Source organism: Dasypus novemcinctus, chromosome 16 (assembly GCF_030445035.2).
Source record: "Dasypus novemcinctus isolate mDasNov1 chromosome 16, mDasNov1.1.hap2, whole genome shotgun sequence".
NCBI classification, from domain to species: domain Eukaryota; kingdom Metazoa; phylum Chordata; class Mammalia; order Cingulata; family Dasypodidae; genus Dasypus; species Dasypus novemcinctus.
The window spans coordinates 94,242,852-94,314,940 of record NC_080688.1 but is presented as its reverse complement, the minus strand read 5'-3'; the positions used below and the strand labels follow the sequence as shown (position 1 = coordinate 94,314,940).

The 72,089-nt window shown below is 42.1% G+C and overlaps 1 long non-coding RNA gene across 1 annotated transcript; it reads right to left on the bottom strand.

The window, feature by feature from the left end:
• Nucleotides 1-44,148: 44,148 nt before the first annotated feature.
• Nucleotides 44,149-57,527, bottom strand: LOC131273722 (uncharacterized). The gene is made up of 2 exons (XR_009180998.1): nt 57,372-57,527; nt 44,149-45,094 (listed from the first exon to the last, which is right to left on the bottom strand). It is a non-coding gene; the product is annotated as an uncharacterized lncRNA (long non-coding RNA).
• Between the last annotated feature and the right edge of the window lie 14,562 nt (nt 57,528-72,089).

The following is a 72,089-nucleotide window of genomic DNA, read 5'->3' as shown; positions in this document are numbered from 1 at the left end:
TGGGTATGGGAATCATTTACATGCTACTTAGAATATTAATAAAGCTGTATATTTGCTTTTAAAAACCACTAAGTTGGTCAGAGTAAGATTATTACAAATTTAACTATGTAGGTTGAATGAAGTAATAATTTGGATAATTCAGAATAAACAGAATAATTCTTTATATAAAACCAGAAAAACTTTGAGTGTAAATATACTGTTAGAGTTTTACAATAATTAACAAGCTGTGGCTCAGTTTCCCCTGATATGCACTTGGAAAGAGCTAACCCCATCCCCCATAAATCTACATGTCCAAGGGCGGCGCTTCCCCACAGGTTAAACAAAGAAACCACATAGAGGTGGGAGTGCAGGGAAGTGGAGACCTTCCCTACCTGCATATCAGAGGGAGATAAAATCCCTACAGATCCAAGAAACATCTGCTCCTGCAGCTTTCCAAGAAACCATAACTCCCTAACCCACTATCTCCTAGTCACTGTCAGGGAAAGTTTTCCCCTCTAGGGCTTCCTATTGGTACCTGCCCTAACTTGATCCCTCAACCCCCTTCCATCAACTATAATTCCCCCGCCTAGGAAAGTTCTGTATAAATTCAAGTCCCCCCTTCCAGGGGTGGGCTGAAGTCTCATCAAACCCCCACCATGCTGGTGGGCGGGCTGAAGTCTGTTCTTTAGACCCTCCATTGGGAGAGCTTCTCAATAAATTCTCTGCCTGTGGTCATATCAGTCTCCATGTCCCAGTAAATGCTGTTTTTCTCCAACATATACCTTTGTTGCTAAAATTCATGATGGATAGAAATCAAAATATTTTTTCCTCTTATCTTTGGTTGTTGTTTGCTTGTTTTTTGTATTTCAAATCTTCGGATCATGAAACACTTTCATCACTGGATGATTAACTGACTGCATTATTTATTTATTTAATTACTTTCAATATGCAATAAGCACCTGGTAAAGCAGCACTCAAAATAAAACTTAGATCCTTGTCAGTAATGTACATTCACTTAAACCCTCACCCCCTCTCCCCCACCTTCCTGCCTTCCCACAACTACTGCGGCCATCGCTTGAAATTCTGGGCTCATCATTTCCTTGCCTTACATTTTGTATAGTTCAAAGACTGTTTTCTTTTGCTAAGACACTAAATTAAAAGAAGATGAGGAAGAAAATCATGCATTTTATTTTCTCCTTAAAAATTTATTCATGTAGCCTTCATAAGATGTCTATTTTGTACATTTGCAGGTACAGAGAACTGTGGGGAATAAAAGAGGAATAGAATGACTCAGGTCTCTCAGAAAGTTAAAAATCTATCTGAGGGGAAAGATTTTTTAGACAGGTGGCTGAAAATCAATTTCAAAGAATAATCAAGTGAATGTTGTGCGTGACATATACTAAAGAGTAGGAGGAATTCAAAATTAGAAAAGGACCATTACAAGAGCTATCAGTCAATTAATGCTTTATGGAGGAATTAAATCGTTTGAGAATAATATTAATTTCCATTCACTCTAAGTAAGATTCTCATTAAAACCAGCAGACAGTGGAGGAGTGAAAACAGAGAACCAAGTGCATAGACACACACATAGGAAGTGGCTGCTAAGCCAAGATATATCTAATGAGGTTGGGACTGTTTGGGTTTGCCATAGGCTGCCAATGCAAAATACCAGATATGGGTCAGCTTTTATAATGGGAATCTATTAGGGTAAAATATTACAGCTCTGAGGCTATGAAAATGTCCGAATCAAGGCATCATCAGACAGGCAGTCTCACTGAAGTTTGGCTGCTGGTGATCCTGGACTCCTGCCACAGGGATGTCAAAACGACTACCCATCTCAGCCATCTGCTCCTGGCTCACTTTCTCCCCCAACTCGGCTGTGAGGGACCAGACACATGAGTCAGCTCTCCTGGGCCCCATCTCTTTAGCTTCGGGCTGCTCCGCTGTCTTTCTGTGGCTGTCAGTGCTCTCGGAGTCCCTTTTCACACAGGAGGGTAAAAATGGCGGCTCTCTTTTTCTGTGTTTCTGCAGCTTCTCCCATTTATGAAGGACTCCAGCAATAGGGCTAAGACTTACCCTGGATCACGCCTCACAGACCATTCCAACCAGAGGCCCCCAGTTGAATTCAATCCAATCAGAGGGTCCCACAATCCAATCAAAAGTCTTTGAATCTAACCAAAAAGTCCCATCACATACAATAGATTTACTGGTACAGGAATGTGTTAGCTTAAGAATCTAATTTTTCTGGGGTCCACATAACACTTAAACCAGGACAGGGACATTAAATTCACTGAGCAGGTGTTGGATGACACAGTAGTAAATTTTTATTGTAAGTCTAGGAAACACAGGAAATGATGACATTGATGATACGAGAAAACTGGAAAACTGCTTGTAACTGGTCCTACTTCATCTATATTTCATGTAACATTTCTGTTCTCATTAGCCACACAATTTGAATGACACACAGAGAAACCATCTTTTGTTTGATGTTAGAAAGACACAAACTGAAATAAAGGACCATCATTACAAAGTTAAAAGGAATATGATGCACTTGGTTAAAATGTATAGTACACAATAAAGATATTATGCATCTATATATAAGGAGCTCTTATAAATCAATAAGAAAATGAAAAATGAAACCCTCATTAATGAATAATCAGCTAAAAAACATATTTCCCAACTGAAGAAATATAGATGGACATACAAAGTGAAAATCAATCATGTTAGTAATTAATTACAAATTCTCATGAGTTGCAATTTTATTACATATCAGATTATGGGTACTATGCATCCAGCATCCAAAAATATTTTGAAAGGTTATTTGGCAATAAATATCAAGAGTACTAAAAAGCCCAGAAATCCAATTTCTATGAGTTAATATTTTTAGAAATTATATTTAAATATGCCTATACTTCATTGTTTAAAATAAATGTTCAACAAAATAAATGCTAGATATTATCATACATCCATACAATGCAATATTACACAGCCACAGATGTGATAATATAGATCAAAATATGGTTCTATTTTTGTAAATTATATACTTATACACACATATACACAGTTTAGATTTAGCCGTAGAATCAATAAGATATCTCCAAGTGGGTACTAGAATATATTAATAATGGTTGCTGTTTTGGAACTCATCTTATATTGTCTGGATTATATTTAGTACAGAGAAAATTTGTGTTTATATATATTTGCAAGCTGTGAGGCTGGAGTCAACCTCCTTACCAGAGGGTAGGCTAATCGGAGCTTTTTGTTTTCTTCCTTTCCCTCTCCCAGCATTTGTTGGCATTAGCCATGGATAATTGAGGATAACTAAGGATGTAGATAATCTGTGGAACAGCAGTTCTTCTGACTGGTACTTTCCAAGAAAAGTGGATAATTTTTTCATCACCAGCCCATCAAAAGATTCTGTGGAATCTGAGAAGGTAGTGCATGATTAGATCAGTTAGCATTCATGCAACAGGCAGCAGGTGTTTAAGGATGAGAGCTCAAGAATGCGGAGGGAAGGCTGAAGGAGCAAGCTGCAGTGACAAATTTTGGTGAGTGAAGAACCATCAGAGGACATATCTGTAAAGCAAAAGATGCTTCTCCTTTAACTCACCTCTGTGTGGGAAGGATTCTTCTCCTTTAACTCAGTCAGGTTCTCTAGGCTCAGGCAGCTGTGTCTGGCGTTGCTCTGTGGGGACAGAACTGTTAAAGCCTCGCCTCTCAGTGGAGCATCTTACTTCCACATAAGCCCACATCTTTAAAAAAGCAAAAAGGTTTCAAAACGATGCTTGGAGGTTTCCATCAACCACACTTATGCTTAAAAACAACTCCATTAAACTCCCAAAGACATTTAGTATGTACCAGTTTTATTTACAGATAGTATTGCCAAAGTCTAAAGTACATTTTAAAATCATCAGTTAATGGGCGTTGCTGAGGGCAGGGAGAGGGAGGAAGAGGTGTGATATGGGGCATTTTCGGGACTTGGAGTTGTCCTCAATGATATTGCAGGGACAGATGCAGGACATTATATATCCTGCCATAACTCACTGGATGGACTGGGGGAGAGTGTGAGCTACAATGTAAACTATGGTCCATGCGGTGTGGCAGTGCCCCAGGGTGTATCACCAAATGCAATGAGTGTGCCTCACTGATGAAAGGGGATGTTGATGTGGGAGGAGTGGGGGGGTATATGGGAACCTCTTATGTTTTTTTAATGTAACATTTTGTGTGATCTATTTATCTTTTTTTAAAAAGAAAATAATAAAAAAGAAAAGGAAAAAAATAAAATCATCAGCTAGAATTGAGAGAATTAAAGCCATGTTTCTATAATTTTCTTCATTGTTTAGAGAAACATGGCTTTAATTCTATATATAATGAAAATAATGATTTAAAAATACATAGGATACGATTTTGACTAAATGTAATACCTAATTTGTTTATAATTACTTTAAAAATATATTTTATGCTATTCATTTTTTCTTAAGAACTGATTGTATTCATTCATTTATTCTTAAGAAAGATTGTATTCATTTTTTCTTAAGCATAGATTGTAATGGCCTTGCTATCATTTATATTAATAGTCAATTAAGCACAATTCATGAAAATTTTTTAGCTTTGTCAAAAAAAAAAACCACCACAATTGTTAAATCAGAACCTCTCTTAAATGTTTCCTCATAAATATTAAAGCTTCATTTACTAGAAAATTTGAAAGGACTTTAATATAAGAGCGTAGCAAAAGACAATCCATTATTATCCAATGATTAGTCAGACTTCCAAATTGCCAAAAATAAATTCAACCATCTATTGCCCCAGAAGGTTTCATTATTATCCTACGGTGAGCCTCATTGAAGATAAGTTGATTAAAAAAATCATAAATTACTCTACTGTAAATAAAAACTCTTCCACAGAGAAATAACGTTTTCATAGGGGACAGCAAAAACTAAAAAATTGTTCTTGGTTTTAAGGGAGTGTTAGAGAGGCTCGGCAGGGCTTCTGAGTCTATATCCAGCTTCTGTGGGGCTCACAGGAGATTTTACAGGTTACTGGAGTACCAAAAAGGAGCAGAGGTATTAACAGAAAGCCATGCCACCTTCTTGAGTTGGAAAGGAAACAACCCAATGGATTCAGAACAATGTCTAAGGAGGCGTTTGCCAGGACTCTACTGGAAAGCCTGCCTCTGGGTGCTGGCGACCCAGGTGAGCTGGGTAGCCCTGGAAGAGACTCAGCAAAACGGGAGCAGGCGGGGAGCTGAAAATAAAAAAAAGAAACAGCTCATTGATCTAGGGAGAAGAGGAAGATTGTTTTAAGAGAAATGATAAATGGCTGGAGAGATACAGGGAGGAAAACTCAATTTTAAAGGACAGAACAAAAGTCTTGCAAAGGGAAATAAACTACACCTGGGTCTAATTCCTTTCCATGAAGCAGCTTGCAAGGAGGATGTGGTTAGTTACTACACAGTTCAGAGGGATGGAAACCAAGAACATTTGAAATAAGAAAAGAGAAATCTCAGGGACCAGGCAGATGGAACAGCCAAGAAATTATTGATTTGTGAAACTGCTGATCTGTGCCTTGTCCACATTGAAAATGGAAAGTTCTTAAGAGAATTCTGGTGAGGTTGGGGGACTTTGCACTGTGTGGCAGCTACGCAAAATGATTTCTGAAAATTTGGGCAGCTTTGAGAGGGCTCGACCAGGAAAATGAGTGTAGAAGACTAAAAGTGCTGTTGGTTAATTTTGGTTACCATGGAATGGCAGTGGAGACCTGGACACAGCAGCATCTTCAAGGGGAATCAGGTACTGGAGCCCCTCCCTCTGCTCCAGATTCAGCCCAGCCTCAACCAGCTGGCTGTAGCCAAGGGGAGTCCTGAATGGGCCACAATTAAAGCTACCCCCTTCTGCCTGCCTTCTCCCCACCCCCACACCTGCCTCCCCTGCCAGCATCTCTAGTGGGGTCAGCACTGGCCCCTGCAATCATCACGTGCTGTTGCAGCAAAGCCAGGAGTTCTGAGTGGCAGAAAAACCCAAACAGCGCTCAGAGAGGTGGAGGAACAGATTTATTATGTGCGGGTCCAGAAGAGACTCAATTTCCCAATTCTGAGCCCCATTTTCCAGTTTTCATAAGTTTATATAGGATTTTATGTGGGGCCAGCACGGCTTTTGCTTATTGGCTAATACGTTGCTAGATGAAATTTTGCAAGCAGGGTTACAGAAGCAGAAGGCAGGGGCAAGATCATGTTTTCACGGGCTGATTTACAGAAGCAGGGGAAGGAGTGGTTCATTAGATATTCTCCTGCAAGGCCGTGTTCTCACAGGCTGATTTAAGAAGTGGGGGCAGGAGTGGCTCGTTAGATATTTTTCTGCAAGGTTATGCTTTTATTTCTCAACAGTGCTGCTGCTCCTTCAACAGTCCTTTGCTTTTTTCACTGGTCAGTAGAACTGGGGGGGGGGGGGGGGGGACTTTGCTTGTAAATATTTTGAGAACGTGGCCAGAGCTGTGACAGTCACATGTAGATTCTTTAAGTGAGGAATGGAGACATGGCAGCACTGCTGATGGGCTGCAGTAATGAGCTATTCTGGAAAGAGGGTCCAGCCACAAGAAGCCACTCGAGCCAAGATGAGCAGAACAAGAATGGGAAAGGATACACCTTAGACTTTAATTTCTTTGGTCATTTAATTCACAAGAAAAAGATCATTTGACTTGAAACTTTAATTTCTTTGGGCTGTAGCTTTCAAAGAGATTGGCTTTCCTCTTGGATTTCTCCCCTGGACTTTTGGAGAGGGAATTTATATTCAAAGTTGGGACACCTTATGCTGGTAGTATAATTGGAATGTGTGAATACATTTTTTGCCTTAGAGCGTCCTTTAAATTGTCATTTAATCTTATTGCAGAGCCTCTGTTGAGCTTTATTGGACAATGTTCCTGAACATAATTTGAATTGGGAAATAGAATATAAAATGGCTTTTTTCCTTGCCTTGGTGAAGCGTGGCTTTATCCTTAAAATACCATTTTAACGCCTTTCAGAGATGTCTAGGGACAGAAAGGCAAAAAGTGGCCTGGTCCCAGGAGCAGCTGGTGGTATTAGGCTAAAAGTACACAGGATGGACAATGTGGCAGGGACTCTTGTTTCTCATCTCTCCTGTTTCCCTGTGGATCCATCAGGAGGGAAAAGCCCCCTCCACACTCAGGCCTCTCCGCCCAGGTTCACACTCCCCACACTCCCCAGTGGAAAGGGGGTTTGCGGAGGACAGTGACAGGAAGGACCCAGCCCGGCCCCCGGCCGCTCCCCTCGGGCTCTCGGTGCCTGCGCAGGTGTGACCCTTCGCCCATGGCGACAGGGCAAGTGAGGATTTGGGCATTTCTGTCCATTTCTAGTTGCATTAAAAGGGAGAGGTGAACAGACTAGGGCTCTTGAGAGTCCCAAAAGAGGAGAGGAAGAGGGAGAGAGAGAAAGAGGTGGAGGAAGTTGTGTTCTTCTAGTGAACTAGCCTTGGAAGCCGCATGGCATCAATTTCCCTGCCGAGAAGCCATCAAAGCAGCCGCGAAGCCCAGCCTGGCTCCAGCCAGGGACTAGGGCCCCGCCTCTCAGTGGAGGGCACTGGTTATATTACAGGAAAGCTTGGGGGATATATATACACACTTGTTCCATCTTAGGAGGTTAAAATCCACCAAGAAGGCAAGAAGCTTAGCTTTCAGTCCTGGAAATGAAATAAATATACTTTTAAATGAAATGTGTTAAGCTTCTTACTTAGACTTTTCAATTGGCTCAGTTCAGATCTTTTAAGCTCAGAAATCCAGGACTCCTAGAGGAAAAGTCCTTGGCCCTAAAATATTTTTTTTTGGCATTTTCAAGATTTATGTCTAGAAAAAATAAGTTACAATTCTAAGTCAAGAATATATACTAGAGCATCACAGTGCCATGAAATGGAGCCACTTGAGTCTCTCTAGGAACTAGAAATTAAGGAAACTGCATTTATCTTTTGGTTTTATGAAAAGCATTATTTTAGAGAACACATCCGGTTTTGTTACTATGATGATTTCTAATGTAAAGGGGGAAATAACATCACCTCCAAAGGATCCCCAATTCTAGACTGTAAAATCAGAAATATATAGTCATATGTGAGAAATTAAAGAGCCCAAGAAAGAGAGAGTTTTTCTTGAATGAAGCTAATCTAAATCTTTGGTAATCTCATTTAAATCAATAAAAGTAGAAACATAATTGGAATCAGGCCAATTGGTAATAATCTGAACTGCCACATCCTAAACTAGGTGAGTACAATTTAATTCATTATAAAGTAGCATTTTGGGAACATTAAATTTGAGATATCTGTGAGAATTATTTAAATTAGCAAAGCAGCAAAGATAAAATTTGCAATGCATCATGAAATTTTGTATCTACTGTGAAGGGAAGAACCAGCAAAACTGCGCTATTATTGGGCTCTGGCATTTCCAATCATATAAGAACAGAAGTGCTATTATTTAAACAATTGAACTAATGTGCCCTCATTAAAACGTACTTTCAAAAAGTTATTGAAATTTCCTTGAGAAAGGACTAAATTCCACCTGAATTTTAATCTGTTTTAGCCAAAGGCAGGTTCATTATAAAGCAAAAAATGAAGAGTGGTTTTTGACCTAACAAAATACCCCAGATTTATTTAACTGGAGTTTTCATAGACATAACCCATCCTGTCTTATCCCAGCATACAAAGAAAGGCCTTTAGGAAGAAAAAGGAGGAAAAAAAGCAAGCAACTTAATTTCCTCATCATATCAGAGAGAATCGTTAATCACTTTCAAAAACCCAAGACTCTGTGGAAATTGGCAACACGATTGTAAAAAATCTCATATTTCAGAAACTTTCTATTTAAGAAATGCTTGTAAAGATTATGGATCAGCAGGCATGGCAAAATAAGCCCCGTATAATTTGTCAGCATGTCATGTCTCTTAAAAGTAAGCGTTATCTGGTGCATAGTTTTATTTTCTTCTCTAGTTTTCACACCTTGATAATGCTTTAAATTTGTATCCCATTAAAGTGAACAAATTGCTTTCTCTCCCACGTGATTCTTATGAAGTCCAGGTTAGAGCACATGAGTGCATTCTTACAATAACAGTAACTGAGGAAGAAACCAAAACCTTAACTCAGGCAACGTTTCCTTGGCAGTAAGAAGCAAAATCGGGACTTGAATGTGAGTTTCTGAGTTGGACCAATGATCTCCTCCTGCCACCATTCTCCTCAGGATCCTGATTCATAATCTTAAGTGCATCTCCTCAGCCACAGATGCTGGGTGAGCTGGCTTCTGAGGCGGATGAAAAGAGCCACAGCACAGAGACCACGTGAAATAACCACTGGACTTCCATTCTCCACTGGACTCGGGGGAAAGAGCGAGCAGGAGCGACTGGGGCCCTCAAATAGAGTCGGGAGGCAAAGACCCATGCGACACACCCACGCCTGGTAACAGATGATTTTCGTGAACTTTCTCTATTTCAAGATGACGCTCCCACAGATAAAAAATCCCAAATGATTTACAAAGAAAGCTACTAGAGCTAATAAACAAATTCGCAAAGTTTCAGGGTTTAAGACTAAAGCACAACTCACTTGTGCTTTGACCACTAGCAATGAATAGTCAGAAAAGTAAATTAAGAGAACAATTTCATTTACAGTAGCATCCCAAAGAATAAAATATCTAGGAATATCTGGTTAAATACAGTCATACCTTGATACTCAACTGCTTTGAAACTCATCAGATTTGGTACTTGAAGCATTTTGATGTGAAAATTTCGTCCCAGTGCTTGGCATTTGTTTGGTATCAGCATGCAAGCTAGAACTTGTCGGTGTCAGTTGCCTCGAGACTCACTACAATTTCCAGCCAAAACAAAGGGTCACGCGTTAGTCACGTGGTAGCCCTTGCCCCGTGCACACCCCATTGTGGTCTTATCTTAGCTTCTCTGGTCATTTTGTGTATTTTTGTCAATTATTTTTTCCATCATGGGTCCTAAGAAAATGAGCAGTGATAGAGCTGAGTAGAAAAGAAAATTACTTCACACCACCATTAAGCAGAAAAAAGAAATAATAGGTAAATATTAGAGTGGATTCACATTACTGATCTTGCTAGGGAATACGGTGTGTCTAGAATAACGGTCTGCACCATCATTACTCATAAAGAAGCGGTAAAAAAGGCTGATGTTGTGAAAGGAGTCAAAGCAGTAGAAAAGCAGCATTCCCAAACACTGGAGGAAGTTGAAAGGCTGTGTTAATTTGGGTAAACAAGAAGCAGCTAGTGGGCAACAGCGTTTTGGAAGCACGATATGTGCAAAAGCAAGTGTTGCATGCCTATCTTTTGAAAGCAAAGAGATGAGAGTGTTGACATTTCTAAGGCCAGCCACGGCTGGTTTGATTATTTTAAAAAGAGGACTGGCATCCACAGGGTAGTGAGGTATGGTGAGGCAGCGGGTGCTAACAAAAGACTGCTGAAGAATTCGTCAGTGAATTTCAAGACTGTGTAGAGGCTGAGGGTTTGATTCCCTACCAAGTTTTTAACTGCGATGAGACCAAAATTTCTTGGGAAAAAATTGCTGAGTAGAACCTACATCACAAAAGAGGAGAAGGCATTACCAGGCCAGAATTGGTGGCCAGAAGCTGTGACTCAGAGAGACTGGGAAGGGCTTGAGGCTGGCCCAAGCCCGCAGGTGCAGAGGGGCAGCTGTGCAGGAGGCAGTGTCTTTGGGCCAGTCCATGGGCCTGGAGGCTGGTGCTGCTGATGCTGAGTCAGTGGAGGAACCTCGTGAAGAGTCAGCCCTGAGGAGCTGCAGGAGCGAGAGAAGGAGCAGCAAGAGGTGCTGAAGAGAGTTCTTCAGGTGAGAAGGAGGTAAGGGAGGATGTCCCCAGTTCCTTGATAAAAGAAATGTGTGCAAAATGGGCAGATGTTCAAAACCTTGTGGAGAAGTACCATCCAGACAAAGCTATGACACGCAGAAATATGAATTTATTGAAAGACCAAACAGTTTCACACTTTCAAGGAATTCTGGAAAGAAGACAGAAGCAGTCCTCATTGGATAAGTTTTTAGTGAAGGTGACAAAGAGTGTGTCAGAACCTGTGGTGCAAGTTGAAAAAGGGCAGAAAAGAGAAAGAACAGCTGAAGTGCAAGTGCCTGATGTTCTATTGAGGGGAACTCTCCTTCCAAGCAACAGTCCATGTGGTCTCGCTCCTCCCACTTCCCCCCCACCATCCCATTAGGCCATGGGCTCTTCTCAGTACAGGTAAAGTGATGTTTTTGTTTTATTTAATCTAAATATTTTTTAGAGTTTTAGGTTTACTTCTCAAATAAAGTAATGATATACAACCCTATCTTTTTACATATTGCCTTAAACATGTACATTGTCTTTGGTTTGAAAATACATTAAATTTATTTAAATTATTCTTTATGGGAAAATTTTGTCTGGTGCTCATTAGTTTTGGTACTAGTCATGCCTCCCAGAACCAATTAATGACAAGTACCGAGGTACAACTCTAGTTGGAAAAAAAAAAAAAAAAGAAGTACCCAAGATGATTTTAGATAGTGATCTGTTTTGGTGGACTAAATAGTTAGTGAGGATGTGGCTGAGTACAAGAAACTGGTGGAGACCTTTTCAGACAATTATTCCCAGGGAAAGACTAACTTGGTAATGAGTTAGAGTTACAGAAGCATCTTTACAAAGGTGAGGCTTTTGAAGGGAGGAGATTTCAACCAGATTTTGCAGATTAAGTTCAGTTTAACTGGTTGGAGGAAAACTTGAAACACCATGCTCTTTGTTAAACTCACTGGGTTACAGTTGCTTTGTGGAGAGTGTTTCTTTAGAGATAGAGATACAGCAAATGTGGAAGAGAGAATGTCTGTCTGGAAATGAAAAATAGAGGACGCGCTTCCTTCCTTGCAAGGAAACAGGCTGCAGCACGTCATTTCCGTCCGTGGTGCAGATGACCACGGTGGCTGTCTTGGCTTCCCAGAGCCCCTAAGGAAGTGCCACCAACTGGGTGTCTGCGAGACGAGAGAACTTTACTCTACCAGAGATTACATCCCCAAATTCATTAATACGTCTTAAAAACAATTTTAATGTTGGCCTACTTAGGCTAATGTTAGCCATAATTTGGTGCCTCTATAATTGTCATTTTGCAAACTTCCCCCACATTTCCCCATAATCATTAACACTGTGACAAATGTCTACATACCTGTATCCACCACCTATCATCTGTCTGTATCCATATATGTGCATCTATCACCTATCACCTAGTTGTATCTACACATCTGTATCTACCACCTATGAATCATCTATGGCTACATACCTATATCTGTCATCTACCATCTTTCTGTATCTACATCTCTTTAGCTATCACCCATCATCTATCTATGTCTATGTATCTGTACCTTTCACCCATCATCTATGTCTACATATCTGTATCTATCAACTATCATCTATCTGTACCTACGTTTCTCTATCATATATCATCTATCTATAACTATATCTCTTCCTTTATATTCATTTTTGTTTTAGTCTTCCTCTAAGTGGCACTACTGGAAAATTCCCCCAACTGAGAGAAACAAATTGAATTTTAGTAGACTTTTCTCCTGATAGTAGATCATTAAGAATAATTGTTATCCATATTTAAGGTATTGAAGGGCTGGTAGCAAAAGGAAATGTACATTATCTTATACTTTTTTAAAGAAAATTCACTTTTACTCTTGAATTAATTAAATACCAAGTATTTATTTCTATATGCAATTAATTTTCTAGTTATAACAGATTTATATTTATATGCTGATAATATTCAAATTTTTATTTAGCATTCCAATTGATATTAGAAATTGAAATTACTAGCATATGTCCATGATTTCACTCAATAATAACTTAAAACATACTTTTCCCATAGATTAGTTTTCATAAGAGATTTATTGGCTGAATATGACAGTTTTCTTTCTTGTTAGCATTTTTTAGAGTAGTTATTCTTCATATTGAATAAATAAAAAAATAGTAGAAATATAGTTCTTTGATGAATTTATTCTTTGTAAATATATATTTATTTTCTCTTAGAATGATTCTTATTATTTTGGGTTTCTAATTAAATATACTTGATTTTAAAACTGTATAAAATTGTCTTTAGACATAGCCAGCAAGAGAGTATATATTGTGAAATCATTCTCTTTCAATTATTTATGAACATTTAACATTAATTTTTAATTAACATTAATTTTTAAAAAGATTTATTTAATTTATTTATCCCCCCCTTGTTGTTTGCACTTGCTGTCTGCTCTCTATGTCCGTTCATTCAGTGCTCATCTTCTTTTCTTTTTGGGGAGGCACTGGAAACTGAACTCGGGACCTCCCATGTGAGAGGGAAGCACCCATTGATTTGAGCCACCTCAGCTTCTCTGCTTGCTGTGCCTCTCACTGTGTCTCCTTGTTGAGTCATCTCATTGCATCATCTTGTCACACCAACCCATTGTATCAGCTTGCTATCTTGCTTGTCTTCTTTAGGAGGCACTGGGAAGCGAACCTGGGACCTCCCATGTGGTAGGTGGTAGTCCAACTGCTTGAGCCATATCCACTTCCCTTAATAATTAATTTTGAAGTATTAATCCCACTTCAGATTTCTAAACATCAAATAAAGTATTTTTTCATCACCAGTGATATTTCCTAAAATATCTCTCTACAATTAAAAAAGAGAGGCAAAATATAAAAAACATTGACAGTGGAATTGTACTCTATTTTTTCCACTTTTTTATTTTTTAAAAGATACTTGGATTATATAAATGTTACAGAGAATATATAGGGGATTCCCATATGCCCCGGTCCCCATATCTCCCACATTTTCCCTCATTAGCAACATCTTTCATCAGTGTGGTACATTCATTGCAATTGATAAACACATTTTGGAGCATTGCCACTAAGCATTCATTATAGTTTGCATTGTAGTTTACACTCTTTCCCATTCAATTCTGTAGGTTATCACTGGATATATAATGACCTGTATCTGTCATTGTAATGTCATTCAAGATGATTCCCAAGTCCCAAAAATGCCCCTCTATTATACCTGTTTTTCCCTTTCCTAACCCCAAAACATCCATGGGTCACTGCCTCCACAACAGTGGTATTTCTTCCATTGCTAGAAACACAATAAGTCTATAGTAGAATACTAATAAGTTTATTTTAGAACACAGTTCATTTCCCAATCCTGATGACTCTGGGATGGTGATGCCCACCCCACCATTCATTGAGGGGGCTTCAATTCCATACATCCAATGAATGGGACTGTCTTGCTTGCAGGTGTAGGCAGTTCTCGGTTCCTTGGTATGTTGTTTGTCCATCATCTCCTCCCTGTTAGTTGACCTGGGTGAATCCATTGAACTGCATTGAGATTCAGGGCTCAGCTGACACATGGACAGTCCAAAGATTTAAGTGTCTTGGGTGCACACTTATCAAACTTGTACAATTTATAGGATCAAATAGAAGGACGGAAGAGTCATGCATAGGGAAATCAGTGCTTAGTCTAACTCTGCCACACTGTGGAGCATAAATCCCAGGCTAGGGCCCACTGGCAAGGGGCCAAATTCCTGATCTATCTGCCCTGACTATAGTGTCTGGATGGCTCCATATCCCTGAGGAACTTTGTTATTTGGGGTAGTATCTACTTTGGCTGTCAATGAGATCCAGTTGGGATGTACATAAGCGCTACCTCTGAGATGGCCTTCCAACTCACTTTAAAGTCTCTTAATCATACAAACTCATTTGTCTTTAGCTTTTCCCCCTTTTGGTCAAAGTCTTTTTTTTTTCCCAGATGCATTGATAGTTGATATTTGGTAGCAATCCCTTGGTGCCAGGGAGGCTCATCCCTGGGAATCATATCCCACACTGGGGGGAAGTTATTGCTTTTATATGCTGAGTTTGGCTTAGAAAGAGGACACATTTGAGCAACAAGGAGGCACCTAGTATGTAACTCTTAGGCACCCTATATTACTAGGCTAAATTTCCAATTCAAGAGCAAAGGCTCATAAGCATAGTCATCAGTATCAAGGGTCCTTCAATGGACCATCCTTCTTCACAAGTCATTGTCCTTGTACTTGGGGCATTCTTGTTTTCCATTAGAGAGTGTGGTAGAGCTCCTGGATGGGAATTTGATACTTTTGGTTATTGTGTGAAACTCCACCCACTGTGACAATGCCCCATGAACATTTGAACATATTTATATGCCTTATATGTATACCCAGGTGAATTTCTTACCATGTAAGACCCCTCACTGACATCTCACACCAATGATCCTCCCCTGCAACAGTTGTAACCTTTCTGTGATCTAAAACCTCTTCAAAAAAGGAAGCCAATAAAATATCCACATGCCATTAATAAGAAAATGAAATAATAATGACAGTTCTCTACATAAGAAGTATAATACAAAAAAAATTAATAAAAAAGTAAAAATAAAATAATATTTTTAAAAATTTGGATATTAATAATGAAAAAATACTTAAAGAAAAAAACTTATTTTTTTTGACATTTTGACTTTCATCACTGTAAGACTGTTATCCCATATATAAAGTGACATTTTCTTCCATTTCTTCCATTTATTCCCCCAGTGTCTTCCTCTTTTTTTTTTTTTTTTTTTTCATTTTTTCTTCAAAGAAGTTTTAGGTCACAGTAGAGTCATGTACAAAATTCAGGGGACTTCCATATACTCAACATCTTCCCCCTTTCCCCCATCAATAACATTTTATGTGTGTATGGTTCATTTGTTACAATTGACACACAAATATTGAAACATACCTACTAACCATTGTCAATGGATCACATTATGGTTTCTATTTTGGACCATATACTTTTAAAAAATCTGATAAAATTTAATGTGGCCTGGGGAAGCAGCTGTGGCTCAATCAGTTGGACTCCTGTCTACCATATGAGAGGTCCTGGATTTGCATCCCAGGGCCCCCTTGTGAAGGCAGGCTTGCCCACATGCTACAGAGAGCCACCTAGCCCACAAGCACTGCAGAGAGCCAACTCAGCAAGGTGACACAACAAAAAGGGAGACAAGCAAAAAAAAAAAAAATGCAGAAGAGTGCAGCGATGGACACAGAGAACAGACACCAAGCAAGCCCCAAGAGGGGGAGGGGAAATAAATAAAAATAAACACCAAGATACAGAGGAATGCACAGCGAATGGACACAGAGAGCAAATAGCGTGCAAAAAGTCAGAAGTGGGGTGAGATTAAAAATAAAATTTATTAATGTGGTTTGTACCCATCATTGCAAGATCATGCAGAACACTTCCATCACCCCCAAAATGCCCCCTGTTCCATCTATTTTATTCCTCCCTCCCCCTCCTCTTCAGGTCATGGTGAACACCAGGTTTCACTCTTTAAAGGACAAGATTCATAGTTACGTGCATCTTCACTGAGGGCTTGACACACTGGTCTATCCTCCCCTATTAGGCACCGCTGATGTTTTCAAGTGTCTCCCATCCCTCTGTTTCAGAACATAGCAGGCCTCCCTAGGATGGGAGTCCAACACCTTCCCACTCATTATATGGGTCTCTACTCACTGATGCAACACACTATGAAAAACTGATCACTCTCACACTCCTTAGAAGCCTGCCCCAGGTGTCTCTTGGCCCAAATGCCCCCCCATCAAACACCCCAAAACAGTAACCCTTCCTTATCATATTACCAAATGAGCATTCCCAACATTGTAATTTCAACCATATACCCTTAATTCCCAGTGTTCACCTGCTCCGTCCCCCAACCCTACCCCTAGTTCCATGAACCATTCGACCCATCCTACCCCCTCTCAAAGCTGCACCATTCAACCCAATATTTTCACCATACACTTGTCATGTCCCTTCACTGCACAACTACAAACTTCCACATTGCCATAGATTTCACCAGTGTGGGTATTGGCTGACACACTTCTCCCTTTCTATTTCCTATAAACCTATCTTCCAGACTCTAGATCTGTGAGTCTGCTCAGTTTCCTTAATTTACATCAGTGTGGTCATGTAATATTTGTCCTTCACTGCCTGCCTTGCTTCTCTCAAGATAAGGTTGTCAAGATTCATCCATGTTATCCCATGTGTTAGTACTATATTCCTTCTTACAGCTGAATAATGTTCCATTGCATTTATATACCACATTTTGTTTATCCATTCATCTGTTCATGGATATTTGTGCTGATTCCAATTTTTGGCAATAGTGAATAATGCCACTTTCAATTCTTCTGGATATATACTCAGCAGTGGAATTGCTCAATCATATGGCAGATCTATAGTTAGTTTTTGAAGAACCACCAAACTGTCCTTCACAGGGGTGGTACCATTCTACAGGCTCAAGAGCAGCCAATGAGGGTTCCCATTCCTCCATATTCTCTCCAACATTTGTAGTCCTCTGTTTGTTTAATGGTCACCAGTCTAATAGGTGTAAGATGGTATCTCATTGTAGTTTTGGCTTGTATTTCCCTAATAGCTAGTGATGTCAAGCATTTTTTAATGTGCTTTTTAGCCATTTGTATTTCTTCTTTGGAAAAGTGTCTATTCAAGTCACTTGCTCATTTTTTAAATGGGTTGTTTGGCTTTTTATTTTTGAGGTATAGGATTTCTTTATATATGATAAAGAATAGGCTCCTATCAGATATATGGTTACCAAATATTTTCTCCCATTGGGTAGGCTCCCTTTTCACTTTCTTGACAAACTTCTTTGAGCTGCAAAAATTTTTAATTTTAAGGAGGTTCCATTTGTCTATTTTTTTCTTTCACTGCTCATGCATTGGGTGTGAAGTTCATGAAATTATTTCCTATTACAAGGTCCTGTAGGTGTTTCCCTACATTACCTTCCAAGATCTTTATGGTCTTGTCTCTTATATTTATATTTTTGATCCATCTTGAGTTAATTTTTGTATGAGATGTGAGATGGTGCTCCTCTCTCATTCTTTTGCAAATGGATATCCAGTTCTCCAAGCACTGCTTGTTGAAGAAGCCATACTCTCGCAGTTGAGTGGGCTTGGTGGACTTGTCGAATATCAGATGACTGTATATGCAAGGATCTATATTAGAACTCTTGATTTGGTTCCATTGGTCAGTATATCTATCCCTTTGCCAATACCATGCAGTTTTGTCCATTGTAGCTTTGTAGTATGATTTTAAGTCAGATAGTGTAATTCCTCTAATTACCTTTTTCTTTTTCAATATGTCTTTGGCTATTCAGGGTCTCTTGCCCTTCCAAATAAATTTCATAGTAAGTTTTTCCAATTCAGTAAAAAAGGTTTGTTGATTCTTGTTTGGATGTGTTAAATCTGTATATTAGATTTGAGTAAGATAGACATCTTAATGATGTTTAGTCTTCCTATCCATGAACAGGAAATATTCTTCCATTTATTTACGTCTTCTTTGATTTCTTTTAACAGTGTTGTGTAGTTTTCTGTGCACAAGTTGTTTACATTTTTAGTTAAATTTATTCCTAGGTATTTGATTCTTTTAGTTGCTATTGTAAATGGGAATTTTTTTCTTGATTTCCTCCTCAGATTTTTCATTATTGGTGTACAAAAATGCTACTGATTTTTGCACATTAATCTTATAACCTGACACTTTACTGAATTCATTTATAAGCTCTAGAAGCTTTGATGTAGATTTCTCAGGGCTTTCTATGTATAGGACCATGTTATCTGCAAATAGTGAACTTTTTACTTCTTCCTTTCCAATTTGGATGCCTTTTATGTCTTTTTCTTGCCTAAGTGTTCAAACAAGTACTTCTAACACAATATTAAATAGAAGCGGTGAAAGTTCACATCCTTGTCTTGTTTCCAATCTTAGAGGGAAAGCTTTTAGGATCCCACCATTGTATATGATGTTAGCTGTGGGTTTTTCATATATACTTTTTATCATGTTGAGGAAGTTTCCTTCTATTCCTATCTTTTGCAGTGTTTTTATCGGGAAATGGTGCTGTATTTTCTTTAACATTTTTTCTGCTTCTATAGAGATGATCATGGGATTTTTTTTTCTTTTGAACTGTTTATGTGTTGTATTACATTGATTGATTTTCTTATGTTGAACCATCCTTGCATACCATGGATGAAACCCACTTGGTCATGGTGTATACTTGTTTGATGTGTTGTTGAATATGAATAGTAAGCATTTTGTTGAGGATTTTTGCACCTAGGTTCATGAGAGATTAACCTGTAATTTTCCTTTCTTGTGGCATCTTTGTTTTGCTTTGGTATTAGGGTGATATTGGCATCACAGAATGATTTAAGCAATAATCCTACCACTTCTATTTTTTGAAAGAGTTTAAGCAGAATTGGTGTTAGTTCTTTCTGGAATGTTTGGTAGAATTCACCTGTGAAGTCATCTGGTCCTGGGTTCTTCTTAGTCGGCAAGTTTTTGATAATTAATTCAATCTCATTACTTGTGATTGGTCTATCAAGTTCATTGATTTCTTCTTTCATCAATATAGGTCGTTTGTGTATTTCTAGGAATCTGTCCATTTCCTCTAAATTATCCTTCTTGTTGGCATATAACTTTTTTGAAGTATCCTTTTATGATACTCTTTATTTCTGTGGGGTCAGTGGTGATAACTCCTTCCTCATTTCTTATTTTGTGTAGTTGCATCTTCTTTCTCTTTTTTTCCTGGTAGCCTAGTTAGGGATTTGTCAATTCTATCGATCTTCTTGAAAAACCAGCTTTTGGTATTATTATTTTTTTCCCCATTGCTTTCTTATTTTCAATTTCATTTATTTCTGCTCTAATCTTTGTTATTTCCTTCTTTCTACTTCCTTTGGGATAAGTTTGTTGTTCTTTTTCTATTTCCTCCTGGTGTGCAGTTAGGTCTTGATTTTAGCTCTTTCTTCTTAATATATACATATTTATGGCTATGAATTTCCCTTTCAGTACTGCTTTTACTGCATCCCTTAGGGTTTGATATGTTATTTTGTCATTTTCATTCATTTCAAGGTAGTTACTGATTTCTTTTGTGATTTCCTCTTTGACCCAGTGTTTGTCTATGAGTATGGTGTTTAACTTCCATATCTTTGTGTCTAATCTGGTTCTCTGGCCCTTACTGATTTCCAGCTTCATTCCATTGTGGTCAGAGAAATTACTTTGTATAATCTCAATCTTTCTGAATTCATTGAGAGTTGTTCTGTGGCCTAGCATATGGTCTATTATGGAGAAAGATCCATGTACACTTGAGAAGAATGTATATCCCTCTCTATGTGGGGGAAGTGTTCTGTATATGTCTATTAGGTCCACAGCCTCTAATGTATTATTCAAAGTCTTTGTTTCTTTATTAATTTCTGTTGAGATGTTCGCCTAATGGTGATAATGGTGTATTAAAGTCCCCCACTATATTTGTAGACGCAACTATTTCCCCATTTAGTTTTTCCAGTGTTTGCCTCATGTATTTTGAGGTACCTTGGTTAGGTGCATAAATGTTTGAATTTTCTTTTTGAAAGAGTGCCCTTTATTAATATATAGTGTCCATCTTTGTCTCTTACAATAGTTTTGTATTTAAAGTCCATTTTGTTCAATATTAGTATAGCTACTCCCACCCTTTTTTGGTTATTGTTTGCTTATAAATTGTTTTCCAACCATTCAATTTCAGCCTCCTTGAGTCCCTGGGTGGAAGGTGGGTTTATGTGGATGCATATAAATGGGTCATATTTCCTTACCATTCTGCTAGTCTGTGTCTCTTGACTGGTGAGTTTAGTCCATTAACATTCAGTGTTACTATTGTCATGGATTTACTTAGATTAGTCATATTTTCTTTGGGTTTATGTATGTCATAAATTGTTTTTATTATTCTTTTTGTCTTTTTAGTTGTTCTTACACTCTTCTCCAACTCTTTCTCCTGTATTTTCCTTTCAAACTTCAGAACTCCTTTTCTTGAAGTGCAGGTTTCTTATTGACATACTCTCTTAGGTTCTGTTTATCTGTGAATATTTTGAACTCTCCCTCATTTTTGAATGCCAGTTTTGCTGGATAGAGAATTCTTGGCTGGAAGTTTTTTTTTTCTTTTAGCTCCTTAACCCTGTCATACCACTGCCTTCTTGCCTCCATTGTTTCAGATGCGAAATCAGCATGTCATCTTACTGAGCTTCCCTTGCATGTGATGTTTCTCTTTTCTTTTTCTGCTTTCAGTATTCTCTCTTTGTCTTGAGCATTGGACAATTTGACAAGTATATGTCTTGGAGTAGGCTTGTTGAGATTTATACTGCTTGGGGTACGCTGCCCTTCTTAGATATGTACATCCATCTTCTTCAATAAGAATGGGACTTTTTCAGCCATTACTTCCTCCAACACTTCTTCTGCCCCTTTCCCTTCTCTTCTTCCTCTGGGATGCCTATGATTGGTATGTTTGTGTGTTTCATGTTGTCATTCAAGTACCTGAGTCCCTGCTGGATTTTTTCTATCTTTTTTATCTATCTCTTCTATTATGTTTGATTTCAGATGTACTGACTTCCACATCACTAATTCTTTCCTCTGTCTGTTCAAATGTGCTGTTGTGTGCATCCATTGTATTTTTGGTTTCTTAGATTGTGCCATTCATTACCATCATATCCATTATCTTTTTATGTAAGTTTACAATTTCTTCAGTATGTTCTCCCAGTGTTTTCTTAATATTTCTTCCTTTGCTTAATTAAGTTGAATCATGATATTTGTTTGGATAGCTCTGATTAGTTGTTCCATGTTCTGCATCTCCTCTTGGTTTTTAGTTTGTTCATTGCACTAGGCCATGTCTTCTGTTTCTTAGTATGGCTTGTATTTTTTGTTGGTATCTAATCATCTGTTTATCGTGGTGTGTTTATTCAGTTGATTGGCTTTGCTCTCTCTGCTCTGCAGTTTTATTTTGTTGTTTTTGAATGTGGTAAGTCTTCACTTTGACACTTTGTTCCTCTTATTCTATTTCCTTGCTGTTGTCTATGTTGCCTTGAAAAAAATGTTATTACCAGAGAAATGGAAGAGATAGGAAAAGAAAACAAGTAATAGTAGTGGTAATAGTAATAAGTAGTAGAGGAGAGGGACCATACAAGATGTAGGAAGTTGAATAATTAACCAAAGTAAGAAGTACAGAAGAGTAAGTTTAGGGAAGTGAAACAGAAACAATGAAACATGAAAGAGAATGAAAGAATATATAGAATGAATTAAAAGCACAGAATGGTGAGAAGAGGGAAAAAGAAAAATAAAAGAGAGAAGGAAAGAGAAAAAAAGAAAAAAGTGGGTAGAAAAAATTTGATAACAAAAAGAGAAAAAAATAACAAACAGAAACGAAGGGGGAAATACAAGAAATCAAAATGGCAGCTACTTGTTTTTATGTTTGTTTGTTTTTAAAGAAAAAGAGGAAGAAGGCATGAAAAGGATAAAAAAGCCAAGATAAAGACTAAAAATAGAAAAACAGCCTTTTCTCTTAAACCCCTATTAATCTTCCTAAACTGTTGCCATTCAGCATTCAATCATCCTACAGCCTGTCCTCTGCAGGTATTTTTTAAAATATATTTTTATTTATTTTTAAAAGATACTTAGATTACATAAAATGTTACATAAAAAAATATAACAGATTCCCATATGCCCCACTCCCATACCTCCCACTTTTCCCCACATTGACAACTTCTCTCATTAGTGTGGTACATTCAGTTGCAATTGATGAACACATTTTGGATCATTGCCACATAGCATGGGTTACAGTTTACATTGTAGTTTTTCACTCTCTCCCACTAAATTCTGTAGATTATGGCAGGGTAATGGCCTGTATCTGTCTTTGCAATGTCATTCAGGACAATCCAAGTCCTGAAAATGCCCCCATATTACACCTCTTTTTCCCTCTCCCTGACTTCAGCATCTCCAGGGGCCACTGTCTCCACATCATCATGGGGCGGGAGGGGGCTGCCTTGGCAACCCCTCACATGCTTAACTTTCTCAGGGTGATGTGCAACGGTGTAAACCAAGGTGTTCCTAGTCATCTCTCATTCTTTATCAGTCTGCCCCTGTGGTTGGTTCTCCTTCATTTCAGACAAGCAAGGCTTAGCTCTTAAGTCCTTGGGTTTGGAGCCAGGCTGCACGGTACTCAGTCTCACATTCTCTACCCTGCCAGTTTGTATGAATGAAGTGAATGTCCACTGTAAAGAATTTAGAACAGCACCTGTGAATAAATAAACAGTGTAATTGTTGAATAATAAATTAACTTTGTAGACTTTTTGGCATTACATATTTTTTCTTTTCCTCTTAATTTTTTAAATTTAAGTAATTCATGTATGTGCATGTTATAAAGTTCCAGACTTAACTCACCCCTTTCCTTTCCACACTGAATTCTCTAGAAACAATAAATTCTTATCTTTTGGCACTTTCTGCTGAGACTTACCTCCATATCTCTTGGCATCCCACCTGCTCACTCCACTTAGACCACTTCTATCTACTTCTCATCTTCTGTTCATTGTATTTTATTTTATTTTATTTTATTTTTTTAAAGATTTATTTATTTATTTAATTTCCCCCCCTCCCCTGGTTGTCTGTTCTTGGTGTCTATTTGCTGCATCTTGTTTCTTTGTCCGCTTCCGTTGTCGTCAGCGGCAGGGGAAGTGTGGGCGGCACCATTCCTGGGCAGGCTTCTCTTTCTTTTCACGCTGGGCGGCTTTCCTCACGGGAGCACTCCTTGCGCGTGGGGCTCCCCCACGCGGGGGACACCCTTGCGTGGCACGGCACTCCTTGCGCGCATCAGCACTGCGCATGGCCAGCTCCACACGGGTCAAGGAGGCCCGGGGTTTGAACCGCGGACCTCCCATATGGTAGACGGACACCCTAACCACTGGACCAAAGTCCGTTTCCCTGTTCATTGTATTTTAAATTTGCATTTTTATTGAGAATAGCACAGTGCTTACTATGTCAAATTTCTCTATAAAATGGCTTGCATTCTGAAGTTCACACCGCTTTGCTTTTTTCTTGCACTTTTTTCTCAATTTTAAAAATCATTTCTTCATGTTTCAGAATCTCTCCCACTTGCTTTTCCAGAATCCTCCTCCCTTCATCTACAGGCCTGCTCAAAGTCGTCTCCCCAGGACTCCCTTCACCCATCTCCATTCCAGCATCTCCCTCCTTTATCCATGCCACAACAGGGTGCCCTAGTCCCAGCGCCCTGGCCTCTGCTGGACCATGGCCACATTCAGGTTGACCCTCTTTCTCCTCTTCTACTCTTGCTGGACCTGGCATTTCTGGCAGAGAGAGATCAATTCCTAGCTTAAATGTTCAGTTACTGGGAGCCCGGAAGGTCATTTCTTAGTCCAGTAATCCCATTGACCATGTGCCAATTTGAATTTTGTGACTCCCAGAAAAAGATTCTGTTCTTAAACTAATCACTTCCTATGGGTTGCATTAGATTCACTTGAGATCACTTGATTAGGTTGGATTTGATTGGACTATGTCAGTGAGTCTCTGCCCTCTTGCTGGATCTAATAGAAATGAAGATACAAAGAGAGCCGCAGGAAGAGGGGGCGCTGCCATTTTTAACCCTACATGTGAGAAGAGGGCTAGAGGCTCACTAGCAGCGAAAGCTGAAGCATGAAGCCCTCAAGAGGCTCAAGAGGAGACAACTGTGAGCCCGACAGCTCACAGCTGAACTCAGGAAGGAAGCAGAGCAGCTGAGGCTGAGAGGAGATGGAGAGAAACAAGCCCTGTGCCTGGCTGTCCACAGCTGAGCTCTGGGAGACTCTGGAGGGGAAGGCAGGGGCCACTGCTGAGGTCGGCCGCCATGTTTCTTCACCACATGGCAGGAACCCAGGATCACTAGTAGCTAACTTTGGTGAGAAAGTGTCTCTGATGGTGCCTTGATTCGGACATTCCACAGCCTTGAACTATAAGCTTTACCCTTAATAAATTTCCCATTGTAAAAGCCAACCCGTCTGGTACTTTTCATCGGTAGCCCTGTGGCACCTAAGACAGGCCACATGTGACTGCCGGCAAATCCCTGTCATTCTCTGACTTTCAGTGCTGTTTTTTGGTCTGTCATATGAAGATAGAATTAGCTCATCTCTGGATTCTTTTTAAGTTGAAAAGTGCAAACTCCAGGTACCTTGCATTTTAGAAGACTATAACTCCAAAATATAAAACACAGATTTTTGCTTTCTCGCACTTCACATTCTTGATGGCTAGGGATTATCATTAGAAACAGAAAGCATTTAGCTGCCTGTAAAATAAAAGATATCAAAGGTGTTGAAGCAGCATACACAGTGGTGGCACAAGTGGGATCACAAGGACGAGCTTGTCCCTGACTGGACTTAGCTATATAGTTTGGGGCAAGCTCCTTTTTTCTCGGCATCAGTTTGTTTTATCTATAAAATCAGGATAATGATAATACACACACCTTGGGTTGTTGGAGGGTAATTGATGGAGTTGATCCAGTGCTTGGTACACATGTAGCAATTGATTTATCGATGCTCCTGTAGATGGGTGTGTGCCAATGTGCGAGGACTTCTTAATCCTGATATGTTTGTGTGATCTTTATTTCCTCCCGGCAGTTAGGTAGAGCCCGAAGAATAGGGCTGCCAAGTAAGATAGAGAATGCTCAGCTAAATTTGAATTTCAGATAAGCAATGAACAAATTTTAATTTAAAAATGTTCCAGACTTATACCAAATATTCGGGACATATATGCTAAAAGAATCATTCATTTTTTTCTCTGAAATTCGAATTTAACTGATCATTCTGTATTTTATGTGGCAGCCCTGTGAACTGGGCATCCTGCCAACTCTTCTGTACCTCTGGCAGCCCTACGAAGGAGCCACACAGAGCCTTAACCTCTTAGTTTTACCCCTTCAGGATCTCATAGACCTTTATCAATTTTCCTCATGAGAAATCGTATCACAGTATCTGTAGATTCATATATGAGAAGTGTGGCCATGTTTGCTGCGTGGCTACTTTGAATGTGAAAGCAAACACAGTTATCAGGGTTCAGCAGGAATTCAGGCAATCCTATAAGCCAATCTTAACCAGGGATCCATGGACCCCTCTGTGGAAAGATTTCAGGGGATCTGTGAGCTTGAACTGAAAAAATTCAACTTACTGTATTTTCTCTGACCTCTACCTGAAATCTAGCATTTCCTTCACTTATGAATGTATGCCCTGAATAAATTACAGTAGTATTCATGTCACCTGACTGGCAAAGGGGTCTGTAGAACAAAAAAATGTTACGAACCTGCTCTAAGCTCTTGAATCCTACTTTCCACATATCCAAAAGACAGGCATTTGGACAAGACCTACAGTTAGGGAGCCTGCTACTTCTTGGTGGTCATACCATGCAGTTCTCTTGTAAAGGATTTCTTGCTTTCAGTGAAATGGGCAGTGGCTTCCCTACCCAGCAAGGGGATTCCATTTCCACCAGATGTAAAACAGCCCAGCAGGTGACCTGGTTGGAGACGTTTGAGCAGTGGCCCATCTTGGTGGGCTCTATGCCCACCGGGAGTCCAGCCGCCCTTGCAGGGCCATTTTGGGCTGGCAGGTTTACTGCCCTCTGCAGTCCCTGCTGTGGGGTGGGAGCTGGTCCTGCTGGGGCCCGCCCCTGCCACAAGCACCCCATTGTGGGGCAATCTACATTTTCACCCTATATTTTTGATAACTAGGGCAATGGACAATCCAAATATAGCCCTCAGAATCGCTAGTCTAGAAATGGAGAAGCAGAAGTCCATATCTAGCATGCAATCAGTCAAACAAGTCTCTTTAATTTAGGGTTGAAATTAAAATACAATTAAAGTTTAACTCTAAATAAAAATGCTTACTTTCCTATGTACAAGGAATACATACTTTTCTCTGGACACCACAGGGGGGCCAGTACACTATTAAGAGGTAGACAAAAAGAGCTCAAGTGGAGGGCTGCTTGCTTTTTGCTTTTTTCATCAAATCCAAGTTTCTTGGACTTGCAAGGTAAAGTTGCACAAGATTTAAACTTACTTGATCAGTGGGCTCCATTTGCAAGGCTAGATGACTGACAAAGATTATCAGGTAAAGTTATTTAGGTGGTAATCAAAAGGGGGGAAAGCAGAATCAACCACCACCACTGCTCCTTTATTTCTTAAAAACCAGAACAACCACCTAAACCTCCTGGAAAGAATCTATTGCAAATTAGAGTCAGCTGATGTGTGTCAACTGTTTCTAAGTGTCGTTTTAGCTCCACTGGCATGGCCCTTAAATCGACGTCCTCCAGTCTCAAGTTTGTCTACAACTTTTCTGAAAAATGCTGCCAAATAATGTTTCTGCCAGGAAAGCCTGTCCTGCCCTGGCCCTGCTCCAGCAGTTTGCTTCCCCGCCTGGCAGGATGTGGCCCCTCCGTGGGCCTTGCTGTCCTAACTCAAGACAAATGAAAGTGGTTGAGGCAGTTCATGTACATATGAAATTAATATAAAAATTTTTAGAAAACAATCAAAATTCCCAAAATATACCACAAACCAGGAAGTGAAACGAAAAGTTTAAGATGAAGAAAACGTTTCCATATTTTCTCATCTTATTTAGGAAAATCCATTATTACAATATTACTTGTTTTTCATGTTGGTAAGAGAAGTAAAGATTCAAATCGATTTATTTATGCACAATTTCAATATTATTATAGAATGTTAATGGACTATATATGGTAAAATGTTAGAGAAAATTAGAAAAGGAACCATACTTTATACCCTTAGATATTAGGGGAAAAAAACAATAAGGAAGCATTTTTAAAAATCTCAGGATGAAGATGAAATAAAGTAAGACCAAATATATCCATGACAATAAATGTCAATAAGAATTAAATTTCATTTTCCAAAGGTCTTATACTGATATTTTTAAAAAAATTTTTATTTAAGTATATCATTCATACATGAATGCACATAAACAATAAGTGCATAGTAAAGATTGCAAACTTATAAAATAAACATAAATAACATCACACAGGAGTCTCATACATCACCCCTCCACCAATTCTTTGCATTGGTGGGAAATATTTGTTACAAATGCAAAAGCACTGTCAATATATTACTACCAACTACAGTCCTTATCTTACATTTGGTGTATTTTTCCCCCAACCCATACTATTTTTTAAAAAATATATTTTTGTTACAGATATTGTGAACTTGCAAAACGATCATACAGACATGTAGCTTTCCCATACAATGCCACACCCTGGTGGAATATTTGTTACAGTTTATGAGATAATATCATCAGACTATTACCACCAGTCATGGTCCATAGCATATATCTGGCACACTTTTTCCATACACCTCCATTATCAACATAGTATAACTTTGGCATTGATGTAAGAATATTGTAGTATTGTTGTTAACCTCAGTCTATAGTTCACGCCACATGTTGTTTTCCCATGTATCTCCATATTCCCATCACCCTGCAATAGTGATGTACATCTGCTCTAGCTCACAGGACTCTCTTGCATTTGTACCCTTAACCACGATTCTCAACCACCTCTGGGTTCACTATGTTATTCAGTCCCTAGATTATTCTTTAGCTTTCTTTCTATTGACATCTACTTCCATAGACTACCTTTTTCAGTCACAATTGCATTTATAAACCAGCTGCTACTCACTATAATGTGTTACTATCAACTCTATCCATCTCCACACTTTTATAGTTAAGTTAGTTAAAACTTCTATATACATTAAGCATCCATAGTTCTTCTCAACCCTCCTCTTATCTCCTGATAAACTATACTCTAGGTTTTAATTCTATGTGTTTATTATTTGTATTTAATTCATATTAATGAGACCATGCAATATTTGTCCTTTTGTGTCTGGCTTACTTTGCTTAGTATAACATCTTCAAGACTCATCCATGTTTTCATATATGTCCCAATTTAATTTCTTCTTATTGCAGCATAGTATTCCATTGTGTGTATATACCACATTTTGTTTATACATTCATTGGTGGATGGACACTTGGGTTGTTTCCATCTTTTGGCAATTGTGAACAATGCTACTATGAACATTAGTGTGCAGATGTCTGTTCGTGTCATAGTTTTCAGTTATTCTGGATATATTCCTAGTAGAGGAACTGCTGGATCATATGCAGTTCTATATAGAGCTTCCTAAGGAACCGCCAAACTGTTTTCCACAGAGGCTGAACCATTTTACACTCCCACCAATAGTGAAGGAGTGTTCCTATTTCTCCACATCCTCTCCAGCACTTATTGGTATCTGTTTTTTTAATAATGGTCATTCTATGTGTTGTTAGATGATATCTCATTGTTGTTTTAATTTGCATTTCCCTAATAGCTAGTGATAAGGAACATTTTTTAATGTGCTTTTTGGCCATTTGTATTTCCTCTTTGGAGAAATGTCCATTTAAATTTTTTGCCCATTTTTAAATTGGATTGTTTGCTCTTTTATTGTTGAGTTGTATGATCTCTTTATATAGAATGGAAATCACACCATTATTGGATAAGTGGTTTCCAAATATTTTCTCCCATCAATGTAGCTGCCTTTTCACCTTCTTGATGAAGTCCTTTGAATCACAGAAATGTTTAAGTTTGAGGAGGTCCCATTTATCCATGTTTTCTTTTGTTGCTCGTGCTTTTAGTATAAGGTTTAAGAATCCATCACCTACCACCAGGTCTTGAAGATGTTCCCCTACATTTTCTTCTAGGAGCTTTATTGTACTTCCTTTTTTATTTAGGTCTTTGATCCACTTTGAGTTAAATTTTGTATAAGGTGTGAGGTAGGGGTCTTCTTTCTTTCTTTTGGCTATAGATATCCAGGTCTCCCAATACCATTTGTTGAACAATCTGTTCTGCCCCAGCTGGGAGGGCTTGACAGGCTTGTCAAAAATGCTTGGCCATAGATGTGAGGGTTGGTTTCTGAACCATCAGTTTGGTTCCATTTGTCTATGTGTGTATCTTTATGCCAAAACTATGCTGCTTTTACCACTGTAGCTAGGTAATATGATTTAAAGTCTGCAAGTGAGAGTCCTCCAACTTCACTTTTCCTTTTTAAGATGTTTCTGGCTATTTGGGCCTCTTACCCTTCCAGATAAATTTGCTAATTGTATTTTCCATTTGCTTTAAAAAAGCTGGTGGAATTTTTATTGGGATTGCATTCAATCTATGTATCAATTTGGGTAGAATTGACATCTCAATGATATTTAGTCTTCCAATTCATGAGCATGGAATGTCCTTCCAATTATTTAGGTCTTTTTAAATTTCATTTAGCAATGCATTATAGTTTTCTGAATACAAGTGCTTTGTATCCTTGGTTAAGTTTATTCCTAAATATTTGATTCTTTTAGTTGCTACTGTAAATGGAATTTTTTTCCTGATTTCCTCCTCAGAATGTGCAGTAATAGTGTGCAGAAACACCACTGATTTTTGCATATTGATCTTGAATCCTGACATTCTACTGAAATCATTTATTAGCTCTAGCAGCTTTGTTGTAGATTTTTTGGGATTTTCTAGTTATACAATCATATCATCTGAGAATAGTGAAAGTTTTAATTCTTCCTTTCCAATCTGGATGCCTTTTATTTCTTTTTCTTGCCTGATTGCTCTAGTTAGAACCTCTAGCTTTATACTGAACAACAGTGGTGACAGTGGGCATCCTTGTCTTGTCCCTGACCTCAACAGGAAAGCTTTTAGTTTCTTGCCTTTGAGAACAATGTTAGCTGTGGGTTTTTCATATATGGCCTTTATCATGTTGAGAAAGTTTCCTTCAATTCCTATTTTTTTAGTATTTTTATCAAGAAAGGATGCTGTTTTTTGTCAAATGCCTTTTCTGCATCAATTGATAAGATCATGTGATTTTTCTTCTTTGATTTATTAATGTGGTGTATTATGCCGATTGATTTTCTTGTGTTGAACCACTCTTGCATGCCTGGTATAAAATCCACTTGATCACGATGGATAATTCTTTTAATGTGCTGTTGAATTCAATTAGCAACTATTTTATTGAGGATTGTTGCACCTGCATTCATTAGAGAAATGGGTCTGTAATTTTCTTTTTTGTAATATCTTTATCTGGCTTTGGTATTAGGGTGATACTGGCTTCATAGAATGTATTTGGTAATGTTCCTTCTTGTTCAATTTTTTGTAAGAGCTTGAGTAAGATTGGTATTAAATCTTCTTTGAATGCTTGGTAGAACTCACCTGTGAAACCATCTGGTCCTGGGCTTTTCATTTTGGGGAGCTGTTTGATGACTGTTTCAATCTCTTTACTTGTGATTGGTTTGTTGAAATCTATTTCTTTTAGTGTCAGTGTAGGTTGTTTATATATTTCTAGGAATTTTTCCATTTCATCTACCATGTCTAGTTTTTTAGCATAAAGTTATTCATAATATCCTTTTATGATCTCTCTTATTTCTGTGAGTTCAGGAGTAAGGTTCCCCTTTTTATTTTATATTTCATTTATTTGCCTCTTTTTTTTTTCTTAGTCAGTCTAGTTAAGGGTTTATTGATTTTGTTAATCTTCTTGAAGAACCAATTTTTGGTTTTGTTAATTTTCTCTATTGATTTTTGTTCTCAATTTCATTTATTTCTGCTCTGATCTTTGTTATTTCATTCCTTCTACTTGCTTTAGGATTAGCTTGCTGTTCTTTTTCTAGTTCCTCCAGCTGTGTAGTTAGGTCATTGATTTAAGCTCTTTCTTCTTCTTTAATGTAAGCATTGAGGGCTATAAATTTTCCTCTCTACACTGCCTTCACAGCATTCTATAGGTTCTGATATGTTGTATTTTCATTGTTCATTTGTCTCAAGATATTTATTGATTTCTCTTGAAATTTCTTCTTTGACCCACTGATTATTTAAGAGTGTGTTGTTTAATTTCCATGTATATGTGAATTTTCCCTTTATTTGTCACTTGTTTATTTACAGCTTTACTCCATTATAATGAGAGAAAGTGCTTTGTATAATTTCAATTTTGTTGAATTTATTGAGATCTGCTTTGTATTCCAACATATGGTCTATCCTAGAGAAAGATCCATGAGCACTTGAAAATAATGTATATTCTGCTGTTTTGTTCTGTATATATCTATTAGGTTTAGGCCATTTATCATATTATTCAAGCTCTCTGTTTCTTGATTGATATTCTGTCCAGATCCAATGCTGAGAGTGGTGTATTGAAGTCTCCAGCTATTATTGTAGAGATGTCTATTTCTCCCTTCAGTTTTGCCAGTGTTTACCTCATGTATCTTGGGGCATCCTGGTTAGGTGCATATATATTTATGATTATTTCTTCCTGGTGAATCATCCCTTTTATTAATATATAATGTCCTTCCTTGTCTCCAATAAGTTTTGCTTTTAATGTCTGTATCATCTGATATAAGTATAGCTACCCCAACTTTTTTGGGGGGTTACTGCATGCATGGAGTATCTTTTTCCAACCTTTCACTTTCAATTTATTGGTATCCTTGAGTCTAAGGTGAGTCTTGTGCAGAAAACTTAGAGATGGCTTATCTTTTCTTATCCATTCTGCCAGCCTGTGTCTTTTGATTGGGGAGTTTAATCCATTAACATTCAATGTTATTAGTGTAAAGGCAGTTCTTATTTCATCCATTTTAATCTTCACATTTTGTCTGTCATTTTATATTTGACACTTTTAGTTACATTACTGATACATTTGTCATTTCTAGACTCTTCCAGGCCTCTCTCTCCTATCTTTTCTTTTCAGGCTGTAACGATCCCTTTAGTATTTCCTGCAAAGCTGGTCTTTTGTTATAAACGCTCTCAGTTTCTGTTTATCTGTAAATATTCTAATCTCACCTTCATTTTTAAAAGACAATCTTGCTGGGTATAAAATCCTTGACTGGCAGTTTTTCTCCTGCAGTATCTTAAATATGTCATACCACTACCTTATTGCCTCCATTGTTTCTGATGAGAAATTGGCACTTAACCTTATTGGGTATCCCTTATATGTTATGAATTGCTTTTCTTTGCTGATCTCAGAATTCTCTTTGTCTCTGGCATTTGACATTCTGACTAGTTGTGTTTCAGAGTTGGTCTATTTGGATTTATTTGGATGGGAGTATGTTGTGCTTCTTAGATATGGATATCTATGTCCTTCAATAGGGTTGGGACATTTTCTACCATTATTTCTTCAAATATTCCTTCTGCCCCTTTTCCCTTCTCTTCTCCTTTTGGGACACCTATGACATGTACATTTGCATGTCTCTTGCTGTCATTTGGTTTCCTGAGACCCTGTTCAATTTTTTCCATTCTTTTCTTCATCTATTCTTTTGTTTGTTCACTTACAGAGGCCATGTCTTCAAGCTTGCCAATCCTTTCTTCTGGTTCCTCAAATCTGCTGTTATACGCCTCCAGTGTATTTTTAATTTCATTTATTGTACCTTTCATTGTATACTTTCATATTCTTCTTTGTGCTCACCCAATGTCTTCTTAATATTAATCTCTTTAGCCATCTCACTGAATTAAGGAGATTTATTTGAACATCTAAGACCAGTTGTCTCAACTCCTTTATGTCATCTGCAGGCTTATCTTGTTCCTTTAATTGGGCCATCTCTTCCTGTTTCTTGGTATAGATTGTAATTTTTTGTTGGTGTTTCCACATCTGGCTTGCTAGATGTATTTATTCTGGGTGCAGTTTCTCCCTTTAGTTTAGGGATTTCTTATCTTTTCTTCCTTGCTGGTTGTGTAGTAGGAGCCATGGATGTAGTTGGTGCATTAAGCTATGGAGGCTGAAGCTGCCCATGTTGCCCCAGGAATTGAAGCTTCTCCCACCTTTCTCCTCTGTCAGGGGTAGGGACAGAGCTGCAGCTGTGTAAATAATCCCAGTTGGGCACAAGATTGTCTATAGTCACCCAGAGACACTGATGAAGTTTCACTTCCATTCCTCCCCTACCTAGGCAGGGATGGAACTATAGTTTGGGCCAGCAATCTATGCAGTGTGGGTTCAAAATGACCACAGTTGCTCAGATAAAGTGATATATCACCAGACTTTCTCCCTGCCAAGAGAGGGAATCGACCCTCTGGCGTGCCCAACAATCTCTGTCAGCCAAATATGCCTGCAGTTGTCCTGAGAGGCTGAGGGAGTACTGTCCCTTCTGCCCTTTAGGGGGTGGGAACAGAACCACAAATGCTCAGCAGTTCAGTCCTGTAAGGTGAAAGTACCCATCATTGCCTGGAGAGGCTGAGGAAGCACCAGCCCCCTCCTATCCTATTGGGTGGTAGTGGTGGGAACAGAACCACAAATGCTCAACAGTTCAGTCCCTTTACACCAAGAATACCTGCTATTGCCTGGAGAGGTTCAGGAAACACCAGCTCCCTTCTTAAGGCATGGGGTTGGATCCACAGGCACCCGACCGTTCAGTCCCTGTTGGCTGGAAGTACCCACCATTGTCCAGAGAGGCTGTGGAGACACCAGACACCCCCTATCCTATTGGGGGTGCAGTGGATTCATAGGCATCCAATAGTCCAGTCCATGCAGGCTGAAGATCTGCTGTTGCCCAAAAGGCTGTGGAAAGACCAGCCCCCTTCTTTCCTATTGAGAGGTGAGGATGCATTCACAAGTACCTACCAGACCAGGCTGTGTGGGCCAAAAGCACCTGCAGTTACCCAAAGAGGCTGGCCAAACACAGTTCATCTCTTTTCCTATTGGGGATGGAGGTGGAGCACAGGTGCCCAACAGTCAGGTTTGTGCAGCCCAAAACCCTTGTCCTGAGAGGCTGAGGCAACACCAGCCCCCTCCTATCCTGTGGGGGGACAGAGGTGGAGATGGGCTCAAAGGCACTCAACAAATCTGTGTGGGCTGAAAACTCCTGCCATTGCCCAGAGAGGCCAAGGATACCAAGGTCCTCTCCTATTCTCTTGGGGAGTGGGGTTGCAGCCCCAGGTGTCTGACTATTCAGCCTGTGCCAGTGGAGAGCACTTGCAGTTGCCTGGAGAGCCTGGTGCAGGTCTTACCAGCTACCTCTCTGCTAGCCTAGGCTAGGACTGCAGTCTGATCTTGGTGGAAAGAAGCTGGTCCCTAACTTCCTGGATTTCAGTCAGCCCAGCTCCCCCTCATGCTGGGGGCAGAGTCAAGATGGCAGCTACCAGACTCTTTCCCACTTGGACAGGCTCAGACCCTAGCTGGCTCTAAGATTATATTTTAACCATCAGAGTCCACTAATCAATAGCTGAGGTCAGTGGACATCTGTGTCTTCCTCCACCGTTTATGGGAAACAGAGCTTCCTACTCCAGCCGTGGAACAGCTCCTGAGGCGGCTTGCGCCCCTAGAGTAGGATGGGCACCAGACTGCGGCATGGCTTGTAGCTTCCCAGAGAGGTGGTGCAGGTCCCCCAGCTTCCTCCCTGCCAGAGGCAGGACTGGGGTTTAGGCTAGAGCTGCAATCCAACCTGGGTGGAGGGAAGCCGGTCCTTACAGACACTGTAGTTTTCAGTCAGCGCCGCTTCCCCTCGTGCCCAGGGCAGAGTCAGAATGGCGGCCACCGGCTTCCCTCTGACCTGGACAGGCTCAAAGTTTAGTTGTTCCCAGGATTCTACTTCCGCCCGCCAGATCCAGTAATCAGTATCTGAAGTCGGTGCCACACCATGTTTTCCTCCCGTTTTTACTGGGGCAAATGGAACTTCAACTCCAACCACAGAATAGCTCCCGAGGCAGCTTGCACACCACGGGCACCCATCTCCACGGCGTGGAGGGCTCTACGCACGAGTCCTCCGTGCAGATGGGCAGCCTCCTCCTTCCACACTGTCAGGGATGTTGCAGGATACTCCTCTGGTCTCCTGGGTCCTCCAAATGGTGCTTTCGGCAGCTCTGGTGACACCAAGTGCCCTGTTTCAGGAGCCGCCTCTGGGAGTGCCTCACTCTGCCGCCATCTTGGCTCCACACCCACCTGCCACCCCCCCCCCCCCCCCACGCACCACTTCCCTGGGCGCCGAGCTTATATTCTGAGTTTTAAAAATCCACCCTAGGAATAAAAGTAGCAAAAAGTGTGGAGAATACATACGAAGAAAAATAGTAAATGATGTAAAAAAGACTTGAATATATTGAGAAACATGTAGTGTTACTGAGTGGTCAATACTGTTTCTCAAAAATTAATTTATAAATCAAGTCCAACTCCACTGAAAACTCCTATGAGATAGTATTCCAACTTAAAAATACCACTCCATAGCTCATTTTGAAAATTACATGAATAACAATAATCATGATAGGTTTTAGGAAACAGATAATGGGAAGAAGGATCTGCTTTGCCAGACACTGAACTGCAATTTAAAAACATTTGGAACAATGGAAGTGTTCTGAAAATGGATAGTGTTGACGGTCGGACAACACTGTGAACATAATTAAGAGCACTGAACTATATATCTGAATGTGGTTAGAATGGAAATGTTAGGTTGTATATATGGTAACAGAAGCAAAATTAAATAAAAGAATCAACCCACAGAGGTGCAACAGACAGTGAACCCTAAGTTAAGCGGTGGGCTATAATTAATGGTACAATTATAAAAATGTGCTTTCGTCAGTTCTGACAAATGTTCCACACCAGTGCAAGGTGTTAATCATAGGGTGGTATATGGGCATCCTCTACTTTATGCATGATTGTTCTGTAAACCCAGAACTTCACTAATAATAAAGAATATGTAACTTTTACAGCAGTCCTAGTTTAAGAATAGACAAGTAAAAAAATGGAACAAAATAGAAATCGAGGAACAGAACATATAGTTAAAAACATATAATGCTTTAATATATGGTAAAGGAAGCATTTCAAATAAATGGATGAGAAAAGATGGATAACTGAATAGATGATTTGGTAACAACCTGTTATTCATACACACACATGCGCACACACTCACATTTCTTTTTCACATTTGACACCAAAATAAATTTCTGATGTATTATCAACAGTTAAATGTAAAAAATATGAAACTCTAAAAACCTCTGAGTAAATAAATGAATTTTTTGTATTGGTATGAGACCAGTTGTGGGGAAAAAATCCCAGGAAAAATGTTCACTTATTTGAAAATAGTCAGTGGTTTTCCTAAATGCTGGATTCTGTATTTGCTCGCCTTCTGCACACCTCGGCTTGAGCGGGCAGGAAGCCCAGTGGGGCTCTGCAGGGGCCCCGCGCCTCTGCGGCGCCTCTGGGAACCCGGCTGTTCTCCTCAGGCCCGTGGGCGCAGGGTTACTTTGGGTGCTGGTCTCCTTTGCTCCGTGGGTGCCCTGCCTACAGCCCGGAGTTCCTGAAGAATTCCCTCAGTCAGAGAGGAGAGGAGCAGGATGAGTCAGTGGTTAAATTCCAGTCATAAAAGAAAAAAAAAAAGAAATACAAAAGTAATAAAATAAATAAATTAAATAAAAATAAATTAAAAAAAGAAAGAAAGAAGACTCTTCTACCAGCCAAGAAGACGATAGCAATAATGTTGAAAATTCTGTGCATCCTAAACTACTTTGTCTCCTTAAACAAGACACAGCCATTGAGCAGGAAAGCCTCATGCTCAGCAATTGCTAAGACACTGGGTGTGTCCAGGGAAAAGCAAAGCCCTGAAACAGGCATGGAGCGAGCTTGTGGAGAGGGGCACTGGGGGGCCACGGTGCTGGGGGCAATGCAGGGAGGACGGCGTCCTTGGTAGCAGGTGGAAACCGGTGTGGCTGGCACCTCCTTCCTGGAAAGAAGGTGCCAGAATGTGCCCCCACCTCAGACTTCCACAGGCGGGTGTGCGGAGCAGGGAACCCGCGCGGCTCTGCGTTCCCCTCCGTGGGAAGGCCCGGGCGAGCCTCGCTGCCCCTGGGAGACGGCTGTGCCCGGCAGCAGGCACCTGCCCCCCTGCAGCATCCTCCCCTGCCCACTGCACCAGCACGGGGCGCCTCTTCTCAACAGCTTATGCTAAGTGCTAGGTCAAACCTCAGCAGCTGAGGTCAGAAAGCCTGGGATAAACTGTCAGGCTGCCCACGAGGACTAACCCAGAGGCTGGGCACGAGGCTCCAGGACAGAGCATGCAGGCAAAGAACTGGGTGAGGAACACCCACATCTCACCCACTTCCCACGTCTGCCTGCGCCTGATACAACCCAGCTGGTTATTTGGACGTTTCCTTACTTACTGCGAAACCTTCAGTAGCGTGGAAAACTGAGATGCGAGAATTGCAGCTCTTTTGGCCACTCAGAAAGGAATAACCAGAAGACATTTCCAAACAGTGTTTTCAACATTCTTACCAATCACATTCAGCGAAAAATTAGGAAGTGCCTCATGGAAGGAGATTCTCATCTAAGAACTTGCCAGGAAATAAGGGTAAGATTTTAGAAGCTCAACTGTTTAGGAATGCAATATAATAAACAGGCTTTTTTGCATAAAGAAATAAGCTTAAGAGTTTGATCAAACTATTATTGTTTTCACAAGGTCCAAATTAAGAAAAGAGAGAAAAAATGAATAGAAAATGTAAATATTAGTGCTCCTCATCCAAAGCAAAGCTTAATATTGTTGCAACTAATACCAGAGCTAAACACACAATGTGAACTGAAGATGGACATATAACTTAATAACCAAGACAGGCCATCAGCGTGGATTCCATGGCAACAACGGAATGCCTAGAAACCAGACTCTACTTCCTTAGTGATGAGTAAATCAAAATATGTTTTATTTTTATGGCTTGGACAGCTTAGTGGAGGAAGTCACATTGCCTTTATAAAGGAAAAAGAATTATATTAGAAGGAGAAGCTCGAATATACAATCAGCTTCCATAGTAACACAATCTGAAGAGTATATGGTTGCTTGCTGGGCAATCACATAGAAACTGGCCCTTCCTCAGATATTTTGCTTCATCACATTTAGCCAGTGTCCTATCTACGTGTTTCTATCTCTGATATCTTTGAAGAGTTCACTCTGGTTATATTAGGCATATTTTTATTTCTCATTCTCTGAAGCATATTTTCAATGACTATTGAAAATTGAAAATGTATCATCTTTTCAGTAAAGAAAGCAAGAGTAAAACAGATGGGATGAAGACTTTTTATTTTAAGGGGGAATTTTTCATCTTCTCTAATGTTATGTTAGAATTGGTAAAAGATTTCCTTTTAATATAAACTCGTACTTTTAAAATCATTTTTGGAGCAAAGAAGTATCTTATTTTATCCCTTCTAATTTAAGTATGATCGTGACCTGGAAGGATTTTCTAATGTTAGATATAATTCACATTAATGTTGGATGTAACACATAAATCAAAGCACATTGGTGTCCTCCATTAAGTTTTAACAATGAAAAAGAGCCTGAGACCAACAGGTTTGAGAACTATTGCTCTAGATTGTCACCTAAGTTCAAGCATCTCATTTCTTGACTTAAAGAGCAAAGCACAATATTAACAAATCAATTCAAATCCTCTTAGGAAACAATTTCTGGCATTCGGGTAGTATTTTATTTCTCTCAAGTATTGGAATTTTACTTTGCAGCTGCTATAGACCATAGTAATACTTGAGTTTGAATTCTGTTAATTTGTCATGTAATTTGACAAATTTCTACTGTTTTCCAAAATCAGATTCTTCCAACTAATTAGTAAGAGCTCTTCCTTTTAAGTCGAACTTAAGTATTTTAGTATGCTAAACTATTTCCTTTATCCTATTTTTTCCTTGTAAGTTCCTTCCCTTTTAAATAAGAAAATGAAAAGAATCAGTGACCACAAACTAAAACGCCTTACCAGCTCATCTCATCACATCTGCAGTGGACCATCAGACCGAGGCTGTGAGCCCGCTGGAGGGCTCCTGGCCTCCTCCCGCCCCGTGAGTGACTCCGGAAAGGTCTCACGGCCACATGTGGAGTCCTCCACCAGGGAGTTAACTTTTAGTGGCCTTCTCGGCCACCAGTCATTTACAGACAGATTGTTTTAGGCTTCATGACAACCAGAATGTGAGTCTCATTAACTCATGGTGTTTTACAGACGCGGCAGCTCAGGGTGGAGTGCGGCAGTTCTCCTCTGACAAGAGCATCACTGCTGCTCCCAGCTCGCCCTCGCCCTGTCGCTGGAGTTTCCAGAACCGCGAGACCAACGGTCAGAGAGGGCGGGCGACGCCGCCTCCCTCCCCGGGCGTGAGAAACCCCAGGACCGCGGTGGCGGGGCCGGTGCCCTCCTGGGGCTCTGGGGGGACCCTTCCCCCTCCCCGCCTCCAGGGGCTCTGGGGGGACCCTTCCCCCTCCCTGCCTCCGGGGGCTCTGGGAGGACCCTTCCCCCTCCCCACTTCTGGGGGCTCTGGGGGGACCCTTCCCCCCTCCCTGCCTCCGGGGGCTCTGGGAGGACCCTTTCCCCTCCCCGCCTCCAGGGGCTCTGGGGGGACCCTTCCCCCTCCCCGCCTCCTGGGGCTCTGGGGGGACCCTTCACCCTCCCTGCCTCCAGGGGCTCTGGGGGGACCCTTCCCCCTCCCCACTTCTGGGGGCTCTGGGGGGACCCTTCCCCCTCCCCGCCTCCAGGGGCTCTGGGGGGACCCTTCCCCCTCCCCACTTCTGGGGGCTCTGGGGGGACCCTTCCCCCTCCCCGCCTCCAGGGGCTCTGGGAGGACCCTTCCCCCTCCCCGCCTCCAGGGGCTCTGGGGGGACCCTTCCCCCTCCCCGCCTCCTGGGGCTCTGGGGGGACCCTCCCCCTCCCTGCCTCCAGGGGCTCTGGGGGGACCCTTCCCCCTCCCCGCCTCCTGGGGCTCTGGGGGGACCCTTCCCCCTCCCCGCCTCCAGGGGCTCTGGGGGGACCCTTCCCCCTCCCCGCCTCCTGGGGCTCTGGGGGGACCCTTCCCCCTCCCTGCCTCCAGGGGCTCTGGGGGGACCCTTCCCCCTCCCCACTTCTGGGGGCTCTGGGGGGACCCTTCCCCCTCCCCGCCTCCAGGGGCTCTGGGGGGACCCTTCCCCCTCCCCACTTCTGGGGGCTCTGGGGGGACCCTTCCCCCTCCCCGCCTCCAGGGGCTCTGGGAGGACCCTTCCCCCTCCCCGCCTCCAGGGGCTCTGGGGGGACCCTTCCCCCTCCCCACTTCTGGGGCCCCTGGCCACCCTGGGCGTGCCGCGGCTTGTGGACACGCGCCCGCCCCTGGCTCTCCGTCCCCGTGGCTCTTCTTCGCATGGCCCATGCCCATTATCCCCCTTTAGGACACCGGCTGCGGCTTGGGCCCACGTCACCCACACGACCTCACCTTGACTAATCACATCTGCAAAGACCCGATCTACAGACAGGTACGGGGACAGGGCTGCACAGCGTGGGGCGCAGTTCCGGGGCCCGAGCTCCTGGCCATTGAACTACACTGCCACCAAAATAAGCACAAGACAGCACGAGGCGGCAGTGCGGGGCCCTTCCGCCCTCCAGCCCCAGCCCCGGAACGCAGGCACCTGGACATGCTCTTTGTCAGGTTTCCTGTTTGCATCTGGCAGCATTCTTCGAGTGCCTGGAAAAAAGTAACGATCCGGTGTGGGGAAAACAGCCCAGGGATGGTGTCACCAGGACGGTGACAAGTCTTGATTCTTGGGAGGGGCTTCTTTCAGACGAGAAGTGTCTCTTTTGAAGGGCCAGGGGAACAGCAGGTGTCACTGGGGCCAAAACCAAAGGCCTGACACACCTGAAAAGGAGGAAGGGAACCTGTGTCCCGGAGTCCAGGGTGCCCGAGAGAGGGGCCGCGGGTGGGTGCACGGCGAGGCCCCGAGGGGGTGGCCCGTGCCATTGGGGGCCCCAGGGCCAGCGGGTCTGGACACAGGGCAGGGACGGGCACCAGGGGAGACTTGAGGAAGGGGCGCCGTTTCTGGCAGCTCAAGGGCTGTGGCGGCCGGCCTGGGGGTCCCCTGGGCAGGGTGGGGGGTGAGCCGCCCGCTCGGTGTCCGCCCGGTGTCCCCGAGGGCGCTCCTCTCCGGGGTCCACCTTCCTGTTCCCCGCCCTCCCAGCGCTTTGCACCCCCTTTCCTGGGCTGAGCCGCGGCTCCTGCTCCGAGTGCAGCTCCGGCCCGCGGGGCAGTGCCTTGGGCCTGGCACCCCGCTACGGATCCTGGGGGTGGCGGGCAAGCCGGGACCACCCAGGGCCCCCGCATCGAGGGCTGCGTTCTGACACACCCAAAACAGCTCGTGGACAGGGGCGGCCCTGTATAAAACATTAGACCACATTTCAACCTGCCCTTCTCCTTCCTCTCCAGGTACCTCCCAACGTCCCACGCAGGATTCCCCGATGGGCCCCTCCCATCTGGCAGCAACCTCCTGCTCACCGTCTCTCACCGCGGCACTTCAGGGCCACACGTACTGGGCGCAGGGGGGCCTTCGTCTCCTGAAATCTGGGGGCACCCCTCTGCCTTGGCCACCTGTGCTGGGTCTTTGCCAGGTGTAGCTCCGCCTGCTCCCCGCCAGGCGATGCCTTCCTGTTCCCTAAAAAGCAGGTCATTTAGTAACGCCTCCGTCTCCAGCCCTGGACCTTTACCTTGCTTATGATTCAAGTTATGTAAAAATCGAGTCGTTTATGTGCTTGTCAATTAGAGAATGACTTCCTGAAGACATGGCCCCAGAGGGCTGAAAACCCAGCAGGAAAACAGCGAGCATTTGTCACGAGAAGCTGTCCAGGGGCGAAGGCCCCAGAGCTCTTGGCTGCCCCGCCCGGGGCTGGACCTGGAGGTCCTTTGCTGGTGTTTGTGGCCCTGAAACTGATTCCAAACGGGCCAGCAACAAGCTGCCAGGGTGCGGAGGTCATGAGCTTTTCTTTCTCTTTGGTCCTATATTTTGAATTTTGAGTTGCACGGAGCAGGGCCCAAATGCAGGGCTATTGATTGCTGGGAAAGCATTTGTCCTGCGAGGCAGGTAACTGGGTATCGATTGGCTGGCAGGCTGATCTCCGCGATGGCTCTCCAGGCTCGGGGCTGCCCGAGTGTGTATGTTTTGGGGTGTGGTAAGCCTGGAGGCCCATCGTGAGCTAGATTACAGTCAACTGAACTTCGAAATGCTCGGTACTTGTTGGTTTTAAGATGTATTTCATTTCTCCGTATCCCCTTGCTGTTTTCACTCGTTGTGTCTGTTTGTCTTCCTTGTTTCTTTTTAAGAGGAACTGGGAGCTGAAACTGGGACCTCCAGTGTGGGAGGAAGCTACCCAATCGCTTGACCCACCTCCACTCCCTGCTTTGTTGTGTTTCTCTTTTCTTTTTTTTAACTCCCCGCAGCTCTTGTTGTATCATCTTGTTGCTTCAGCTCGCTGTCTTCTTTAGGAGGCACCAGGAACCTCTGCTCCATGTTTTGTTGTGTTTCTCATTATGTTTTTTTCTTGCTGTGCCTCTAGTTGTGTCAGCTTGCGTGCCTGCCTATCACACCAGCTCTCTGTCTTCTTCAGGAGGCATCAGGATTCGAACCAGTGGCCTCCCATGTGGTAGGCGGGGCCCAGTCCCCTGAGCCACATCTGCTTCCCTGGTGCATGCTTTTAGTCACGACCGTGCTCACCCACCAGTGTTAATGGTCGGTGTTTGTGAGGGTTGCCTCTGATGGACTCGTGCTTCCAGCTGTTATCTTATGTAGTGGGAAATAACTGGGGTCCAGATGTTTAAGGCAACCAGCACGGCGCTCGTGGAGGACCCTAAGAGGCACTGGCTCGGTGGGTGGCTCTCGCTCGCCTGGTTAATGAAACCTAGAGCACGGTCATGCCAAAGCTTCTCCATGAACAGAGGCACCTGTTCACGCGGCCCCTGGGCAGCCCTCAGGACGGGGCAGAAGCCGGCGTTTCCGTGGAACGGGAACTTCTCTTGCTCGCTCCACTCTTCAGGCACTTTGTGACATGAAAGCTGTGGCGCTAGGCCCTGTTCCCTTGTTAATGCAGCCACTGAGGACGGCTTCCTTTTAGGCAGGTGCTGAGGCTGAAACTCGAGTCGCTTTCCTCCCGCAAGTGGGAAGCTAACAGTCACTTGACAGTGGCTGACACAGAGTGGGGGATTTCGTGTCATAGGATCTGAGCTCTCTTTGCTGTAAGCCTTCTCCCTTTACGTGGCCTGGACAGGTAGGGTGCTGCAAGAGCTGAGATGCCTGTTACCATGGGAACCCAGAGCCGCGAGCGCGCGGTTCTCTCTTCTCAGGGGTTAGGACTGGATTTTATAACGAATAGGGGCTTCATAGCTAATGGCATAAATGAATTCCCTCTAGAGATCTGCAAACATGAAATATGTTTGAACAAATGTCATTTCGGGGAACTTCTGGGAATCTGTTATGCTGGACATCAATTTTAAGTAATTTTGAAAATCTCCAGCTCCTTTATCAACAAGTTTAGTCAATGAAGAGGCACAGACTGGTTTCAAGGCCAAGTGTGTCTTTTATTCTCTGTGCAAATAAACACCGAGGCGGAGTGGGCAGGAGGGAGATTCCGAGTCAGAGCTGCTGGATTAAGCCCTCACCACCCGCAAAACGGCTCTTTACCCTCAGCTCCTGAGCTTTCTCGACTGTAGACATGCACTAAAGCAGGATCCCGGTCAGGTGGCGTATCAGCAAATGACAGTAAGTGCACGCGGAACCACTGCCAGCTGACTACAGAAGTACTTTCCCTCCTGCGCAGGGTGTCAGAGCTGTCCACTGCTACCACTGTCCTGTTTCCAGCAGGACAGTGTGGCCGGAGCTGCCGGCTTCAGAGCAGGACCAGAAGGGAGGCCCCTGTCCCTTCCCAGATGCTTCCCTGTTAGGAAGCGACAGGTGAGAACGCTGCCTTCGAGGGGCGACCTCGCTGGGGCGGCGGGCTCTGGTCTGCACCGTCGTGTGAACGATGGACCAGCTCTGCCTCTGACGCAGGCCAGGGGGGAGTCCGTGAGGACCCGTCCAGCAGGGGTGCCAGTCCTGCTGGGGCGATTGGGTGGTTCTGCCTCCAGATCCAGGAAGAGGCAGGGGGGGCAGCAGGCTCAGTGCTGGTCCAAGTGAGAAGGTAGAAACACCGGCAAGAAACCAGAGGCAGGTGGGAGCACCGAGAGGCTATCGTCTTCTTTCTACCGGGGGTACCAGTTGTTGCTTTTCTGAACCGAGCAGGTTGCATTTCGGGGAAGCAGGCGTAGCTCCAGGGGAAGGTCAGGGGTGGGGGTAAAGCTGCTGGCGACCCGAGCTGGGGGCCCACCTGGGAGGCCACCTCAGCAAGTTACCTAGCTCGATGAGCAGGAATCAGGAAGGCTGGCAGAGTCCACGATCGGTCATGCTCTTGTAAAGGTGTGAGCGGTCATGGTCACGGCTTTTAAGCTTCAAAACGTGTATTCTCTCCTGAAATGAGAGTGTGTGGGAAGTTCCATTGAAATAGTTCCTTATACAAAAGCAGAATGGATTTTTCTTAGTATAAAATAAAGTTGATTATATGAAAAAAAATTACATAATTTCTAAAAAACATGCCAATACACCAAATGACCTAAAAGCAAAATAATAATAATTACAAATACTAGACAGAGGAGTCTCATCTCAAAACCTACCTTAGATATCAAATGCTACATAGGAAGGGGACAGTGGAATATCGGTTCGGTGTGACTGCATGCCCCTTCCACGTCAATGATTTTTCCTATAGATTTTTGCATACTTAGCATAAGCCAGCTTCATCTGAAAGAATGCTGAATGAAAAGCCCGATCACAGCAGTGAGCACAGAATCCTACACATGGATAAAGCCTCAACCTGGATTATCATGATTTATACCTACAACCAGTTTGAACATACAATTTTAAAAAGGGAAAAAAAATCAGTCGTGGTGACAATAAGAAACTTGTATTGCAAATACTCAATATTATAATTGGTGTTCAGAACAAAATGTTAAAAAGGTAGAGTTGACACGTGTTTATTGAGCACTATGCTAAACTGCCTCTGATCAATGCATCTAACTAATTATGCCACCAGGATGAAAGATGTCTAGAAAGCACAACAAATCCTTTTGAATTAAAACTGCAAACAATATGTATGAGTAAAGGGACAAATTGAAGACAACATTATTACATCAATTTATTACCTCTCTCTCCCTGGCTTTCCATTTGCACTAAATTGCATCTAAATCTTAAGTCCCATGGTGCTCTTTGTTCTTTTTTTTACCTTAATTTGTCAATGTGAATGAAATCCAGGATTTTAAGAGGAGTATGAGTTTTAAATAATGATGCTTGGAGTTGGGGGAAGTTAAGGATGCTGTGAACAAAGAATTCTAGAGAAAGTGTTTGCTAATATTTTCTACATTCAAATTGTGTCCAGTAGTCTCATCCTTTAGTTACCTCTTTTCAAGGCTTTAACAGAGGTTTCCTTTGGTTTTGTTTTATTTTTTCATCAATAAGAGAAGACCGGAGTTGATAAAGTCAAAACAGCATTTTGGTGTTGCCATACATACAAGAGGAAAATGCCAGGTTTTAGTAGCAGATCCCACAGGGAGGAGGAGGCGCAAGCAATAAAATAAAAATAAGATCTTCTGGTCCAGAGTCTATTGTGTGATGCACCTGCCACATTGTTTAGACAGTAAAACTGTGTTGAAAGGACACACACACGGGACAACAGTATTTAACGAACTACATAAAAACATGTCTGATTGCTGTGTTGTTCTTGTAGAATGAATCCAATTGCTGTGTTGTTCCTACAGAATGAGCTCACTTCTATCAACAGCCTTTGTATTCTTCAAACCCCAATGTCTTCCTGCAAGAAATCTTCCTTTTAGCCTCTATCGATTGCTCCCTTCTTCAAATCCCATAATATTTATTGATTTAACCTGCAATGGCAAGTAGAATGCTGGGATTTGGAAGAAATAATAAGTCTCTATCTGGGTTATCTAACAATAGAACTGTGCTACATTAGGAGAGCCTGCTGGAGCTGCACAGTGATGGGCCATGCGTCCCTGGTAGCAGTTGATTTTTGTTCTTACTCTCCATTTGATGGTCGAGCATTTATTTCTCTTTATTTGTTATGTAACCCCTATCTGCAAGTCCCTTCTTCCTCAGAGAGGTCCTAAGAAATTGGGAGGACTGGCAGGGATTATGCTATTTCTTTGCATACTCTCTCAGCCTCAAATTAATACACAGGTATAATGGATGTTTACTAATGTTTGTTAAAATGAATAGAGTTGAATATATGGATGCTTATTAAAAAGATATGTAATATCCAGGACAGAATTACAACAAAATTTAAAATACTCTAAGATGGAACATGTTTATACTCAATAATTGGATAGAAGTTACATTTTATTTACATATACACTATTCCTGGGCTCATGATAATGTAGTTAGCACTTTTTGAGAACCTCCTAAGTAGAAGGCTCTGTCTCAATACTGACGATCGTAAATAATCCAATAAAATGTATCCGTAATAAATATAGGGCACAAGTGAGCCTGACAAAAGGAGGTGGAAATAATGGATGAATAAATTCATGGAACACTACTTATATATTTATGTAACACTATTCCACAAATTTCCAATGCAAGCATTCTGCATTCAGTTTCCTTGGAAAGAAAATAATAGGTATTTCTAGAAGCATTTTAGCTCTAACTTCATTTTCTAACTTATCAAGTAGACCCTTTGATACTATGGTCTCTGTATCAGCAGCACTGCCCTCACCCAGGAACTTGGTGGAAATGCAGATTACCCAGCTCCGTCCCCGGCCTGCTGAGCCCTGGTTTATTCATGCATGCACAGTAGAGAGTTTGGTAAGCACTGAAGTAGACTGCAATTTTAAATATGTTTGAACTAAATTTCCTTTGATAGGCTTTTGATTTCCCAACAATAAAATACATGACAAAGGAAAATGGAATCACTTCTGACATCAAAGTTAAGGAAGCATGAATCTATTTTTATGCCACAGGTAAGAATAAAACTATCTTCAGTCAAATTCAAAACCGGGACCCTTTTGGTTGTGCTAACAACTCAGTTTCCTTGCCGGGTCCCCATTCCTACGGGGCTACAGAAGTGGACTCCTGTGTTCTCAGTGTTCTGGGCGCTCTGGATCAAAGGCCTCTCTCCGTTCAACACCTGCTGGCGTGCCAGGAGCCCTCTGGGGCCTTGTCCATTCTGCCGGCTGTGGCTTCCCTCCTTCCCTCGCCTGGTTACGGTGACTTCGTGAAGCAGCAGCAGAGCTGGGGGCTGGCCGGGGGCTCTGGCTCCAGACAGCTGGCTCGCGGCAGCACCCGGCGCAGTGCTGCCCCTGGACAAGCCCTCGTGGCCCCGAGAGCTGGCGCCCCGGCTCCTGAGCCCCGAGGCCACGCTTCTCCGGTCCCCGCGAGGCAGGCAGCCAGCCGGGCTCGTTCCCGCAGGGAGCTGGGGCCGGCCTCCGCTCTTCCCTCTGAACTTCCTGGCTGGGTGTCCCTGGGTTCTCCTGCGTGAACCCCAGATGGAAGCAAGAGCCTCATGTAGTCCCTTGGAGCCTTTTCTCCTCCCTTTCCAGAGCTCATCCAGCATCATGTAGCGCATTCGATTGTCATTATCGCCTGCCTGCCTTCCTTCCTCCCTCCCTTCCTCTCTTCCTTCCTTCCTTCCCTTCCTTCCCTTCTTTCCTTTCCTTCCTTTTCTTTTCTTTCTTGGAAATACATATACAACGTAATTCTTTTCATCCTAACCCCTGCCAAGCATACCATTCAGAGGGATTAGTTACTTTTACAATGCTGCAGTACCTCACCACCATCCATGACTGGATCTCCCCTTCACCCAAATCAGAAGACCTACACTCATTCTGCATTAACTGCCCACTGCTCCTGCTTCCCACCCCTGGTAATCTGGACTCTACGTCTGTCTTAATGAGTTTCCAATGTTTTCTATTCTCTTTAAGGTTACAATGGGGTTTAAGTTCAACTTCTCGAATGTATAATAATCTGGTTTGCTTTGACACCCACTTAATTTTGAAAGCATACATAAATTATATTCCTATATCCCTCCATCCTCTGAGCCCACCTTTATGCAGTTCTTGTCATACATCACATATTTATACATTATGAGTCTAAAGCCACTGGTTTATCATTATATCTTATGCATTTGCCTTTTAGATTCTGTAGAAAGTAAAAACTGGATTTACAAATCAAAAATACTGTGATGGTTACGCGAATGGTCCCCTCGGCCAGGTAATTGTTCCCAGTTGTTTGGTCAAACAAGCACTGGGCTAATTGCAATACGAGGACATTTATGGACTTTAGCCACCCGTGACTTTACTGTATAGACAGCTGATTACATCTGCATCAATTAGGGAGATTGCCATCAGCAACAGTGATGTTTTATCCAATCAGTTGAATACCTTAAAAGGGAAAATGATTTCAGCATTCAGAGAACTCCCCAGCTGGTCTTTGGACAACCATCATCTCCAGGAAACTCATCAAGGGCCTTCACTGGACTTTCATCAGAGCCCTAGTTTGCAGCCTGCAGAACTGGATTTGCGCATCTCCATGGTCACGTGAGAGACTTTTATAAAATTGCATACTATTGACGGAATTCTGTTAATTCTGTTTTCCTAGAAAACACTGACTAATACAAATACAAAATACAGGTATTTATACGTAAACATATCAATATCTTTGCCAGATATTTTATTTTTTCATGTGACTTCAGTCAATTCTCTGACGTCCTTTCCTTTCACCTGCAGGACTCCCTTTAGCATTTCTTGCAGGTTCAGTGTAGAGAGTATGAAGTCCCTCCACTTTGCTTCTCTGAGAAAGTCTGAACCATTCCCTCATTTTTGAAAGACTGTTTTGCCAGATATAGAATTCTTGATCGGTAAATTTTGCTTCCAGCACTTTAAATGTCTTCCCACCGCCTTCTTACCTCCATGGTTTCCAATGAGAAATCAGCACTTAATCTTGAGACTTCCTTATATGTGACTTGTTGCTTTTCTCCTACAGCTTTCAGAATTCTCTCTTTATCTTCAGCTTTCAACAGTTTGATTCTAATATGCCAAAACAAGAGAAGATGTTTAAAAATGAAATGGGAATCTCTGTTATATGTCATGGGGGGAATGATTTGGAAATTACAATTTGATGCCCAGCTGAATTATTATTGTGGCCAAATAAAGTCAATTTCAGACATGAGAGATTTTAGATAAGTTACCTTTTCCATTTGAAAAAAAAAATCAGTATGTGTTCAAGGCCCACCCCCCCCAGGCTCCCCCCCAAAGACTCCAAAAAGTAGGTAGACATGAGACCCAGGAAACAGAGAAAATCTCACTACAAAATTCACTACAATTGAGAACTTATTTCAAACTCTATTCAAACAATAAAATGATATAAAAAGGTGGATGGTCTTATTTACATTTATTTTTTCCATTACATGAAAGGTAATTAGAAAGTGATGGAAAAATGCCCCAGCATTTTTATAAGACAATAATAATCCATAGATAAATAGAATAATATTGAACATCATGGTTTGGGGGGCAGTTGATAGACAGTAGGAAGAAGAGAGAAGGAAAGGGAGTCCATCTGGTTTCAGAACTCTCAATGTTCCAGAAGGGCCCTCTGGACATTACACAGTTATTGGAAAGTGTTTTTACATATTCATAATAGGATTTGTGTCATTACTCATCTTCTATTTTAGATGTAATTTATAACCAAAGGAAAAGTTTGCTTAAAAATGCAAATGTTCTGATCTTGATACATTTTTTAAAAAAGAGTAATGATAGACACTGTGAGAGGTTGGTGAAGGAGAACAGGTGAAGAATAAAGCATAAGGGACACAAATTTCATCACTTTATTTTGTGGATGTCTAGAGTTACTAGATACAGTTGATGGATTTAGAAATAAAGGGTTAAATATTTAACGTTTTAAGTGGGAGCTGACATAGGTGCAACACATGCCTCAACTTTTATAAAAGTAAGTCATTGTATGTGATATGAAATCAAGAAATAAAAATTATTAAGCAGGGAAGCAGACTTGGCCCAGTGGTTAGGGCGTCTGTCTACCACATGGGAGGTCCGCGGTACAAACCCCGGGCCTCCTTGACCCGTGTGGAGCTGGCCCATGCGCAGTGCTGATGCGCGCAAGGAGTGCCCTGCCACTACACAGGGGTGTCCCCACATAGGGGAGCCCCACGTGCAAGGAGTGCACCCCGTAAGGAGAGCTGCCCAGCGTGAAAGAAAGTACAGCCTGCCCAGGAATGGCCCCCCACACACGGAGAGCTGACAGCAAGATGACGCAACAAAAAGAAACACAGATTCCTGTGCCGCTGACAACAACAGATGTGGACAAAGAAGAACACGCAACAAATAGACACAGAGGACAGACAACTGGGGCAGGAGTGGGGAAGGGGAGAGAAATAAATAAAATAAATAAATCTTAAAAAAAAATGTATAAACATATTTATTTGCATTTACAGTGGTAACTCAACTGAACACACACAAAAAAGGGTTAAAGATTGCTCCATCTAATAAGTAGATTAGGGTTGAAGACCTGAATATTTTACTATTTATTTAATATTATTCCATAATTTTTTAGTTGTTAAAACCACATTTATATATTAAAGGTCCACAGTTCCTCTACTAAGTCTCTTGAGTGGGCAGATGTATATCAGAAATAAGAATTTTTTCATATTATATAGCACCCAGTTGGGCCTGGGATAGTGTTTCGTAATCAAAAAAACCATGTAGAATACAGATTATAACTAGCTTCACAGCAATTCCATGAAGGCTTAGCTGCCAAAGATTTATTAAACCTTGATTTCTCGGAGCATTTTAGATTTTGAGATTGCAGTTAAGGAATTGTGGATCTGTATTTACCCAATAAAATTAAGTTTGCACATATAGTTGTAAGGAAGATTCAAAATGAAACACACATAGTCCATCTCCCTTTCAACCAAGTTACATTTTCCTTTTCAGTTGAAGTGTTACTGTAGCTATGTAAAATATGATATGTTTACTTTCCCTTTTGAAATAGCAAAATACATATATTTATGTGGCAAGAACTACAGTGATGAATGCTAGAGCAATTTAGAAAGAAAATCTGGTCAAAGGCACTGCAAAGGCCTTGGAATCCAGGATTTCAGCAGGAGTGTTTCCCTGGGTTGGCTGAGAACACGGGACAGATGGCCACTGATTTGCAGTTGAAGCAGCACAGCATTTGTGTTCATTACAATTTGCAAATCCTCCCACTCGGCCCTTTTTGAAAAGAAAAATCCCATTCCAGATGAACAAAAGAATAGATCATCATAGAAGGGAGGATGACCCAACCAAGCGCTAGGGACCTGATTTGTAATTTACAAATGTAAAAGTTAGAGAGGAGGACACCCTGCACATGGGTAAGGTAACAGAGGCTATGACAAAATTTCAGAGAAGTGAAGTTTGTGGAGATGACCACCACCCATGAGTTCAAAAAGATGAAATCAGCAAGTATTAATGGGTACTTTACGTGAACAGGGCAGTGGAGAAGGGGACACAAGGAAGTGTCCTTCAGGAGCTCACAGCAGAGGTGAGAAGTGAGACCTACTCACCAAGAAAGAAAGAGCCTCAAAGGTAGAGCTTGCTTGTAGGGCGAAGGCGGGCCAAGTGCTGGTTAGAGAACGAAAGACGCCGGAAGGCAGAGCGGGTGGAATAAGAGTTGGGCCTGGATGGGAAGAAGGCTGCTGGTTTCAGGAAGTCCTGTCCAGCTTCCCCAGCCCCTGGTAAATCATACCTGGAAACGGCCAGGTACACAGGGGAAGCCAAGTGTCTGAGCCCTCCAGGGAGCCTCACCTGACTGTGAAGGGCTGCACTGGAGAGAGTGACCACAGCTCCCTGAGGTTCCTCTCCTGCTTGGTTTGGGTGCTGGCCTCTCGCCTTTGAGGACGCTGAGCCCTCAGGCGTGGTGGCCTGCTGTGCCCAGCTGCCCAGCTCCTCAGCCACCCCAGGCCCCAGGGCGGGGCGCAGAGCCGGCTCTATGAAGGCTTGACTGCCACTTCAGGGAGGAGAGGAGGCCTGGGTAGTGGGACGTGAGAGGTGGACGGAGAGCCCGGGCAACGTAAGCAGGAGGGGCTGCGTGAGATGAGGCACGGCCTGGAGGCCAAGGGGAGGTTTAAAACAGGTGCTGACCAGATCGTGCAGGGCAGGGCAGGGTAAGGAGTTTGGAAATTATCCTATAAGGAACAAATATTTATCAGCGGTATGAGGAGCAGACAACAGATTCACGAGAAGCAGATTTTAGGAAAAGAAGTGAGAGTACAAGGTGTAAATTAGATAAGAGGAAAAAAGATACTATGGACAGAAACAACAGGTTCAAGGATCTAAGCTTGAAGGAATTGGGAATTAGACTAGAATGGGACAATTGGAAAAGAAATAATGTAACGGAAGTGAAAGAAAAGTCCAGATTAACTCCAAGGTGATTTGGTACTAACTACTGGCAGTGAAAGAGGACTTGTTTTCCGGTGTTTTGAGGCTTGGAGACAGGATTTGGTGTGCAACTCATTTGAAGAGAAAAGGAATTTGGATTTTAAATATGAGGTGAATATGACACATCGAAATGGAAATGTTCAACAGAGGATGTGGGAATGGGCAGTAAAATCAGATGGAATTCAGGTAGATTGAGAATTCAGGTAGAGGTGACGGGCCCTGGGAGAGCTGGTTCCGTGCTGAGGGAAGGGGGAGAGCAAGGAGCAACTGAGTCTTGTGGCCCATTTAGAGTCTGGAAGAGGAAAAGAAGCCAAACAGAAGAGGGAGAGAGGGTCAGAAAATGGAAAAGGGAAATTGGAACCCTGTGGGATGACAGCATCGAAGGGGAGAAAACCCCAAGGCCACCGTGCGGAACGCTGCCGAGAAGGTCAAGGACCAAGGTCAGGGGAGGGGCAGTGGGGATCTGCCACCACCACCAGGACCACGCAGCCTTCACTGGTAGCGTCGTGGGACCAGGAGAACCAGCTCTTCGAGGCCGGGCACGTTTGCACATGGAGGCTTTCCATATACATATGCTTCCTCTGATAAGGGCCAAATAGGGTTTTAAGAACCGCCTTTCAAACAAGTCCTACCGCAAAGCATGTCCTCTTGAAACATTAGGAAGGAAGCATCACTGCTGCATCATCCTAGCAGAGTCTGCTCCCCCTGGCCCCTCAGATGAGCAGTCCACGCTCTCCTTTACTGGCTCACACTCCAAGGCTGGGCGGGACCAACCCATCCTGAACTCTCCAGGTGGGTGACTGGCCCGGGCCAGGACAATCAGGGCACCTCACCTCCATGGCACTGTCCATTGATCATCCAGGGCCCAGCACATGGCCCAGGTTGGGCCAATCAAAACCAGTAAAACTCAATCTAGAAAGAAAAATCAAAGAGGCAGTTACCAGGGGCCAGGATGAGGGGAGAAGGGGGAGCTTTGGCTTAACAGGTACAGAGGTTTTGTTTGGGGTCATGAAAACATTTTGGTAACGGATGGCGGAGATGTAGTACAACATGGGGAATGTAGTCAATACCACTGAGATATACACTTGAAATGGTTAAAATGGGAAGTTTTAACTCTCAATTCAGTATCTTTTACTTGGACTTTCCTGGACGTGGGCACACTCTGCACCCGCACTTGAACTTGGAAGGGTATAGGGTGGAGTCAGTTTGACTATTGGTCACTGATACAGCCTTGCCTGTCTGATGATGGAAGCACAGCACAAAGCAGAGTGGAGGGACGGAAAGAGAAAGCCAACCTGAAAGACAGTATCTGAGCCTTGAATAAAACTGGGTCTGTGAAGCTTCAGAACATGAGCCAAAAAATTATTTTATTGGCTTAAATCCATTTTCAGATTATTATTTAGTCCTTTAAAATCCAAAAAGCATTTAACTGAAACCATGAGCTCACTATTCACTACAAGAGCCTCTTATTCAATTAGATTCACTTTCTAAGGGGAAAAGCATCTCACAATTTTATTTTTTAGTTTTAACTTAGAATCTAGAGCACCTTCACGAAGGAAGACCCATGCACTTGTATTTCATTATCCCCACTGCTCCAAGGACCATCCTCTGGTGTGGACCAGTTTTGTATCAATCATTCATATTTTTATTATTTTGATTTTCAAGTTGTATTTAAGGGAATTCCTTTCATCCCGTGAAAAACTTGATCTTTACAAAATAGATTTGTAACTGGCCTCAGCTCCCATGTTTCCTAAGAAGCAGTTAAGAATGACTAGTAGACGTCCTTTGCACACAGCTCTATTACAGATGCGTTTGAGAGTTAGGACCATGGCACAGCCACGGCGTGGTCTTGTCCATCCTTGTTTGGCCACAGGAGTCTTAGATGACCGCATATCAGGGGTCGACTCTGGCATCCTGCATTCCACTCTCCAATGTGTCCTTGGTTTGATGACAGATTAGTCACCCTACCTATGAAAAGTTTACAAGTAACTATGCTACCATATATTACTGTAAAAACTTGCAAAAGTACAGCTAGAAATTAATTTAGTGAGGAGTCAGCCACAAAATCCAGCACATCTCTAGTATTCTACAAGCCTAATGACTCAGATGTTCGATAGGTTCTAAATGTATAATCTCTTTAATGATACAGAAGCACCATTACATCCAGTTCCCTGGGGTTGACAGCACATAATCAGGGCATTGTTAAATAAAACGATATTATGTAAATAATAGATGGACTTGTCTTAGTGGTTAGTTCATGCTCTTTGAGCAGAAAGTCTTCCATGTTTTTACCCAAGGGCACATATTCTGAAAATTTTGATATCAGTTATAATTTATTATTAATACATCTTTTTAAACATTTAATTTGCATAAATGTTTGGATTTGTAAACAGTTTATTTATGCAGACTTTCCTAAGCACTGATTAAGAAACTCAAGCAACCAAGTAAAAGAAAATAGATTGAAGATTCACTGAAAGGCAGCTATGAATTATAAACACTGGGATAAATCCTGGCAAGTCATTCTGCCTCTCACAAGGTGTGATATCAAAGACCAGTACATATGAAGACATTTTGAAAATAATGATTTAATTTTTGACATGCTAAGCATTATACTTGCTCCTTAGATTTCTTCCTCTTTTAGAAAATCCTTTCACTTTGCATGCATTCCATTTCAATATGACCTCCATTAAGGAAACGATGCCCCACTGTCAACAGCTTTACAAAGCACAGATTCTTATGAATCCAAACCTAAAGCTAAGGCAAAGGCAAGAATTTATGCTGTTACTTTCTCATTCTTCTCCAGATTTTTATTAGCTTTAATAGAGATCTGTAGAAGAATGACTATGTTTTCATTTGCTACAATATTTTAAAATGCTGCTCTTCAAAATATCTAGTGCTACCTCACTTCATATCCCTCCATAATGGGTTTGAAAGTGCATTAAATAAGCTCTTCTCAAAAACTGCCACTTCTGTGAAGCCTAATCTTGTTCCTCTGGAGTATTTTGTACTCGCCTGTGTTATTTCTCACATGATATTCCATTACTTTTACCCATTCGCATAGATGCCAAACTCTAAGTGAACTAGTTCTAATGGTACTGAAATTGTCTCCAGGTCAGGGCAAAACCAAAAAACTCCTCCACCGTGAAACTCGACACAGATGAAAGGAAGGAGGGAGCAGAGAAAGAGCTCTGAAGTCCATATCGCTCATAACATCTCGAAACCCACGGAAAAAAAGGGAAGAAAAGAGGAATGGAGGGAGCTTTGAAGCTGTGAAGCTAGAAAGATGTCACAATGCCATTCTCTGACCTAAAAGTAGAGTAAATCTCATTTCACTTAAGAAAATGATCCGTCAATTCTCATGCAAAGTTATTATACAGAAAAGAAAAAATTAAGAGCAAAATAATATCACTAGAGAAAATGAAAGCATGCCAGAAACTCTTCGACAAAGTAGTTGTACAAAAAAAACTGCAGACCAGTTTCACTTATGAATATCAATACAGAAATTTTAAATAAAATATTAACAGGCAGAATGCAACAGCATTTTTAAAAGAAGTCCACCATGAGAAAGTAAGACATGCAAGAGTGGTTCAATATTAGAAACCTCATTAACATAATTCATCATAGTAAGCAAATTAAGGAAAAAAACATTAACAAATTTTTGACAAAATTGCAAAGCAATTCAGAGGAGAGAGAGTAGTCTTTTCAACAAATGGTGCCAGAACATTTGGACATTTACATGCAAAGCTAAAAATAAGTGGAGTTAGACACAGGCCTCACACCTTACGCAGAAATGAACTCAGCTTGGATCACAGACCTACGTAATCATTAAATGCAACTCTGAAACTTCTTCAGGAAACCATGGAAGAAATCTACATGACCTTGGGTTCAAAATGAATTTTTAAATACAACACCAATATTATGAGCCATGAAAGAAAAAACCTGATTATTTGGACGTCATTAAAATTTTAAAAATCTGCTCTGTGAAATAAACGTTAAGAGAATGAAAAGAAAAGCCAAAATCTGGGAGAAAATATTTGAAAATACTGAAAATATTAAAAAGGCATGTATATACAAACAACACTTAAAGTTCAAAAAAAAAAAGAGAGCAAGCAACCCAATAAAATAATAGCCAAAAGATCCAAATGGACACCTCACCAAAGCAGGTACCCGTATGGGAATAAGTACAGGAAACAATACTCAACATTACGTGTCATTAGGCAACTTCAAATTGAAACAATGAAGAAACTACTACATACTTATTAGAAGAGAAGCTAAATTCCAAAGTATATGACAGCAGCAATTGCTGGGGATGATTCAGAGCAGCAGGAACACTCCTCATGGCTGGAGAGAATGCAGAATGGGGCAGGCATGTTGGAAGGCTGGCAGAGCCTTTTTCACCTAAACCCTGGCATAACCTGAGATCCAATAGTCACACTCCTAGGTTTTACCGACTGGTATGAAGACTTACAGGAAACCCTGCATGTAAATATTTATGTAACTTTATTCACAGTTGTCCAACCTGGAAACAATCAAGCACCTTTCAATTGGTGAGTGATTATACAAACCGCAGCATGCATACAATGGAATGCTATTCAATACAGAAAGAAAAGAGCTGTGGAGTCAAGTGGAAACATGGGTGGATGTTAAATGCTTGTTGCTCTGTGAAAGAAGTCAGCCAGAAAAGGCTAGAAACTGTGTGATCCCATTTATAGAATATTCTAGACAGAGCAAAGCTGTGGAGACAGTAAAAGAACAGTTTGCCAGAGATTTTGGGATGGCAGAGGGTTGAATAGGTGGAACAGATAATTTTTTAGGGTAGTGAAACCTTAAATGATGGATACATTCCATTATGCATTTGACAAAACTCTTATATTATCTTCAGAGCACAAAGAGTAAACTTTAATGTATTCAAATTATATATATATATATATATATATATATATAAAATTTAGGAGGTTGCAGTATCCCAAGATGGAATGCAGTATGTGACAAAAGAACCTAATTGTATCAAAATTTTAGGAAATAACCCCACTAGAAAGAGTGGGAGGAAAACAGTGTGATGAAAACTCTAAAACTAAAGGTAAGTGGAACTGTAGAAAGACTGTGGTCCAGCTGATGAAGTTGTTTTCTGTGGCGGTATAGATTAACAATTATGAAACCACCATCCATGTCGACTGGAATTGAACGATTAAGTGGACTGTGAATGCTGGGAGCCAGTTTACCCAGTGTTGGAGTGGGAGGTTACAGACAAGTAAGAAGAAACCCACGTGATGATGACTAGTTAGGGCGCCAGTATAAAACCATATTTAGCGTAATGTAGATTCAGACAGTACAAAGAGAAACACTTATAGATAGGTGGACACGGGGTCACTTACAGGTGATGGGTAGTGTGATGACAGCACAACGTTGTGACCATAATTCAAAACAGTTTTTAAAGAAGATGTTGGAAGGATCATGAGCAGAATCATATCTGAAATAGAGGTCACTTCTTGTATATTTTGCTATTTGTCTGTTTGATTGATTGATTTTAAATATGAAATCTTTTTCTTAATCTGACTTGTTCCAAAATCAGGAAAATGAAGTAGAAAACTTGTGGTGGTTTGATGGTTCAAAGAGAGACATTTGCTATAAAAGTAAACCAAAACTCTATGAATTTGATTAATGTGTAAAATCCATTTGAAAACGTCCAGCCAAGTCAAAAGCAGTAAAAAAAATATTGATGTTCTCATTATATGAGGTCAAAGTTATCTAATTATTGGTCAATTCCAATTTCCTTCTGTGGCTTTTGTCTCCATGAATATTAGATCTCAAGAAGACAAAAACTGTATGGAATATTTATGATATTTCTTAATCATCTATTAATAATTTAAATGTGTTGTATTAGTCAGGTTTCTCTAGGGAAACAGAATCAACAAGAGATATATGTCAATAGTATGCCATATTATAAGAGCCTCTCACGCAACCGTGGGGATGCACAAGTCCAGGTTGTGCAGGCAGGCTGCAACCAGGAGCTCCAATGGAAGTCCAATGAAGGTTCTTCACGAGTTCTGAGAGACGTTGGCTGTCCAAAGACAAGCTGGGAAATTCACACTCAGTGCTGGAATCACTTCCCCTTTTAAGGCATTCGACTGATTGGATAAAGCATCACTCACTGCGGATGGCTATCTCCCTGATTGATGTAATTTTAATCAGCTATCTATGATTTACCACTGCAGTAAAGTCAATGATGACTAAAGTCCATAAATACCCTTGTATTACAGTTAGCCCAGTGCTTGCTTGACCAAACAACAGGGTACAATTACCTGACGGAGTTGACACATTAGCCTAACCATCACATGTGTTATATTTGAGAACTTGCAATCATTTCAAATATATTATTTTAGGTTGTCTTCAGAAATTGTTTTAATTCTTCTTGAAGACTATTTGGACTGTGTAAAAAATCAACTCATGAAAGACAAACAATAACAACAGACAAAACTCTGCAGTTCTTCCAAATTAAAGGAGACAAAGGGACAAGGCATCTGAATGCAACACATGGTCCTTCATTGGATTCTCCATGCAAAACAAAACAGACAAGCAGACCCCCACGTCCGTGCTCACACATGGCTTTCCTGGGATCACTGAGGAAATCTGAATATGCACCACGTATTAGATTAAAATGTGAAAAAATGTTCTCTTTTGCAAGAGTGCTAACTGTTTTGCACAGGACTGCCCTCGTTTCTGGAGCATCACGCTCTAGCAGTAGGAATGGAGCTCTAATGAGTTGGCTCACACTCTTAAAAAACAGGGAAATTTTGTGTGCCTGGGAGATGGGAGAGAGTGAAAGCAAGGCAAAATGCTAGCATCTAGGGAGGGCGTACACACATTCATTATTCCTGAAAATTTTCTGAAGTTAAAATAGATGTTTTAAAATTTACATCATAAAGAAGAGAACTTCTTAACTGATATTTTAAAATTTGTTCTTTACCCTGGAGTAAGTGTAAGCAATTCAGAAATAACGTTTTACCCTTAAATACTCATGGGAAAACTTGAGTTGGTACGGAAGGTGACATTCAGTGTGTTTCAAATGTTCAATGGCATCTTCACCTTGCCTTTACCAGAAGTGAGATGTTCGATGGCTTGTGTGCTGCTTCCTAAGGGCAGCCCTCAATGGACCGTCAGCCTCTGAAGGTGCGTTTTCTGCAAACACACCCTCTGCCGTGTATGGGGGTAGTCCTTTGAGTCTGCAACACCTGAAGGGAGATAGTGACACCTCCCATGGCCCTGAAATAATGAACTGAAATAAGCTTCTGGCTTACAGTCGGCCGAAGGAAGGCCCTGCACAATGGATCTCCATCACCACAGCTTCCCATCTATTAGCAAACGGAGCCCACTGAAAGCCATCAGGCCACGTGAGGGACGTTTTCGTGTGAGGAAAGTCAAGGCACAAGTTCCCGGAGGGATCCTGAAACCGCACAGGCCCCCGCGGGCCGGAAATCCAGCACGGGCCGGGCGGTCAGAACCCGTGTTCTCCAGGAACCCTGCCGGCGGCGGGCGGGGCCAGGGCACCGCTCCGTTTCTACAGAGGTCAGTACACAGCTCAGCGCCTGGAGAGGGCCCGAGCCACCTCAGGCAGCGCCAGCCCCCGTCTCGGCTGCCCTGGTCACAGCCGAGCGTACCCTAGCCAGGTTTTCCCCCACCACCCTCCCGGCCCCAGGGCCGTGCAGGCCACAAGTCCAGCTGGGAACCGACTCTGAGGAAGCAGACTATTCCAGTGTATTTAGAAATGACCTCGAACTTAAATGTAAGACATTCATCACAATAAGCATAATTCAAGTACAAGAAAAATCTATTGGATCGTGTCTGTCGGGCTCAGGTGGAGAAAGGTGTCGTCTAGAATATTTCCTCCTAAGACATTCCTATACTTTTCATACATGTCAGGCAAACAGTAGGTTGTAAGGAAGGTTTGTTGAAGAGATAAAGAAATGCTTAGACCTCAAGATTTTACAAAAATGACAAAACCTGAAGATAATATAAATATCTTTGTCAACTACGATGCAATATAACATTATTCATCCTAGGACTTGTATTATTATTATATTTATACTCTATTTTTTTTAAATGTTACATTCAAAAAATATAAGAGGTCCCCCACCCCCGTCACCCCACTCCTCCCATATCAACAACCTCCTTCATCATCGTGGGACATTCATTGCATTTGGTGAATACATTTTGGAGCACTGCTGCCCCACACGGATAGTGGTTTACATTGTAGTTTTCACTCTCCTCAAGTCCTCTGTATTCATGTGATTCAGAGAGAACTAGGAGGATTCCCGATTCCATCTTGATCAAAGAGTGGGGCATTCTATGCTTGTTTCAAAATTCACCCGTTCAGGCTGGTGCCCATGAACACATCAGTAAAAGGAGAGTCCACTTGGGGAGTCTGGACGCAGCAGGGTCTATGGCAAACCTAAAGGAATTATTTATGGTAACTGACATAATTTTAAAAAGCTGCTGTGCAGATCCTACTTGGTGCAGTTATTCGGCCGAAACCCTAGTAAAAGGGGGCAGGCACGGCTGGTGGACACGGCCTGCCCGGTTGTCTCATTAACACAGGCTGCAGCGTTCTCAACGATGTTACTCTAATTAAGGCTCAGAGGAGGAGAAGCAGATTGGAGAAAAGGCTGTTAAAATCAGTTCCATCAACGTGGACTGTGATGTACTCGAGGGGCATCCAAACGAGAGGCCCAGGGGGCCTGGGGCAGGGGAGGGGAGGCGGCAGGGGCTCCGGCCTGCTCGGGCCGCGGCCTGGCCATGCGGGTGAGCGCTCAAGGGGGCTCCCGCTCAGACTCTTTGGATGCAGCGCGGCCAGCCCCGGCGCTGACCCGGCCTTGCGGACCCTCCGCTTGGCCCACGTGTCCTCTAAGAATGTCTGTCCTTGTGAAGTCCACACACTAACCGCTTCTTCCGTTCTCTCCAGCTCGCCAGCATCAAAGGCTCTCCTCCAACTGGGCAGGCATCTGGTGCCACCCCTGGTCACGGCTTTGGGGAGCGGGCAACGTGCGGCTTCCTCGGTGCTCACGGCCTTCTCGCAGGCTTGTTTAGAGGCAGAGCGCCAGCCAAGCCCCCCCAAACTGTGAAGCCACCGCTGGGGCCCTCTTCTCCCAAACAACACGGCGCCACCTCCTCCCAGGCGCTGGCTCCCCACCTCAGAAGTCTCGAGTCCAGCTGCCACCCTCCCGGCCGGGCTGTGATGCAGGTGAGAGCCGTGAGCCAACAGAGCCAGCTTGACATGTAGTCAGAGCCGGCGCCACCTTTGTGGCCTGATGCCACGGGGATTCGTCCTCTCACCTGCTTGTTGAGGCCTGATACAGAAGTGTGCGTACACGGGGGACAAAGCCGTTTCTTCTGGAATGACAGATAATGCATGGCATACATGACTTGGGAGACACAGTACACCAAAAAACCAATCCACATGTAAATGGCCAACAAATCCTTCCCAGAAAGCGAAAACTTAATGCAGGAGAACAACAGGCCTCACCTGAGGTTAGAAGGCAGGTGTACAAAAATTGAGGTTGGAGACCCAACACCAGTCCCTTCACTATTTTGGCTATGGCTCAGTTTTCATTTTCTCACAGTGTTTAGTCTAAAAACTCCACAAACCACCCGACACTTACTGGAAAGACAAAGCTGCGAAACTATAAATCCATGTAGCTGGAAAACCTTTGAGCAATTTTCCTTTGATGTCACTTTGTGCATTGTCTCTTGTACTGACGAATGATGCAATACCTATGCCACATAGCATTACAGGATGTGGGAACTAATGCTTTAAATGATTTTTTCCTCATGTACTTTCTCTTAGCATTCTTTTCTGCTTTCCAAAAGTGACATTCATGTGGAAACAATAATTGTACCACTATGCCCTCAGCACAGTATACAAGAATAAAAGGTTTTATAGAAAAAATGTTTTCTAGATTTGTGGGCTTTTATCCTCAAAATATCTCTTATGCATAATATCAACAAAGTGGATAAAAAAGTAAAAAAATCTAAAAATCCAAAGTAAGACTGTTCTTTAAATTTGACTCATATTGTTTTCAAAATTCTTAGCAAAATAGAAATTTTGATCCTTCTATAATTTGCTTCTCCACTAAAGCATTCGACAAATACATATTAAATGCTTGTCATTTGGTAAAGATATAGAAAGAATTTATAAAAGGCATTTATCTTCTGTTGGATATAATGACACTTTGAAAAAAAACAATAAATGGGTGACTATTGTTTTGTCCTTAAGGAGTTAGAATGATGAAAGCATCTTTTTTTACATTTAGAAGGATTTTTTTTTTACTTTTTTCATTGAAGTTTATCATTCATACATGAACAGCCATAAGTAAATGTATAATTAAAGTTGTGAATTCAAATAAGGATTTTTTTAAACTTAATTGCAAAAAGGAGATAAATTATTTTATTAAAACTCAATTGCTTAGTTATCAATTGCTGTAGCCTCTCATTACATTCTTGTTATTTAATTATTTTGAATCTTCAAAGCTGAAACATAAGTGATCCAGAGTCAAAAAAAAAAAACTGCATCAACTCTGAAATGCTCAAAGCAGGCTCATTACTGATCATTTATGAGGAATTCGTGAGGAATGGCTCAATCTATAAATCTATACATTTCAGTTTCCAAATAGTATAAATACTAAATCAGTATGATATTCATAGGAAACCACAGAAATGTTTTCCAGTTAGGTAAGAAATGATCTGTTGATTACCTAACTATATAGCTGTAGCTCTTTGCTTTTCTCATTTAAATAGCTGGTATTTGTTTTCATAAAAAGCTATGATTCAGATCAAATGAAAGGCATGCATTTTAATGATGAGCTTTTTTCAGTATGATACATGTCCATTTTAATTGGAAATCAAAGGCCGAACTCTTTGGCATTGTGTAATTACTCTTTAAGCAGCTGCCTGCAATTTAATTTGAAGAGGAAGTAGAAAAGGAACTTGGGAAAACTTACTTAAATGAAAGTTTTAATACTAATCCTTTGGTTGACTAGAGAATGCATAAAACAGAAGAGATGATTATAATGTTGAATGGTTGCAGTGTACTGGACAAAAGTCTCTCACTGTCTATAATTCAAATATTTCAATGGCCAATGCCGATATGGATTGGCAGTTTCTTAGTACCAAGCCCTTTAAAAAAAATTTACTCTCAAGTTGTAATAGTTTTTCCCATCTTCTTTGGTCTTCTGCATTTCATGTAATAGGTGTTTGATAAAATTTTTGGGTTAAAGTGTGGTCATAAGTAGCCATCCAATGTGAATGACGAAGCAAATGAGGACAAGGGAAAGCTTTTGCTATTTAGCAGAGAGAACCTCAAATGCTTATTAAGAACAATAATAACATAGTAATATGTAGACAGTCCCTACAATGCTTGTTTGTGTCTCTTTTCTTTGCCCTTGGTTGATCGAGGTACAAAGAAAAGGGCAGGGAGGGAACCAGGAATTTGGGGAGGGCAAAATGAGGCACAGAAGATAAAAGACTGCACATGATAGTAAGACAGACCAGCTTTTAGAGTCAGACCTCAAATCCTACCTCTACCTCTCAAAATTTTGGGGACAGGCAAGTTATTTGACTTTTTTTTTTAACCTTTAGTTCCCTGATATAAAACAAGATGGCAATCATATTACCTTATAGAGCTTTTTGAGGATAAAATGAGAAAATATATATCAAACACCTAGCAAAGATATGGTTTAAAAAATGTTGGTACATGTTTGATTCAAGTCCAAAAAGCAAATTTTACACCTTCCTAGCTAGGAAAACTTTTTTTTTTTTAATGACAGGAAGAGGGAAATCATTTCATTTGTAAATATTTTTGTTGCAAAGTTGGCATGTGGTGATGAAGCCCCATGTGGATAATGGGCTTCAAAACTTTGAGTGTCCAGAAAGTCGTCCACCCATAACCAGATTCCAAAGGGTGTTTGGAAGGTCATTGGCATAAAACTTCAAAATAAATAGACTGGGTTTATTATGCACAAAGTCTCCAGATTATTTTCACCCAATACAGGTGCTAGTTTGTCCTTGTAAGTCACCTTGCTGTTATGTATGCTATGAGATGACTTTTCCCCACTTCACACACCTTGAAAATCTGATGTGACAGCTCAACCAGATTGGAAGACTCCATACCAAAGCCCTCCTGCCCACCTGCCTCTCCATCCATCTTCAGGTTGTAGAGATCTAGGCACGCCTCAACCTACAGCAAGCAAGAACTTTTCATTGACCCTGCCTTCAAACTTGGTTCTTGAGTCCTCCAACAAATTGCCTTTTTTTTTTTTTAATTTTTTTGTGCTAAATTAGCATGAGGTTGGTGAGCAGCTGGCTTGGTTCTCACGCTACATTTCATTTCTTTTCATTCATGTTGTCTCTTCTCTTACTGATTATTTTCAGTTGCATGGGCAAGGACTTCCCTTCTCTTTTATTTTTTATTTTTATTTTTATTTTTTTTAAGATTTATTTATTTTATTTAATTCCCCCCCCTGCCCCCGCCCCCGGTTGTCTGTTCTCTGTGTCTATTTGCTGCGTCTTGTTTCTTTGTCCGCTTCTGTTGTCATCAGCGGCACGGGAAGTGTGGGTGGCGCCATTCCTGGGCAGGCTGCACTTTCTTTCACGCTGGGCGGCTCTCCTTACAGGGCGCACTCCTTGCGCGTGGGGCTCCCCTATGCGGGGACACCCCTGCGTGGCAAGGCACTCCTTGCGCGCATCAGCACTGCGCATGGGCCAGCTCCACATGGGTCAAGGAGGCCCGGGGTTTGAACCACGGACCTCCCATGTGGTAGACGGACGCCCTAACCACTGGGCCAAGCCCGTTTCCCTCCCTTCTCTTTTAGAACTCTGAGTTAATCTTCAAAATATCATTCCTACTCTTGAAACATGTATTCTATAAAACTGCATTTTAATCACTTTTGCCATTCCATTTCAAATTTGTAGGCCTCTTATTGCCCTTTAATGCTCAGTGCTTTTGCACTTATTAAACTTGATGAGATTAATAATATTAAGCATAAATACATCCAAGAATGGCACCATAGATGAGTGAGCACATGATTGGACCAGAGTAGACCAATTTCACACTAACTGGTCCTATCATGCAGGTTGACAACTGGTGCCTTAGCCTAACGGTAGATTTGAAATCTTAGCCAAAAACTTCATAATGAGAGCATGGATGTCCTATTTCTTGCCTCCATGGTTTTGCTCAAACTATTTCCTCTCCTTGGAATGCCTCCTATCATTGTTCTTGTCACTTGGCTAATTCTACTCAACTTGTGACATTCATCTCAGATATCATCTACATCATGGTACCAGGTTTTTATTTCCAGGCATGATTTTTCTATCCAGCTTTAAATCTGAATACGCCAAGACCCCCTTGTCAACTCCCAGAATCCTAGATTGCCCCACCCACACTCCACTTCCTCAAAGGACTTCCTCTCTCTACTTGACCGCTCAATGCTGAACGTTAGGAGTCACAGTAGGTCCTGCCCTTTCCTGAACAGCCGTCCATCCCCAGCCAGCTCCACCCCCGACCAACATCCGGAATTGGCCCATCTTACGTTCACTATTGGGTTAAGCCTTCTCACCCTTCACTTCAACTACTGCGAACCGATTCCTCGCTTCCTGTCTTTCCCCTTATAAATCAGAGTTCAGGCAAGAGCCATATGGGTATTAAAAGTTTTTAAAGGTAGTCAGATAATGTCTCCTTAAAGCTTAAAGCCTTCCAAAGACTTCCCAGCACCTGTGGGCAAAAATCCAAATTTCGTATCACAGCCTAAAAGCAGTGCACTCCTGATCTGCCTGTTCTTTGACTTTTTAAACCACTTTCCCTCGTGCTCATTTTGCTTACCATACTCCTTTTACCTGATTGCATTCATGGTCTTTGCACTGGAAATTGCTGCCCCACAGACAGTTATATCAAACTATAGAAAATCACCTTCTCCAAAGATGGCTGCAAGAGCTTTCAGTCCCCCAAGTTCTTCTAGAACTTTACCACTTTCTCATAAAAATAGGGTTTACGCTCTCTTTCCTTCAGTCAGGGAGGAGTTTTCAGACTGCCTCTATAAGTGGATTGCACATAAGTGATGCAGCATTATTTCCAAGGTTAGGTCACATGGGAGTCTGCTAATGGTCTCTCTCCTGGGACACCTGCCCTGGGAGTCCAGCTGTCAAGGTGTGAGCAAGCCCAGGTCACATAGGGAGGCCATGGGCAGGACTGCTGGTCCCAACTGAGTGCAGCCTCAATGCCAGAAGTGAGTGGATAGGCCTTCAGAGAGATGATTCTAGATCCCAAGTGTCAAGTCACCGCTAGCCTTCAAGATTTTTAGCTGAGGCCCCAAGTGTTGTGGAGCAGAGACAAGCCATGCCTTCCACACCCTATTTGAATTCTTGACCCGAGAGTCCATGAGTATAATAAGCAGTTGTTTAACACCACTAAGTTTGGGATTAATTTGTCACACAGTAACAAATAACTGGTACACCGATATACATATTACTGCCACAGCACTGCCTGCCTCACCTCTAAGTTTAAGCTTCCAATTCCATCTAAGTTGTCCCTCTCACATCACTTAGGTTTTGTGGTTGTTGTTTTCTTGTTTCATCCGCCCCCTGAGGTGGTTTCCTTGTAGGTTTGCTTGCTGTTTTTACTGGTTGTCTGCTCGTTGTTCTTGCTTCTTCTTGTGGTTTTTTCTCTTTGTCTGTTCATTTCTTCTTAGGAGGCACTAGGAACCACGGGAACTTCCCGTGTGGGAGGTGGGCTCCCAGCTGACTGAGCCACATCTGCTCCCATATCATTTAGTTTTAATATGCGATTTACAAGTGCTTGCAATTATCTGATTAACTTGTTTTCTTGTTTATTTTATGTCTTCTTGCCTATAAAATTAGGAGGGTGTGCACTCGGGAGCGGCTAGTTTTTCGATCTGTCCAGCCTGTAATAGAGACCTCAGATCCATGAGTGAGAAGCAAGTGTTGGCTTTTGTAAGCTGCACTGATTCTGCCTACAAATCTATCAGAAAAAAAATGAGTGAGCTCTGTAATGGATGGATGGGTATAAAATGTGGCTGCTGTGTTCACTTGCAGCATAAGGAGTGGAGATGTAAGATAGTAAAGAGTGATCATTTCAAATGGGGACATTACCAGGTGGACATCTCATTATTAAGTGTCCACTATATCTCTAGCAAAGCATCACAGGCCACGGAGAATATACAAAAATCACGGCTTCTCAATTTCTGTCACTTTCATAGTGTTTGGGGGTTTTTATGCAAACAAGTTACAAATTAAATTTTCTTTATTTTTCAATTTGGTCACTAGAGAAGTAATTCTGTCTCTTTCTTCCCAGTCGTATGATGTTGAGAAGCATGTCTCTAAGGACTGCCCACTCCACCTTTCCCTCACCTCCAGCCGGTCACGTCCGGGGCTCCCGGGGCCCCTGTGCAGGGAATTTCAGGGGCGCCAAGGGCACCTAAGTTAGCACGGCTCCGTGTGTGCCAGCTCCAGCCGTGCCGGCCGCCTCTCAGCACCCGCTGCACGCGTCCCTTCTTTCTAATCCGCTGCCTCCTCCCCTTCTGCCCTTCTGCACCTGCTTCCTCGTGGGCCTCTTCTCCAATCTCCCGTCCACTTCCTTTCTGAGCGATCTTTAAAGGGCAAGTCTGGATATGTGCTGCCCAGCTGAAAATCCAGGAGTGGCTTTTCCCCCGTTTCTGGGGAAGTTGTGAAGCCTTGCTCTACGCACCACGCGGCGCGCCTTCTGCACCTGGCACCCACGTCCTCTACCCCATTGCTTGAATTCTTCAGCCGTTCGAAAAGGCGACGAGGCCTTTGAGGAACGGCTCATGCCATTTCATGACCTCTTTGTTTGGACATTTATTCTCTGCCCAGAATATTTTTTTCTCTTTTAAGTCTGTCCTTTCGTAACCAATTCACCTCTAAAATAAGCTTAGACATCAACCAGGAATTTTGTGTCTGATTTTCCTTCTGAGTTGACATCCTGCTGTGCTCTCAGAACGTCTGTGCTACTTCTTCAGGGCTCCGGCAGCTCTCACTGACGGTTTATTGTCCTGTAACCTGCCTCAAACTGTCATCCTTTGAGACCTGGGTCTTGTCTTATTTGTTTTTGTATATCCAGTAAAATATCTTCAGCATAGAGCCTGCAAAATAAATATTTGCTGAGCTGAACGAGGAGTGACTGGACCAGCCGCTCTGCTGGAGTTTGTGGAGACTTTCCCCAGGCCGCCCTTTGCTGTCGCCTGGGTTCTCTGGGCCTTCGCTCAGCTCCCCTTCCCACTGCCCACCTGGCCCGTAGTGGCCGCAGCAGCAGCTGCCTCTGCATCCGACTGTTTACAAACAGAAAACCAGGGACACCTCTACCCTGAAATTCAACACACGGGGCTGGCCAGGAGCACGGGCTCGCGCGCCCGACTTCATCTCGCTGATACCAACCTAGCTCGCAGCCCTGTGCACGATATTCTGTTGTTTATCCTTAAAGATGAAGACGACAGGAGAATATGTAACACAAAAATTTCATGACAGAACTGGCAGCAAATAAACTTCTTCAACTAACGTACAATCTATAGACCGAAGTTGGATTTCTCTAGCTTCTAAATCTTTAATATTTTTATCGAAAGTATTAGGCACCAGTTTTGAACAACGGGGTGGTATCTCAAAATTAATGGGCAAAAGTAGGCTATGGTACTTTATTTAATTTTTATATTATTTTTTATGATAAAGTCCACTTTTTCCACATGGGAGATTTTTGAGGGTCATGGAGAGAACACCGTTTATAAAGGAAATCGTTATCCTTCCACTGAGGAAAAAAATATGTAAATATAAGCCTTGAATTCAAATCAACTCTTAATACCATAATACATTTTCCTACAAAATTATGCCTTGATAAGAAGAGTTTTAAATTGGTACCACATTATCTTCCTCAATTTTGCCTTTCTAGTGATTTGTTGATTTTAATAGGGCCAGGGGCCTCGAGCACCAAGCAGGAGCTAGAATAATCCAGATACTCCTGGATTCAGCATTGCCTATCCTTGGTGACACTTCCTTGTGTGTTTTTTAAGAGCACTATTGCATATATTCACAAAATTGGAAGTAAAGGGATCCCTTTTGAGTAGAAATAACCGTTCCTGGTAAACTTCAATAGGCATAGCAATTGGAAGAAATGTCCTACTGAAAGTCCTTATTTTTTTGATAATTGACTAAGTTTCTCCATTTCAGGTGAAAAAGAATGGAAATAATATTTCTAGAGAGCTCAGCCGCAAATCCTTAATTCGGTACATTAACACAATATGGTCTAGACTTCTGAAACCCTAAGTGCCACCCCAGGTCCTCCGCTGAGTTTGTGGCCTGAGACAGTCACTTGCGTTAACTGACCTTGGATCTTCATCTGCAAAAATGGAGCTGACAACTCAAAAATGTCACTGTGAAAGTCAAATAAGTCTGCAAGTACTTCACAAACACACCAAGTCGCTGGTGGTTGTAGGTGAAGGATTCCCGCTGGCTTCTACCTACTAACCCATCCAACCAGCTATCTGCTCAGTCACGCTTTCCATCTGGACACACACGTACATGCATGTCTCCCGTAGGCCCCGCAGACCCTGCTTCCCATCAGCCGCATCTGCCCTCTTCACTGGGACCCACAAAAGGAGCTCATCAGGCGCAGCTCCACGCCTGGGGCTGCAGGGGCAGAGCAGCTGGAGACAGGCGGCAGGGGCGCCAGGGCCAGCTGAGGAGGTCGCACGGGGAGCGGTCCTCAGTTTACCTTTGTGACCTGCTCTGGGGGAGAGGTATTGCCTACGTGGTGAAATGGTAACGGCACTGAAGATTGCATCCGGAGCTAGAAATGTGGTGGGCTGTTTACCCTTTAAAGGAAGCTCCCAGCAGATATATTTACACTAAAGACACCAGCCCTGTCTCTCAGATGCTGTCTCTCAGATGGTGAGCCTGACACCAGCCCTGGCTCTCAGATGCTGGGCCTTTGAGCTGAATGAGGTGGGGAGAGAAAATCCGGGGAGAATGCCCAGCACAGGATCCCTCCGAGTCATTTCAACACCAAGGAGCAGTTCCACCCCAGCTCTGCAGGGACCTCCTCAGGAATTATCAAAGGATTCCAAAGGTCCATGTGCAAAACTGGGAAAGCCCATGTAACTGAGCAAGCAGGAAAAACAGTTTATTAATAATGAGTCGTGAAAATGCTACATCTGTAAGTCTAAATGCTACTGATTCTTTTTTGAGGTCATCTTTAACTTGAGCTTCATTATAGCTCTCCAAGCCTGTTGGTTTCAAGATGACAAAGCAAAAACTTTTATAGCCCTTTCTTTCACCCCAAGATAAAAAAAAGAATTAGGAATAAAAAAACAAAACACCATTTTCATTGGCTCAAGGAGCCATTTGTAACCCAAATCCCTGAAGAAAGAGAGCTGATGGAAGAATAAGTCATGGCTTAGCAGGGCCAAGGACGGTGGAACCTGCATGCTTCAGAAGTGGTGAGAAGGAAGCCAGCTCACCCGCAGAACCCCAGGAGGACGAGGAGTGGAGGTGCCAATTTCTGGTTGAGGGTATTTGGACCACCCGCCACCCCTCTGAGGCAGATGGTGGTGGTTCCGCCACCCCTCAGGAGACGGGAGGTATAGCCTGGTAAAGAACTCAACCAGAAAGCAAAGGAAGGCCGGTGACATTCAAAACAAATGTACAGCAAAACAGCTGGGGCGCTGAGTGACTGGGCCCTCAGACCTCCCACGCCTCCTCCAACCAAAGGCCGAGACTGGAAGTTCTTCCTCTGAGATACCAAAACACAGCAGAGAAAAGTCCCAGACATCAAGCTTTGGGGAGAAACAAGTAAAAAAAAACACGAAGGAAGGGCTGGCAGTTGGCGTGCCCCAGCCTTGATGCCTAACAGTTTCCACTGCATCATGCACAAACAAGACAGTCATGTAACATTGTGTGAAAGG